At 36.4% G+C, this 72,089-nt stretch overlaps 1 protein-coding gene across 1 annotated transcript; it reads right to left on the bottom strand.

Moving 5' to 3' along the window:
* Positions 1-22,241: 22,241 nt before the first annotated feature.
* On the bottom strand, positions 22,242-52,797 carry LOC132947793 (uncharacterized). The gene is made up of 6 exons (XM_061018026.1): positions 52,707-52,797; positions 51,949-51,975; positions 48,601-48,639; positions 44,993-45,055; positions 23,511-23,561; positions 22,242-22,315 (listed from the first exon to the last, which is right to left on the bottom strand). The coding sequence occupies exons 1-6, from the start codon at positions 52,795-52,797 to the stop codon at positions 22,242-22,244; spliced, it is 345 nt and encodes a 114-aa protein (XP_060874009.1).
* Positions 52,798-72,089: the final 19,292 nt, after the last annotated feature.

The raw sequence follows: 72,089 nt of genomic DNA, 5'->3' as shown, positions 1-72,089 counted from the left end.
ATTGATAATTAAAACAGGAATTTATAAATTTGTACATATATTACCTACTGTTCTTACTATAGGTATGCTAATATTTTTTTAAAAATATTCAGACTAGCCTTGATCTATAATCTTTTTATACCACGCTTTTTTACAATACAATAATTGGAGGAAAATATTTTTTAAAACGATGACGTACAAAATTCAACATTTGAATGAGTAGTTTATAAGTTATTAAACGTTTTTACTAAGGATAACACTAATATAAAATGGTTTTTTCAAAACGTAAAAATGAACGTAATATTGGAACCAATATATACTTGGGCCATTTTTACAAATTATTAAGAGGGCGCGATACCCTTATGTTTTGTCTTCGACATACAAGCGCGTGACATAGCAAATGTTACTCTCAAGAGGTTTCCTTAGCTCTGACGGTTTAAAAATTAGAGTGAATTGACTTCTTATAACATTGAAAGGCAAGATTAATATATAGGCAATGTCTTAGGCTTTTTGTTGTTTTTTATTTTTGATTCGATTAAAGAGTATTTTAAGATGTACACACAATTTACAATTTTAAGAGAATCATAACTTGTTTTTAAATTAAATTATAATACATTGCCTATGAGGTTCCCTAGATAATGATCTTACTTTTCAATTTGATAAGAGGTCATCTCGCTCTAATTGTTAAACTAATGGAGACAAATTTGATCTGCTGAACGAAAAATTTAACGCACTAGATGGAGAAAAAACACTGCTGGTATGCTAGTACCTCGTCTCCATATTGTAGAAACTAGATAGATAAATATGAATGACTAAAAGGTTTAAATAACCATAGCCCGCATCTATCTATTTATATAAAAATGCAATGAAAATCTTTATACAGTGTTTTTCGAACGGTAACGAAACAGTATATAAAGAGAAGGTTTCTATCCTAATAGCATTCGTCGCATACCACCAGAAAAGTATGAAATCAAGATGTGAAAAATACAACAGAGGCGCCATCTAACCAGGAAAAAATAAACTAAATAATAAAAAATTCAGTTTATTGGTTAAAATAATAATAGTGTATTAGAATATAATGGTTAATATTGGTCAGTCGGGCATGTGTGTTGATTTGTATTATTGTTGTCAATATATTTTTTTCCTATACTAAAAAGTACACTTTCTTTCATGTTGACTCTTTTCGTTTTCAAGCATATTTAAACAAAAGTCGTTCCGATTTATTTTATTGAAACAATAATTTGAAGTCTAATTAAATTCAAATACAATTACAATTACCAATTGTACTTGATTTCAATGGCAAACGATAAGTTTAATTTCTTTTCGAGTGAGGAGTTTGCAATAGTAGTTGGTAATCAATCCGACGCAAGTAATGCTGATAGTAATAACGAAGACCAAAACAATCGTATTCCTAATAATAATATCAATGGATTCTATTAACTTTCAAACAATCTTCTTAAATCTCAAGTAAATAATCGTGGATATATTCAAAAATTTGATGTGATTGAACATTCTATTGGTAAATTGGATGTAGTTTGTCGTCATTGCAATGCGAAACACTTCAAAGCTGAAGTAGTTAGTGGTAAAAAGAAATCGTTTAATACTTGATGTGGCCATGGTGAATTGCTCTAGATCCTTTACCCGATTCACCGTCGTTATGAAAAGGTTTGTTCGATCAAACTCACGGATATTCAAATCAGTTCCATGATCGTAATCCGTGCTACAATAGAACATTTGCTTTTGCTTCTTTTAATGCAAATTTGGTTAATTTCGATAACATACGGTCTGGTAATTATTGCTTCAAAATACAAGGTCTAATCTACTATCAAATTACCACTGATCTTTACCCAGCTGCAGTGGAACTTTCTTCTTTTGGGCAATTATTTATAATTTATCAGAAAGAGTCAACGGACAAACGCTGCAATATGTTTTCAACTCTGAATAGATAAATTATTAATGCGATTGATGATAAGCTTTGTCAACAAAATCAATTTGCTCAGTCTCTGCGAATGAAGCATGACGAAATACGGAAGTTAATGATTAACAACCAAATTAATACTGAACCTGAAATGAGACTGTTATTTTCGTTGAAACCTGGTATGGATTTAAAGGGAATACAATCCACAAAGAGTTAATGGGGTTGCGGCACTTTTTACTACAACGGCAAACGGTGATATCTCTGAATCATATGTAACAATTTATAACAAGGATTCAAAAACTCTTCAATTTATTAACTCCATGGATCCTAATGTTGAACTTTGGATTTATCCGTAGTTTTATCCGTATGGTACAATAGGTTGGCATATCAATTTGTCGGGTGTTTAAGCAGAAGGGAGTTTCAAGAGCTACTCAATATGTAAAGTATAAAATGTCAATTCAAAATGACGAACATAATATAATCTTTATGGGTTGCCTATTATTTCAGCAATGGATTGTTGATAATTATGTAAAAATGTAAAAAGATAGAATAACCTACTGCAGGAATCATCAATCGTCCATTCACGCTGATTCTTATCAGGGATTAGTTGATCATTTACAGAAAGAAGCAGACGATAGAAATTGCCAACTAGGAAAAATGGTAACTCTCCCATCTTTATTCACTGGTTTGCCACAAAATATGTTACAATATTATCAAGATGCGATGGCTATTGTTCGAAAATTTGGTAAACCAGATTTATTTATGACAATGGTATGTAAACCTCAATGGCGTAAAATGAAAGAAAAATTATTGCCTAGGCAACTGCATCTGATAGACCTGATATTGTTTCACGTGTTATCAATATAAAAAATATGAATTAATTAACGAAATTGTAAAAAAAAAATATTTTATACATCATCATAGCGTACGTTTATGTCGTTGAATACCAAAAGCGAGGGTTACGTCGTGTACATATATTAGTAACATTGAAGCAAAATAGTAAAATTACTACGACTGCAGCAATTGATATAATATATTTTTCTGCTGAAATTCTAATTGATTGTAATTGATGAAATAAATTTCAGGGTTGTTGTATTACTTCATAAAGATTTAGAAAAAGTGTATACTGGTATGGATGGTACAGAAAACTGTGATAATGGAAATATAACTGATGTTTTATTGCCTGAATATTTGAATTCTTTGAATCCACCAAACTGTCCACCATATGAATTAAAATTAAGAAATAATTGTATTTTAATGTTACTTCGTAATCTAAATTTTGCCCAAAGTCTTTGCAATGGCACAATGCTTCAAACATCGCATTTGGCAAATAATCTGTTTAAGTGTCGAATATTAGATGGTGACAAAGCTGGAGATATTACATTCATACATCGTATAATGTTGTACTATGAAGGTATTTATCCTTTTACTTTTAAATGACGACTATTTCCTGTAATATTTGATTTTGCAATGATCATAAATAAAAGCCAGGGACAGACTTTTGAGAAAATAGGATTGGACCTTTATAGAGATGTATTCAATCATGGTGAACTATACGTTGCCATTCTCATAAGTTCGATCTTATCAATCATTATCAATTTTTCTAGGAGGATAACGAGATGATAACAATATCAAAAAATATGTTTACATAGAAATGTATTAATAAAAATTAAGATATTGCATATTTTTCTAGAGATTTATTTAATAATCATAAAAGATTTTATCTGCACATGTTTTAAATATGACGTGTTCCGTTTCAAAACATTTCAAGAATTCAAACAAGCAGAGACACCAACAAATATACACGCCCGCGAAGTGCGCGTTCGGTCTCGTATGTATAAAAATGAATGTTTGTGTGTAGATTGGACCTCTGGGAAGAAGATAGGCTAAATTAAAAAGGGTTAAATTTGTTTTTTTTATTCATTAGATTTTAGTACAGTTGATTAGGGTTTTGTATTAATTGATCATATTAATCCATCGAAGGTGGAATTATGTAAAATCGACAAGCTTGGTATAAATTTGATACTCAATAGATAAATCATACATTTATGTACAAATAGCACGGGGTCTACGATCCACCGCAGGTAGATTGCCTACCTGATAATATACTGCTGAGAATCAGACTTTTTATTCCGGGAAACGGAAAAGTAAATATAAGTCTTGAACACCATACACCGAATATTAAATAACGATTTGAACGAAGTTTGAGTCATATAGAGTTGGTACATTTAACGGGCAACGAAGTGCACGGGATCAGCTAGTATCTTATAAACCCAATACCATGGACATTTTATTATTAGTACACTGAGTTAAATAAATCGAAAAGTACTCAAACGACTTAAAATTCTGTAACGTTAAATTTTTCAGAAAATTTGACATTGAATAATTTACAGTTTAAAAAGGGATTCTCATTTGAAATACAGAAGTTTGTATATCGACAGGATACTCTTTATGTAGTACATACAATTATATTTAAAAATTCAAAAACTGTATTATTGAAGAAAGAATAATAATATGGTGTGAGTGTGTGACCTTGCTTGGTTAATAATTATGTATGTTTAGGTAAAATTTGAAAATCTTTTAGAATTTTATTTTTCATATGTTTCTCGTAAGTTTTTTTTGTTAGAAATTAGAAAAAAAAGTTGAACGCGTATCCATAATAATTTTTTTACGAATGTCTTGACGACGTTGTCATAGGTAAACTGGCACCGGCTACACACAGCTACACATCGGCTACTTACCAAATACACACCGACTACTAGAGCTCTGCATGGTCCGCAATTTCATGGACCGGACTGGACCAATGGATAATATTTAAGACCGAGACTGGACCGAACCAATATGTAAAGCTATGTATCTGGACCAGACTTAACCGATATATTTAATTTTTTTTAAAAAAAGACCGAACCGAAAAGATGAAAAAAAAAATCTCGATAGAAGACTAGAGACTAGACTACAAACAATTTTTGAATTTAAGAACAGAACAGACCAATATATAAAGGTATTATAAGGGCATAAAATTAAATTAAAAGTGAAAAAAATGAGTATGACTTAGACAACTACAGTATAATAATTAGAACATAATTGCTTAAAGTTACTTCCCTATGTTATACCTACCTATTTTAATTATATTTTGTGCATAACTTTTTACTCTTGTGTTAATATTGATTAACATAGTATGTTATTATTGTAAATGATTATCATATTATGTTATATGCACATTGTAATTAAGTTATTATGCCAATCCAGCAGATCCTGTATACAGCAATAGAAGTAGTCAACTGGTAATAGACTCCATAGTTGATTCTAAAAAAAACAACTTATATGTTATGTTATAAACATTCTTGACAAAAATAATATATTATACAGTTACTGTTATTGAGTACTGTAGTGTCTAATACTGATTTATTTTTATTCAATAGTAGAAAATGTGACCAAAACATTTTAAATAGAAATCTACTTAGTAAGAATAAAAATCCATTTTTTTTTTAAATTAATAGTACTTATAAGTCACTTCTTGTTTGACATTTAACTTAGTTGAAATAAAATAAATGTTGATCCAAAAATCTGAAAAGTTCATATAGTAATTCGATCGTGTTCGATATAACATACCGTCTAATATTAATTTCGGTCGCCGTCGGCCGTTTGGGCGTCAGGGCATCGGTCGTCAACGACACGACGGTTCTGGAAAATGTTGATAATTTAAGAATTATATCAATATGTTTTATTTATTGGATATTGCCTTTGTATTTCGTAAGCGTATACTCGTATTGCATATACGAGTAGAACTAATAGTGAATAATACTGGATACAAGGCTGGGATTTCTTTACTTCGTTTATTTTAATTTAAGTATTAAATAGTAACTAAATAATTTAAAAATATACAAAATCGTTTTTTTTTGACAACATTGATTGTATATAGGTACAATGATTTATCATTGAATTCAAATTAAACACAATATCTTAATAATGTGTAATATACCTTTTTTAAAGCATTTAAAGCTGCAATATTTCCTTTGTGCTTTTACGTTTTGACAGGAGATTGTAAGATTTTTTACTTTTGCGCCTGTTGTGAACCCCTGCCTGTATGCTATACGCAGTATGAGATATAGTAATAGTATAATATATGCTAGTGTGTAAGCATATTAATATGTGAACAGGCAGAGGCACACGGTCCAAGGGAATTCGCTGTGTGGACAGTTTTGAGCCCGAGCGAGCCCCTACCGTGTCTCGCTGTCTGTATAAGAGTTAGTGTAGTACTATCAGACCATCGAGCAGAACCTCTATTAATCTTTTAAGTCTAATAAGTATTCTGTACAACTACATTTCTTTTAAAATTGATTATATTAATAAAGTATTAGTGATAACTCATACACCACGTATTTCTTTATTAACGAACAAACTCGGTTTTGGAGACGTCCATAACACGCCAATTCATTAGTCATTTTTAGTGTCTTACAACAGGTTGCTTTTATATGCAAATATAAAATTAATTTTGTATCAAATACAATACATATGTCACTCTAACCTTGTCATCTCAACTATATATCGAATAAAAATATTTTATTTAAGTCAATCCTTAAAAAAAAAAAATAAAACCATATTACATTATATTCTTTATTTTATATTTAGTATTATTATAAATGCATTTAGATCATTATTATGTAGTAAAGTTATATAATAATTAATTTTTTTTATAAGTGTAACATGTCAATATAATTTAATTAGTAATATATTCATATAAAGCTGTATGATTATATAAAAAATTAAATAAATTAACAGTTGATTTAGTTTAGGTTTTTAATTATAGACTAAATACATAATATTATAGTAGCAATTAATAGTTTACTTGCGTATATATAAGTTACCTGCAATAAATTAACCTTCTAAATTCCAAGACTTCCAACTAAAATTAAAAACTTCAGACGAAAATACAAGTCTTCCCTCTAAATTAACAGTCTTCTGACTAATTCCAAAGACTTAAGACTAAATTACAAGGCTTCCCACTGAATAACAAGATTTCCCACTAAATTACAAGACTTCCAACAAAATTAGAAATTTCCCTTAAAATGCTACGTTCATAACTATACAACGTAGGAGTTTTATGTATTATAACTAGGTTAACAATTATAACTTCTTATTGATTAAAGAAAATACGTAATTAAATTTTATAGGTAAGTACATACGATTTTATAGTTTGTCATTCAATTAAATTTTTTTTTAGTAAAAACATGAAATTTCTAAGCAATTAATTGTACCCCTAATATTTTCATTATTTTTTATTCTAGATTATCAGAATATTTTTTTCATTATGTTGGGTATTCTATTAATTTGAATAATTCTTACGATTTTTTTTTTAACACAATATTACCCATAAATATTAATAAATTTAATTGAAATAGGTACATTTTCTTATCATAAAAATTGGGAATCGAAAACTGATCAAATCTCATTGGAACTAGTTTAATAAATCTACTATGAGTACATAAATAATAAATATACAAAGTGTAACACAGGAACACCTGACAAAAAAAAAATGTCTACAGTTAATTTACAAAAAAGAATATGGGTATTTAAAAAAATTTTGAAAAAATAACTAGGTAAGTGCTTGACTTAAGAAATATCCATCAAACAAACATAATAATGGTTATACCATCAAAATTTTTTTTGGTATTTTTATTTTTTCCAAACAATTTAATCAAATTTTTTATATATATATAATAATTATACGCAAGTGTTTATAAATTATATTAAAATAAAAAAAAAAAATGTTGATTAAAACAAAAGTTATTTTGTCTGTCAGATCTTCCTGTTACATCCTGTATATTATAATATAGTAGGTAATCAAATTAAACTTAAGCTAAATATTTATCAACTACTTGGTTAGTATTTGTTAGGTAGTTTATATTATAAATGTAATGTTTACATACTTTGCACTACAATTGTTTTTAACATCAATCTGGTCCATATAATACGAAAATACACGATTAATTATGATGATCTAAAACTAAAATATCTCTTACTAGTACTTACCTGAAAAATTAGGACATTCACTGTATTTTGTACAAAACGCTGATGTTGTTCTTAAGTATGCTTTGAAAAAATAAAAATATAATAGTTTAATTGGATACAATATTTTATATTTAGTTGGGTATAATTTTTATAGTACCCACCGAATCATATTTTTAGAGTATATTTTATATTTTATATTATAATAATAATAAACTATTTTGTAACGTGTGATATTTATGTTTTATTGGTTTGTAACCAGTTTAATAATTATCTACCTGTATCACTCTCAGGTGCATAATTAAGAACAAACACATTCAGTGGATCTGAAATTATTTGAATTAAATTCAAGTAAGTGTTTATTATTACTTTATAAATTCTAAATTGTATATTTCCATAGATACCTACATTATAATATACGAAGTAATATAGATGAATTATAAAGGCATTAAACATTAAATAATTATTATTATATTATATCATTGACAAAAACCACTTACAATCATTCAGTTCACCATTTTTCTGTTTCTCCTCTAATATAACATATAACATAAATACATAATATATTATCCTGCACTGCTTAATCGTTTTATAAAAGTGTATGTAAATCATAAAACAACAGGAAGGAATATAACAGGCTAGCGGTGTTAGTAATATTATTATGATGATGTGTTATATTTTAATAATAATATGGAGAGATGTATTGAATGATGACTAATCCATATTTTTATATGACTTATGTTTTTTTGTCTTTGTATTAGGTGCCTAATAAATTGTGTAATACATTTGCCATTTAATAATCTATAAACACAGTACCTATGCATACATTTTTTTTTTAATATAAGAATATATTTAACTAGTAATGTAAACTTACTCAATACTATTATCTGGGCTTCAAACTCTTCTTGGTACCCCTTTTGAACGAAATCATATTCTACTATAAAAGTATACATTTTTAAATATTTCGCTTTGTTACTGTTTTTATATTTCAATATAATCAACTACACACCATTGCAAAAATTATTAAAACATACAAATCATATAATATCATTTTAAGTTATAACTTAGTAAGATGCAATGTAGTATGAGCCTTATAGTTTTCTCCTAGAAATTAAACTATGAATCATTTCTGCACAAGTCAGCTTTTTATTCTCCACTAAAATCAATAAAAAGTATCATTAATATAGTGGATTCAGATCATCTATGGGAGCCTTTTTAGTAGCCAATCATGTATCAGATAAACGTTATACGAACATATTATTATACTTGATATAAAATAATATCATATTATATCAGTTTTATTTTTTTTCTGATTTCTACTTCGGTTTGATTACCGGTATTGAAATTTTTCAATTTTGTTTTTAGTTTTGATATCAATTTTGGCTTTTAACGGTTGGAACTGGAATTTAAAATCGGTATACAATATTGGTTTGAAATCCTGCATAAATGTAAATATATAAATGCACGAAACCTTAAAGTATTATAAACTGTCTAGAATACAATTTAATAAATATTGTTTCATGGTTTACGTATGATAATTTATACATATTTAATTACATGAATAATGTGAACTTGTAGTGCTCTTCTCCAGTCTTCCCATAATTAATTTACCATCAAAGTAATAGTCGTTTAATATTTATTCAAAAGGAATAACAACATAACTGATAAATGAAAAACTGTTACGTAGGTTACGCATAACAAAACCTTATGTAATAGACAAAAGCAATTTGGCAAGAGGCACATTTGAATGGCTTGCGTCCTTTACATTTATTGTTAATATGTGGTACCGTAACTGGGTAGACGATGAAGGAGGAGTTCTCGATTTAGTCGTCGGTAATCAGTAGGCGAATAACCAGAGTGCACTCTGCGCGGTGTTTTTATGTGTGTCACCACCTTAGACCATATACGATAGATAGAGCTACTTTCTAAATATTGGAAGCGTTTATAACTATGGGGAATATCGATAGGACGTCATACAGAACGCTGCGAGAGATACTAGAAGGCGTTGTCCCATGATACACACTTTGGTATGCCTAGAGTATATTTGGATTACCTATTATATATTTAATCATCTTTAACAACAATAATCCTCATAATATAGTTATAGGTATATAATACTATAAATAACTAGACATGTATACTAGTATACTTACGGAATATGGTCCTAAAACTGCCATATTTATCATCAGCATTAAAATGTCCACCTACAAAAAGATAGATTATATTATACAATATAAATCTCAGTTTGTTATTGTGTTTATATTTCAATCTAATTCACTGCAAATGTACGTTGATAAATCAGTGTGTCAGTCAGGAAACCTTGGATTATATTATATTATAGACATCCTTCCCCCTAGCGTAGCCTGTGTGACATGCTTGTGATTATCATTGGAGCGTGTAATCAGTCAGAAATATACAATAATATTTGAGGCTCCCAGGCTCCATACGGTGATATCACGGTAAACTTTTCCATGTCGCACAGAATTATAGAATGACACCCAGCCATGCGACATATATTATATATCAATATATTAACCATCTATAAATAAGCACATTATACATTGTAAAAAAATTAATTATAACACTAAACGTAACTTATAATGAATTCTTACTCCGATCTTCTATTATGTTTAACGAACTGTCTGTTTTGATTTTGTTAAAATTATCTATAAAAGAATAAAATATATTGCACCTAAAACTCAATTTTTGAACAAGGATTCCAAATTAATTAATAGTCAATATAAACAAATGTTTAATTAATATAAATCAATAGTCCCTAGATGTAATATAAATATATATCAGAGGCAACACAACATTGGTTACAATTATTGGTTTTATATTGGATCGTCAACTCTACTAATAGTTAGTTTCTACTAGTTGTTTCTCCTATAACTTATAGCAACCATTCACACAAGGATTTTTTCAAATAATCATATATAATAATATAACATTTATAATAGTTACTTTGTGATAGCTTATAGGTATGAGTTTACATTGTAACAACCCAGAGATTGCTGTACGTATTAACATTAATATACATTAATTGATTGTATAAATAATACGTATTTGTATTACGTTTTTTAGTATATTCAATCATCAACAGTCAATATATTCATTATAACATATTTGAATATAACATTATAAGTAAATAGAAATATATACTTACAGAATTTTTCCAATTGTTTTAAAAAATCGTTGTTTGGTAGCGGACCTTTAAAAATAAAATATAAGTTATAATAAAAAATACACTTAGATCAATCTCAATTTGTTTCTGTTTTATATGTCATTCTAATCAATATCACATATATATGTGTATGTAATTAGAACATAACAATATATAGTCATATTTACATTATTAATTTACCTGATGCAATGAAGTATGACACTCAATTTTACTTAATAGATCGAATATATCTAACCAAATATTACACTCGAATTATGAAGTGTTAAGATCACAATGGTTGACATATGTCTCGAAAAATCAATGACTTTATTCATCGTGCCAACTCTCTCAAAAAGAGATTTAAAAATGATATTTATGGTCGTAGGACAAAAGAAAAATTGAGAAAAATTCAAGAATAGATACTATTGTTTTTTAAAAATGTACACGTGTTTATGTAACTGTATTTTATATCATTGTATGTTTGTATGTTTGTATGTTTGCACTGATTGTTGATGACAAAAACAAGCAAAAAATGTTCATGAGAATCGCCTATTCATTAGTACAGACTATGCATATTTTGTATATTATTAATTTTGTGCATTATCTTTATATGAAGGCGATAAGTGCAATCAGTTAACCTCGTGATAGCTGCACTATTGTGCCACTCACTGTGGTCAGACGCAGCCAGCACTTACCAACTAGACAGTTATCGTTTTTTAACTTTCTGTGCTATATGATTATCATTTCTGTGATATACTTCACCAGTTAATACTTTTTGGATGTTTCTAATCATTTAAATATTTAGTTTTGAGACAAAAATAGTCATAAAGAATTAGTGGTTTTTTGTCAGTTTAAGAAATTAACTTACCACGAGTTCCAAACAAAAGTCCATTTTCAAACATTTGCCCTATAATTGTTTCAACTATAAAAAACTGTAAATAAATCTATATCATAATATCATTCGTCTATACGTCTGTGCTTATTAGAACTCCTCTTAAACGATTGGACTAAATTTGGTTTATCATATTTTTATGTGTGATGTATAGTGATCCAAGGACGCTTGGATGGTTTAAATTCACAATTGGACCAGGTTAGGGCCAATCCAAAAAGTTGCTCAGACAGGGGTTTTGAGATTTACGATAGATATTTTTGTTTATAAATGGTTTATATTATGTACAATTAACATATTATAACTGTTATATTTATCAATACAATATGCCTATGTAATGTGAGGTACACCACAGCCAAGATACACTAATGTAGCTTAATTTTATAATTTTCATTTTTCAATGAGATAACTGGATAAGTCTTATGTAAGATGGATGTGGGTTCATCCGAAGTTATGTAAAAATTATATCAATATATTCCTTGAGACTCGAAGGATATTTTCTCACATTAAATCTTTTTAGCTTAAGAAGAAGAAAATTGTTTCGTTTAACTAAATTTTTGCAACTGATTACCTACATATTATATTAATACAACAATAATTGTTGGTAATTATTGGAAAAAATAAGGAATATAGTATTACTTTTTTTAGATTCTGAGCGAGGCGATGTATTGATTATACAATGATTTGTGTTTTTTTAATTTTTTTTTATTTTTGTGTCTGTCAATACCTTTTAAGACAGTAAATATGCTTGGATTTTCTTCAACAGTTACTTATCTGATAAGAAAGTAAATCTAGTTGGTATTTTGACGGGGTCAAAAGTAAATTTTTCAGTTGTTTTCAAAAACGACGTGAAAAACAAAAGAAAAATTAAGGAAAAACGGGAATTTTTACTCAAAATTGATTTTTTACTTAATCGATTTTGATTTTGGGTTTAACACTAAAACAAATGATCGTAGGTACATGAAATTTCGACTGAATGTTTATATTAGCATTTTCTATACATGATAACATTTTCCAAATATTTTGATTTTTTAACAGACACTTTCAGTTACCATATTTTTTAGTTTTTTTTCTATAGATTAACATTTTATTTTACATTTTATTTGTTGATTAAAAAAGCTTGAACATTTTTAGAAGACTCCTCCTAGTATATTTTTTCAAAGGCAGATGAACAAAATTAAAAATCTATAGCCATAATTCTTTTTTAGAAGCATTTATAGTTCAAATAATGACAAAATACGTAAAAATGATTTGCAAAATTTCCAAATTATTTAGAGTTAGAAATTCATATAAAAATGTTTTTTAAATCTAAGATTTGAAAATGTAATACAAGAATTTTAGTGTGTTTGTCTACCTCTATCAAAAAAAACTATCAACAATAAAGTTAAATTAAATTTTTATGAGCGTTTGAAATTCATATTTTAACAACATTTGATATTCACTCGATTTCTCATGGAACGATTTTCTTATTTTGTTATAATTAAAAAACAAATAACTGTAGATACTTTAAAATTTTACTGAATGTCTGTATTAGCATTTTCTATATGCCTTAAAATTTTGAAAATAATTAGACTCTTTTTGAGCTGTTAACGGACATTGTCAGTTTTTAATTTTTTTAGATTTTTTTCTATAAGTATCAATGCAATTTTATTTGTCGGGTAAGAATGCGTGAAAATGTAATGCAAGGCTCCTGATATAATTTTACAATAGAAGCTTAAAAATATTAAATGATAAAAATACTTGCTATAACATTTGACTGCTTTATAAAATTCTAAAAAAAAGGTTATAGTTAATAAAAAAAGTGTTAGGTATATTACGAAGAAGGAGAGGGCAAGCTAGTTAACCTAATAATGTGTTTTTATCATAACAATTTTTTTTATTATGAACATTGTTATTATTGAGCCTAATTACTTGCTTTAAAGTTCAACCATAAATTTGGCATTATTTTAAGTATCACATTCTTACGTTAAGATTGATTATGAGTCAATTAAAATTAAGAGCATAAAGTTGGTTCTGCAGAACATAAACTTGCTATTTTAAGGTATCTTCGTTTGTAAGACAAGGTCATCGCATGTGGTTATGGCATACTCTTAATAATTAAGATGACATTTGTAATTTTTATAAGCGAGAAATTATTGGATAACTATGTTATACTTTATTTACTAGTAACATAATAAATTACATATTTAAACAAAATTAATACAATTCGTCCACTATAGAGCCTAATGGTTAAACTCATAGGCCATACCTAATATCTAGTGCCTCATAATGTAAATCTTAATCTAGTTATAGAGAATAAAATAAGCATAATATTGGGAATGCTTATAGCTTCTAAAGTTTTTTCTGTTGGAAATGTCACATAATAAGAAATCTTGTTACATTTCATAATATGTGTTGATAACTATTTCATTGAAATAACACCAATTCTATGAATTCAAATTGTAATTATCTATTTTAAGTTTGTCCATAAATACGAATAAGCGATTTATATCAATATGTAATGAAAAAAATAAAATATACTCACCATCTTTACGTTCATCTGCGCTTAATGCATCTATATTTCCAATAATATAAACTATATAACAGAAAGCTAAGATAATAATAGGTTTGACCATGTTTGTAGGCAACAAAATTAATTTTATAATAACTTCAGTGTTGAATAACACTCATCAAGAATGATATTAAAAATTACTCAACAACAATATCTAATAGGTTATTCTGCAAAAACAAAAAATGTGTATTTATATTAGGCAACAAAATAAAACAATTGGGAAAACAGTAGTAGGTTAATACAATATTGTTGTTTACATAATACGCTCTGTACAGTTGTGCACATTCGACTGCCCATTTAATCGATAACGTGAAGTCTCCAAACAAACAAAAAATAATTAAAACCAGTTTTTGACAAAAACCGGTTTTTTCATTGGTGTCATGAAATAAAAATACTGTATATTATATGCATTTTTACAGAATGTCTATTGTACTTACAATTTTCAAAATATTTTGACTCTTTTAGAATATTTAGAATTTAATTATTATTTTTTAATTATTGACGATGACAAATTTTCGCTCGGTCGAAAAATTGAAAATTGAATAAAAAGTTCTTCATGAATTGTTGTCAGTGGAAATTTAAAATAAAGTTGAGCTTAAATCTACGATAAATTTTGAGATAAAAAATCCTTATGGGGTGACCGATTTTTTTTTTGAAAAGAGTGTTTATAAATACTGTTTAAAAAGATATCGGAAACATTTTGGAAATAATTGATTTCAAATTTATAGTCTTCTTAATGTACCTAACTAAGTTAGAATTTTGACATTTTTGAGTAAATGCATCGCGGGTGCTTTAAAAGTATGATAAATTGTTAATAATTTTTTCTTCACAAGAGCAACTCAAAAAATAGTATAAAGTTATATTTATTTAAATCGAAAACTGATACTAACAGGTACTTGTAACATAGGGTCAAAGTGTTGCTTAGACAACACCTTAAATATTATGGATGCGTGGAAATAATTTTAAAAAAAGGCCGTTTTATAGGTCAGTATAACAGCATTATGAGAAGTAGGTCACTTAAAATCATTTGAGCAACACCAATTATGTTTATGATAAGTACCACTAGCAAGGTAAAATAGTTAGTAAATAAATAACAAAATGAAATGCTATTATTACAATGTTAATGATTGTGAATACGAGACTAATTTATGATAGTTCATTATATGTGATATGTCTTGCAAAACAGACAGACATAATTTTATAAAATCATTTCACAATAGACCATGGGTTTTGAAAAAAGTCCAGTAAGAATTTCGATGCAGTTCCACTTGCACCGAACCATTGGCCGACTGTTTCCACTCTCCTACATTTTAGTAATGGTTTGGACTGGGAGAGTACGGCATGTATATATGTCTTTTCTCTTCATACAAGTTGACGTCTTGCTTTTCTCCGTTGGTCTCCCACTGAATCGTGTGGTCTAAGATGAGGTCTCATCCGTTCCTTTGATCTACCACTTTGTAATTCACCCTTCAGTCTTGAGTTACTCTTTCTCCGAATACTTAAGATTTTTCGCTCTAAATAGGTTGGTCAGAGAGGTATGGACTTTGTAATGGGCATAATTCCGAAGGAGTTCGGTCTTTAGGCATGATCCTCGTATGTGTGGCTAGGTTTCACTGATAATATTTGAAACGGAACTGACCCGTATCGGTCCGACCGTGAAGAACAAATAACTAATAAAATGGTAAACGTTTACATTATATCCTGTAAGTCATATATATATTTAATTAAAATATCCGTGCTTGGTAAATATATTCCCACCTTCTCCGGTTAGGTTAGAAAACCGGTTAGGGTAAACGTCGTGGTATCCGCTGTGTGAGCAGTTGTTTCGACGTGGATCCGTGCTGGCGTATAACTGTTGTGGTTCCTCCCTCGTCACCTTTCTGTCGGACTGTGGTTTGATTGGTATGGATGTAACTTCCTCGTCCTTGTCATCGTTGGTCTGCTGGTCCACAGAGAGAAGTATATATATATATATTTTATATTATATTATATATTTATATATACTATGGACAACTCGAATAAGTGCCGGTATGAAGTTATAAACTTCGGACAACTCAAGTAATCACTGCAGAGTAAAAAGGTCTAAAGGTCGGACAATTTGAGTAAATACCAATGAATAGAAAAAGGAATATAGATATATAGGTAACCACTATGTAGGAAAAATCGATTAACCACTTGTAGCCTAATCTATGAAATAAATAGTTCTGAATCTAAGGTGGGGAAAAAGTTATTTAGTGTTGTTGAAACTTATATGTTATCCTGTCCCTCGCCATGTTAGCTGATTTTTCTGTATTTCTCCTAGTGTACTGTGTATTTGGATATAGAACGATATCTACCGTCAGTCCATGGTGCACTCTGTTGATTCGTTCTTGCGTGATGTGTTTTTGTTTTTTCACCGCTATATCTTTGACCTTCCGCGTTACATATTCTCGTTACAGGCGAGATTCGTGCAATAGGGGCTACTGACACTCCTTCATCTACCACAGTTCGATATGGAGTTGTTTATTTTTTAACAATTTAAAAAAAAAGTTGAACATTTGACGTTTATGATATCGATTGAATTTTACATCAAAACAAATGTTTTTTAACTTGCAATATCACTGACCAGAAATTTCAAAAACTATTTGGTTTTTATCTGACAATGTGTTACGTTTGTAAATCAGCGAAAGTCGCTCCCATGATAAGAGCCGACGGTTGTGCTGTCAAGTTAGCTCTTCAAATATATATACATAATGCTAAAATAATATAGCTTGTGTCGTTAAATTGTCCTGACCCTGAAATTTAGGAGTTTACTTGCCAGGTTTGAAACATACAATTATAATAATTATGATCCTCTGCTACTCCGCATAGGTGTAAGTGTGTAACACTTGTGACTGACATCTAAACTTACTAGTGCAAACAGTTTGAGTTATTTCCATACGGAGCCTTCATATCAGTTGATTACATTATCGTATTTATTGCATCATTGCAAATCTAAAACAAAAATAATCAAAAATCCCAGTCATTGTTTCATGTTGTGTATTATTGACTGTAAATTCTTTAGAGCTCATTTTTGAGTTTGTGTGGGTTTCTAAAATGCAATAATATGCATATGAGTCCAAGGAGACTTTTCTTAGAGTATCCAAAGTAAGTCCAAAGCTGAGAGACGTTTAAGTGTAGATGTTGCATATAATATAAAACAAAACGAAGCTTGTCATACCCACTTGGTTGATCAATATCTGACTTTTTTTGTGTGTTCATACATATCATAATATTGGTATTTGTTTGTGATTGGACGATTGTTGTATCATATATTATTCATGGATGGTCGAGATGCGATTATTATTGAGTAATACCATGTGAGTTTAGGTAAGTCATGTGATATTGATTACCGTTATTAAATTGGCTTCTAAATACAGGTAGACAACATTTTACCCTTAATAAGTACCTTTAATTGTCTCCTAAGAATTTACCATTGAATTGGCTTCCTACGCTATATTGGAGGAGTTTTTAAAAACTAAACTTGTAGTTAGCTATAAAAATGAATTTTCCCTTTTCAATTAGCATTTTCTCGACTGAATTAATTTTTTCGCACTCTCACGAACACAGCGGAACTAGTAATAAAGTAAAATATTGCGGTCGTGGTCATCAAATATTAACAACAAAATAAAAGTAGTGCATTGAAGTCAATGTTAATCAATTGTTGTAGTAAATTACCACGATTAAGAAGATAAGACTAAATTCAATGAATATTTATATATAATATAGTATAGGTATATCCAGCATTATGTTATATTATTTGAGTACAAACTGCTAAGCTAGATTAGATTGACGTCGTAGAAGTAAACACGTATAATATGAGAAACCCTGAATAACCCTAAATAATAATATATTACAGTTCAAGTAGCCAATTCAATTAATATACATTTTTAAAGAGCCAATTCGAGGGTCTAATTCATATTTACCCAAAATTAGGAGCTTACTCAATGGTAGCTGATTATTGTTGCGTTATGCCGATGTGTTTTTATGAATTTTATGATCTAAGTTTAAATGGAATGTTAATTTCTATATAGAAAAAAAATGATTGCATTTAATTTAAAACATCCTAATACACTCGTGCTGGGAATATACTTCTTAACGTTTATTAATATTCTCATGTATAATAACATCATCAATTATAAGAAACAACTGGTGGTTGATAGCGACGCATAAACTCAATAATATAGGCCCAGCCCAAAACCAAGATATATTAATTATTTAGTGTCTTACAACATGCTGTTATTGATATGCAAAGGGGAAATTAATTTTGTTTCAAAAACTATACCTATGTTGCCCTATTTTTGTCACATCAACAGGAAAATGATATGATTTAAGTCAATCCTGAAACTTATGACATCTTCTTGTTTATTTAAGTTTATTTTTTTGACAAAAAAAAATCCATTTTACATTATATTCTCTATTTTATATTTAGTATCATAATAACTGCATTTAGATTACTCTTATGTAATTAAGTTATATAATAATATTATTTATTTATTAGTTTAACATGTCAATATAACTAAATTAGTACAAAATTCATATGGAGTTGTATGTTTACCTAAAAAAAAAATAACAGTTGATTTAATTTATTTTTTAATTATATTATAATAATATAGTAGCGATTAATAGTTTATTTGGGTATATAAGCAGGGTGTCTTGAGGATTTACTTTTAGTGTCTGTTTTTTTTTATTAGACTCAAAGAGACAAGGACAACGAATATTTTCTTTTTTATTTATTAATTTATTTTTGAAACAATTGAAGAATTTCGACCTTTCAACATTTTATTTTCATTAATCTCGTGATTTTTAATCACTTTTAATAAAAAACTGGTTTTGTCCGTGCAACGGGTCCCCCTCTACAGCTTATGGGTTTATCATCATTGGACACCCTGTAAATGATGTACCTACTATACTACGTATGAGTTGTATGTATTATAACTAGGTTAGAAATTATTACTTTTTTTATGATTAAAGAAAGTACGTAATTAAATTGAATAGGTAGGTAGTTAAGAATGGAGAATTGTGCATTCTAATAAAATGATTTTTTAATAAAAATATGAAATTTTAAATAATTAAAAATATTAATGTACTCTTAATATTTTCATTAGAATTTTTTTAGCATTTCAGAATTAATTTATATTTTGTTTATTATATTGGATATACAAATAATTTGAATAAACTTAATAATTATGTTTTTTCTACAAAATATTACCCATAAATATTAATTAGAGATTTACATGTATTTTATTTAATAATATAATAAATATTTAACTTACAAGGTGCTATAAATCACAACAAAAATTAAATAAATATACATGGGTCTAATCATTGAAAATGAGGTTTCAAAAATTGTTCAAACCTCATTGGAACAACTTTCAAAAATCAGTACATAAATAATAAATATACAAGGTGTAACAGGAAGATCTAACAAATAATATTAATTTATTAAAAAAAAAATATTGTTATTAAAAAAAATTGTGATAACATACGCCTGTGAAACCTGGTCGTTAACTAAAGGTGATAGCAGAAGACTTATCACGTTCGAAAGGAAAGTGTTACGAACCATTTATGGACCAATCTTCAACCCAGAAACACAGACATACGAAAGAAGAAGCAACGAAAATATAAAGTCTCTTTATAATAAGCCAGACATACTCTACTTTATTAGGAAAAAACGACTAGAATGGTTCGGACATGTATGGAGGGCAGATGGACAATTAATTAAAAATGTACTTATCAATAAAATAAATAAAACGAGACCCCTAGGACGACCCAAAACCCGATGGATTGACGTAGTTGCCAAAGATATAGAAATGATAGACCAGGACGCAACTTTAGAGACAGCATATCAGAGAGAGAGGTGGAGAGAAATTTTGATGGCAGCGATGGTCCTGAATGGACCGCTAAGCTGAAGAAGAAGAAGAAGATTTAAAAAAATTATAAAAAATAATGTATTTACCTACTTGATTTAGAGAAATGTATTTAAATTTTTTTTTATACTAACAATGAAATTTGGTATTAATAATTTTTCCAAAAAAATTAATCAAATTTTTTACTTATATATTAATTATACACAAGTGTTTATAAATTATATTATAATATAAAAAAAAAAATTGATTAGAACAAAAGTTATTTTATCTGTCAAATCTTCCCGTTACATACTGTATATTATATTACAGTAAGTCATCAAATTGAACTTAAGCTAAATATTTATCAACATCTTTATTAATATTTGGTAGGTAGTTTATATTATAAATTTAATACTTACTTTCTTTGCTCTACTATTGTTTAAATTTGAACATCAATCTGGTCTATTTAATACAGAAATACATAATTTATTCTTATGATCTAAAACTAAAATATTTCTTTTTAGTATTTACCAAACGTTATTCACAGGACCTATGCTGTATGTTGTACAGAACGCTGATGTTGTTTTAAAGAAGTCTTTGAAAAAAATATAAAAATAACAGTTTAATTAGATTAAATTGTTTTTAATTTTAGTTGTGTATAATTTATAGTACCTACCAATTCATAGTCTTAGAGTATATTATATTATAATTTATAATAAATTAATCATACCTACTGAATCTGAGTTTTAGAGTATATTATATTCTAAATTATAATATAAAAATAATGCAAATTTTTTTAACATGTGAGAGTTATGTTTTATTGTTTAGTAACCAGTTTAATAATTACCTCCTAATTTACTCTCAGGTGAATAATAAATAACAAACATTTTCAGTGGATCTGAAACAATTTTAATTAGGTTCAAGTGAGAGTTTATTATTACTTTATAAATGCTAAATGTTATATTTGCATAGATAACTGCATTATACGCAGTAATTAATATACCTACGTGAATTATAAAGGAATAAAACATTAAATTATAATTATTATTATATATCATTTACAAAAAGAACTTACAATCAATAAGTTCACCATTATCCTCTTTCTCCTCTAATATAACATACAACATAAATACATAATATATTATCCTTCACTGCTTAATCGTTTTATAAAAGTGTATGTAAATAATAAAACAACAGAAATTAATATAACAGGCTAGTGGTGCTTGTAATATTATTATGATGATGTGTAATATTTTAATAATAATAATATGGAGAGATTTATCGAATATCTACGTATCGCACTAATCACACCACGTATAGGAAGAAAACTGCACACTATCATTAACTGTACTCTGTTCAGCGAGATATCTCGTTGCACACCTACGAAAACTGGTTCCCCACGCAACACCCAATACCCGCTACCTTCATAATTTCTCCTTCTACGATTGCTAGTTCGTGTGGCCGTTTTTTTACTTAGAAATTATACAGTAAGAATACAATTTATTGTACACCATCTCATAATGAATATTAATTCCATATTCTCTGATGCAGAATTATAATTATATAATATATCAAGTTATTGTCAAATAATAAAATGTAACGCTACATTATTATAAATATGTGACAGCCAGTAAGTATAAGTTTGTATTGTAAGTTGTAACAATCTAAAAGTATCAATTTGCATCGTAACAATTTAGAGATCACTCTACATATTATCTTTAATGCTTATTTTTTATATGATTAATGTGTTTTTGTCTTTGTGTTATGTGCCTACTAAATATTGTTTTATATTTGCCATTTAATCATCTATAAGCACAGTACCTAAGCATATTTTTTTTTTAAATATTAGGATATATTTTAAATAGTCATGTAAACTTACTCAATACATCTATTTGGGTTTGAAACTCTTCTTGGTTCCCATTCTGAACGAAATCATTGACTATAAGAGTGTATATTTTTATATATTTCACTTTGCTACTGTTTTTATATTTCAATATAATTCAATATAAACAACTTTAAATAATTGTAATAATTACAACATAAAAATCAGATTTTAATATTTTATGTATTAATTTAGCATGATAGTTGTCTCCCTCGAAATTAATCTACAAATCATTCCTGTACTAGCTAGCTTTTTATTCTAAACTAACACCAATAAATATTAGCAACAGTTCAGTGGATTCAGATCAGCTATGGGAACCTTCATAGTAACTAAATATGTATCATATAAACGTTATACGGACATAATATTATTATACTTTATATGAAAAGGACTGAAATATATCATAAATAAATATATAGCTAGAACAATCATATCCAAACCAAAAATAACTCTCACAAAATAAAATACAGAAATTCATGAAAAACCAAAAGTATTATGTTCTACAGCATATAATATGCTCATAATAATACGTATTGTAAAAGGTTAAGTTTATGATAAAACAGCCGGGAGGAATGTGATAAGATCGTTGTAATTGTAATATATGTATTAAACTTTTAATAGTTATAGGGGGATTGGTATATTCTAAATATCTGTATTGTAAAAATTACTCCTCATAGAACGACCGGTTATTGTGTCGTGTCTTTACTTATTCCTATGAGGTATAGACCAACGTCAATTTAAAAATAAATTTAAATTTTGTATTTTTGTTGCGATTTACAGCTTCTTGTAAGTTACGGTATTTATTATATTATAACATAAAATGCATTTAAATCTCAAATTTATATTCATGGGTATATATCGTGAAGAATAAACAATAAATGCAAAAAAAACGTATTAATGTAATAACATTAACTCCAGTACAGCCGCAATAATTGCAGTCTAAGGAGATTTTTGCTACTAGCTACCTCTGACATATTGCATTGATACATAATTTGACAATTGTTAGTTCGTGTAAATGTTAAATTAGTAAGGAATCCAACCAGAATACAATTTAATGCATATTGTTTCAAGTTTAAGAATTATTGTTATTGATTTTATTGTATGAACAATGTGAATTTGGATATTTGGATCAACCATTGTAATATACTTAATCATACTACTAAGTATTTATTATACTTAATCATAATTTGTATAAACCCAGTATATGTTATGAAATATTAAAATATAACATTGTATGTGCATGCATACTTACAGAATTCTTTTTCAAAACTATCAAGTGCTTCATCATCTTCAAACTGAATATCTATAAAAAGATAAATTATACATATTATATATAAATCTCAGTTTGTTTTTATAATTCAATAATATAATTCACTACAAATAATAGGATACCAAACTAATTTATAATCAACAAAAAAGGATTTATTAATTTTAGATCATAATACATAAGTTGAAATGGTATATGATGTAATAGCATGCCACTGCTTCTTAAAATAGAAACGTGTTATTTTAAACTGTAATATATTTGATTTCGTATTTATATGTTTATGATTTGTATTAAATATGGTTGGGGATGGAGTCAACCTTGGTGTCCCAGCGAACGTTGACTCTGAAAGTATTATTAGAATATAAAAGAATACGTTACAAATATTTAAAGTAAAACCGTTAGTTGAGTCAGGCCCGCTCAAACAAGTGGTGTCTGTTCACAACGTCTGTTTGGGTTAGTATGGCCTAAGCAGGTACACTTTGGGGGACTTGATATGTACGCTAGTCCTGCAAAGAATGGTTTTTAATTATTCCCGGACTCGGTCGTCCGAATTTTTATCCTTCAAACGAAGAAGTGTCTGAATGACGTGGTCTTCGATGCTTGTTGTTGGTTATCCGCGTCTCGAGAGTGATTCACCCGCACGCTTTTTAATGCAATCGGAAGTGACGGGTTATGCATGAAATCGAAGGGCTATTATCGAGTAAAGGTATTGACGTCTGCTTTATACAAGAGCCAGCAGTTGACAGTAAAGGGATCTATCTAAAGCCTAAAGCCGCCATCGTTATTGCGAATCCCGCTGTCGGTGTCTTGAGCTTGCACAGATCAGTACTCCCCATATAGCCGTAACCGTGCTAACAGTCGGAAACCTCAACTTAGCACTGATATCAGCGTATTTCCAATTTTCGGAACCAACTCAGACCCACGCTGACGCGCTCGCGTCCAAACTGGAAGCGGTGGGCGGCAACGTCCTCGTCTTTGTGGACGTGAACGCACGGTCTACGGTATAGCACGACCTTTTTACAGACGACAGCGGTGAAATTGTCGTGGACCTCGTCGGTCGGAAAAACTTTACGGTCCATAATCTAGCTGGCTACCCACCGAAATTTAGAAACCGTGGGTCCACGTGCTTGGATATCCCCCTTGCGTCTTATAGCGTGGGGGTGGAAAACTGGTACGCGGTCCACGATCTAACATCAAGTGACCACGTGCTCATAGGCTTCGATGTAATCCAGAACAGCGGGCGCCCGGCTGACAGACTGGAACCTTTTGTCAAATACAACTGGACAAAGGTGGTCTGGAGCGAGTTCCGTAAGATCTTGAGGGACCAAGTCAGTGCGAGGACAGCGGACCTGGAAAGTCCAGATGTCGAAGCGAGCCCAGCCGCACTCACAGAAGTGTTCAAAGCGACATGTGAAGTCCACATGAGCAAAGCTAAGACAGTGAAAAAGAAACCCCCTCCCTGGTGGAGCCAAAATTTGGAGACAGAATTGAGCGCTCTCAGAAGAAGGAAAGGCAGATTGAGAAATGCAAAGAACGCCTTTAGCAAGCGTGCAGTTCGCAAAGCGTATGCGAGACTGAAGCAAAGAAACCGGGTGAATTGCTTCAGGGCCAGGCGAGACATCTGGACATTGTTTGTTACCGACACAGGTAACAAAGAGCCTTGGGGCCCCGTCTACTCCTGGCTAAAGACTGGCGGCGTTAGACCATCTCAGAGCCTTCAATCGTCAAAACCTTTCGACGGTCGACGCCATGCATCACGCACTCGACTGGTCGAAAAGCAAGCCGGAAAGACACGTGATAGCCGTATTCCTGGACATTTCGGGCGCATTCGACTGTCTCTGGTGGGTCAGAATAGCGCCCGAGGGCCTCCTAGGGAGAACGCACAAGGCTTTAGCTGCAGCCGGACGGACTGGAAAAAGTTCAGAAAGACCTTAGCCGACAGGAGAGACGCTAGGATAAGGTGCCCGGACGTCGAGAGCAGTACGATAGCGCTCTCAGACGTGCTAAGAGAAGCGTGTGAAGCACACATGACTAAAAGACAGGAGACCAAGCATAGACCTCCTCCATGGTGGAACGGAACACTGGGCCGAGAATTGAGCACCCTCGGCCGTTGGAAGGTGAAACTCAGAAATGCCAGTAACGCATTCGAACGTCGGGCTGCGCGCGCCAAGTTCAAGAGGCTGAAAAAGGCTCATAAAAGAAACTGCTTCAGGGCCAGACGCAAAGCCTGGCGCGACTTCGTGACGGAGACGGGGAACGAGAAACCTTGGGGCCCCGTCTTCAAGTGGCTAAAGACAGGTGGTACTAGACCCTCTGAGAACCTTCCAACAGCCGTTCGCAAAAGCGACGGCACGTTCACCACGTCCCTAAGGGAAACCGGGGAAAAGCTGATGGATACCCTGGTTCCCTGTGACAGCTACGATAACGAAGGTCCTGAGCAGATAGCGGCCAGGACGGAGACGGGAGTGAGAGTCGGCTCCTTCAGTAAATGGTCTGAAAACTCTGGGCACATCGAACCCTGCGACGTTGAGGAGGTGAAAGGGGCCATATGGCGGATGGCACCTAAGAAGGCTCCGGGCATGGACGGTATAACGGCCGGAATCCTGAGGCAAGCCTGGCCGGTGCTCGGGCACAACATATCTGCGATATTTAACAATTGCCTCAGGGCGAAAAGATTCCCGAGCACATGGAAGGCGGCCAGGCTCGTGGTGATCAAGAAATCACCCGACAAAGAACCAGCGGAGGCCAAATCCTACCGTCCTATAAGCCTCCTACTCGTGTTATCCAAAGCACTCGAACATGTAATAGTAGACAGGATAAGACGCGAAACCAACGCGCGCATGTCGAAAAGGCAGTTCGGGTTCACGAAGAACCTCTCAACGGTCGACGCTATCCAACACGTCCTCGACTGGTCAAAGGAGAGAACAGAGAAGTACGTCCACGCGATCTTCCTGGACATCTCGGGCGCGTTCGACTGCCTTTGGTGGCCGCAACTAATAAAGGACATGGAGGCTGCTGGCTGCAGCGACGGCCTCATCGAGCTCACGAAAAGTTACCTCGACGGTCTTGCCAATCAGAAATGAAAATCGGCGACCAAGTCATAAGGAAAACCCTTACCAAGGGGTGCCCGCAGGGCAGCGAATATGGCCCTGACCTCTGGAAATACGCTGTAAATCCACTCCTGTCAGAGGTGCTGCCCATAGGTACAGAACTTGTCGCGTATGCAGATGATCTAGCACTGCTGATCTCGGGCAAAAACAGAGCCGAACTGACCGCGAGGGCAAACGCACTTCTCGAGAGAGCGTCGCTATGGGCGAAGCAGCGTAAACTTACGTTCTCAGCGGCAAAGTCACAAACACTGTGGCTGAAAGGATCGCTCTCCAAACCACTGGTCCTCCTTCTCGGAGCCGACAGAATAAAGCCAACTAAGTCGGCGAAATACCTCGGTGTTACGTTTGACGAAGGCGCAAAGTTCAGCGACCACCTGGCGGAAAAAGTGAAAAGCACGAAAGCCCTGTTCGGTCGCCTACACGGAGTCGCTAAGACCAACTGGGGATTGAAATCTGGAGCACCGCTCCTGATTTATAAAACGGTCTTCATACCGAAAATGAGTTACGCGGCCTCGGTGTGGGCCATGGACTGCATGTCGCTGGCTCACCTACGGGGCAGAGCAAACTCCGCCCAGAGACTACCGCTGCGGGCGATAACAGGAGCTTACAATACGACGTCAACGGTGGCGCTGCAGGTACTAGCGGGAGTCCCTCCCCTGGACCTGAAACTAAAAGAAATGGCAAAAACCGAGAAGGACAGGATCTTAGTGAGAAACGGCGCTATGACGGCTGTAGAGGCCGGCCACAACCTGTTAAATTATACGAGTGAAACCATCGACCTCTGGCAGCAGCGATGGGTCGCTATAGACAAGGGAAGGTGGACTTACGCCTGGTTCCCGAATATCCATCATCGGTTGGAGCGCACCTGGTGCGTCGCGGACTATTACACGTCGCAATTGATGACGGGCCACGGGGACTTTAACACGAAACTTCACATGTTCAACCTAAGAGGCGATGCAGCTTTGTCGCGGTCGTTATCGCAACGACCGCGGCGTCTCTATCGACGTCCGCGAGATCGCGACCGACAACCGGTCTGGCCGCCGCCTGTGGCACGGCCGCCGGCCCGGCCAGCGGCGGTGGCGACGGAAAACAGCTTAAGCCGAACCGTCGTCGACGAACCCACGCGCGATTATTAATTGTAACAAATTGTGATTCGAACTCTGAATAAAAGGTGCTTCACAGAAAAAGCGTGTGTCGTTATTGTGTTATTAAGTTTGCCCTAACTGTTCCAACACCTACATTGGCGCAGTCGAGTAAGGAGTAAGGTAAGTGCTAATTTTAATAAAAATAATTTTACGTAAATTAAAGTAAATTAGCACATATCGGGTTAAAAGAACCTACAATTTATAGGTGTCCTGATCATACCGGTTCCTAATATTTTTTTTATTCTGATTTTTTTTTTTTATTATAAATAAAATATTAAGGGCTTGTCCAATCTAAGGTGGTAAATTGTAGCAAAGTTTGCATAATTTAGCGTAATCCCTACAGTGCTAAACTTGGTTTAGGCTATTTATAGATTGGAAAGTACATATCTCTACCAGCGATAGCCCGAGTTACGTAATTTCGTATCCATTACGTAATTTCGTAATTTAATTAAGTATAGATAATAGCAATTAGATTTAATCTCCACAATGGGTGTTAAACGCATTAGTGAGTTAAATATTGTCGATATTAACAGGGAATTATTGAAACGTGGTATTGAGACCGGGGGGTCCAAGGCCGATAAACTCTTAGCATTAGAAGAGTATATTAGGGCTAAGGAAAATATGGATCCAGGATCAGTACGGTTTGGGGAAACTGACGAGACGTCAGCCCAGGTACCGGAAGGGAAAACATCGGAGGCTCTGAGTGGGGAGGATGAGGTCGACTCTGATAAGAATTTGATAAACCACTTCATGGAGCAGATGTTAGATAGACTGGAGGGGTTGGAAGCAACGGTCGACAAGCAGCAACTGACAATCGCTACTCTCAGCGAGAGCGTGGAACGCTTGGAGCGGGAGTTAGCCGAAGAAAAGCTTAGGTCGACCGAACGGGTGGAGCAAGCAAGTTGCTCATGCCGTGTAAATTCCCAACAACCATCAACCAGCGATATGTCCGGGGCAAATCAGATTTGCCCGGACAAAAGTCAAAATCTTCCGGTCAAAACTCAAAGTGTGAGTTTTGAGAGCCGATGGGCGAACATACGGAGCAGATTGACCGGGGAAAACCCGAGAAATCGGAGTGTTTCCGGAGTTTCCGGTAACCGGTCCGGAGTGTCCGGTGAAACGTCCGGAGTCTTCGGTAATCTGTCCGGAGTGTTCGGTGAAGGGTCCGGTAGAAGTCGTGAGGAAGCGTTACGGAGTAGTTTTTCCGGTGAAAAACGCGTGCATTTCCCGGATAGCCTGCTCATTCCTCAAAATGAGTTGAATATGGCCCGTGCGTCGATACCAGAGTTTGCCGGTAAGAGGGAGGAAGACCCGGTGCGGTTTTTGCTCCAGGCCGAGGCAATACTTGAAGAAACTGGTATCCACAAGGCTAGATGGGTGACCGTTTTGGCCCCTCAGCTTAAGGCACAGGCAGGAACATGGTGGGGAACCATGAGAGCGTTGGACTTACCATGGCAAGAGTTCAGGTCTGAACTATTGGAGAAGTTCAACGGGGACGAGTTGCAGTCGAGTCTGCAATCAGAATTGTTGAGCACCGCTCAGACCAAGACCGAAACACTGGGGGAGTACGTCCTACATAAGTACCAGTTGTATCGGAGGTTAAACCTTGGTCTGACAGAAGAAGCGGTGGTGATGACAGTGATTGGGCTCATGCGTGATGAATTTAGAATTCATGCACGTATACAGCGACTGAAATCGTTCAGCGAATTACGAGCGCTTGCCCATGTACTGGATGGTAGCAAGGCCGTAATGTCGGATAAGGCGGGAGTGAGCACCAGCGTACCACCAAAGTTAAAATGGTTGGATAAACGAAAAGCTGAGAGTGCTGAGAAATCCCAAGTGCCGAATCCGAAGCAACGACAATCTTCGGGAGCAGGGTGCAGGGTATGTGGTAGTCATGACCACTGGCAAGCTGCATGTCCAAAAAGAAAGTCGGAGTCGGGAAACGCCAAAACGACCGGCGGGACCGCCGGGTCCCGGCCGGCCAGGAAGTAACCGGCGGAAAAAGTACGAGTCGTCCGAAGAGAGGTAAGCAACGGAGTTCAAGTCGGGCAGTGAGTAACGTTCCGGTACAGGAACCACAAATTACAAGAACTGACCCGAAGAAACGGAACTTCGGAGCGTTACGGACCGGAGACTCGGGAAAGGACCCGAAGAAATCGGGTCAGAAGGGTTCTGAACCGGAGAAATCCGGTACGAACGGAATTCCTCCGGAGAAAAACTTTGGTCACCCGAAGATAACCTCCGGAGTGAAGAGTTGTCCGGTGAAAACCGTCGAGCCTCTAGGAAAACACCGGAGAAATCGCCGAATCCACCCGAGAAAACCCATTGAAAGCGACGTTCCGACAAAGGAACCACAGTTCGTGACAATGGACCGGGTAAATGGTTCGGTGATGGATACGGGTTCCGACCAGCTGGACAACAGGTCGGGAAAATCATTAAGGATCGAAAATGTTCCGGACAAAAGTGAAAGTTTCACCGAGGTGAGTAATTTTTCCAATAAAAATGTCGCGGACAGTATTTCAGGTGATGCGGAACAAGATGAGTTAACAAAGCAGTTGTTAATTTGTCCGGTCACATCCGAAGATTTTTCCGAGGAGTTTATTCCTGATCCACGGGAAAAGTGCAAGAGGAGAGACTCGGATACGGACTCAAAGTTTGAGTTGAGAAAACGCTTTTCGGATCTGCGGACCGGAGTATTAGAGTCTCCAGCCATTGCAACGGTGTCAACGGGGAAAACGAAAGTAACGGATGTTCCGTTACCGGCCATTGAACTAGAGTTTGCACTCGGGGCAGTAGTAGCGCTACTGGACTCCCAAGCGGCGAGGACATACGTCAAACCGTGGGTGGCAAAGAAGTTTGGCCGGAGTTTTACCGAAGAACTGGAGATTGTCCGGATGGCGGACGGTCGGACCCGAGAAATTACGGAGTTTTCCGAATTTCGGGCCCGGATAGTGGATCTGGAGGTAAGCTTTAGGGCCGCAGTGCTAGACAACCTAATTGGAGATGTCTTCCTGGGCCATGATTTCCTCGTGGAGCAACAAGTCGCTTGGGACTATAGCGGTTGCATAATCCACCTGGGGAAAGAAAGACGTGTTTCCGTGAGTTGGAGAAATCCAGTAACTCCGGTCACCGTAGGAGTGGACTTAACAACCGCAGGTTTACCCGAAGGAGAGTACGGTATGCGGGTCAAAGAAGTCCTATGCCAATATCCGGAGGTATTCTCCGGAGAGGTAGGCAGAACTCGGGTGATAGAGCACCAGATCCGTCTCAAGGATCCAAATCCGGTGGCTCTAAACGCTTACGGGTACTCCCGAGAGAAAAACGAGGTGATTGCCGAGATGGTGCGAGACATGGAGGAACAGGGTTTTGTCGAACCGAGCATATCTCCATGGGCTGCACCGGTGGTACTCGTGAAGAAAAAGGATGGTTCACGTAGATTTTGCGTTGACTATCGCCGTCTGAACATGCAGACGGAGTCGGACGCTCACCCGATGCCGGATCTCCATGACATGGTCCGAGGAATGGGTGGAGCGAAGATTTACAGCACCATGGATTTGAAATCAGGATACTGGCAGGTGGGTCTCTCACCAGAGACACGTCCACTCACGGCGTTTAGGACCCAAAGAGGATTATTCCAGTTCAGAGTAATGCCTTTTGGACTTAAAAACGCCCCCGCCACATTCTGCCGCTTGGTAAACGAAGTCTTCCGTGGGTTAGTTGGTAAATTTGTGTTGGTTTATTTAGATGATATCGTGGTATACTCCGAGGGTCCCGATCAACATCTAAACCACTTGCAGAGAGTCTTGGAGCGACTCCAGTCTTACGGTCTGACGTGCCAGCCGAAAAAATGTACATTCGGGGTGACACAGATCAAATTCCTAGGTCACGTCGTGGACGGTGAAGGAATAGACCGGGAGCCGGAAAAACTGACGGCGATTCAAGAATTACCGGTTCCAAAGAAGACTAAAGACGTGTTGCGGGTGTTAGGCGTTTGTGGTTGGTACAGTCAGTTCGTGCCGCACTACGCCGAGATCACAGCACCACTCACGAGTCTGTTGGCCAAAGGGACCAAATGGCGTTGGTCAGAAATTGAGCAAGAGGCGTTCCGGAAGTTGAAGGAGTCTTTGGTGTCCGCACCACGGCTCTGCCCTCCTCTTCCGGGTAAGCCATTCAACCTACAGACCGACGCGAGCGAAGTCGGAGTTGGTGCCGTGCTCTTCCAGCGGGGGGAGAGTGGTGACAGGAAAATCATTTCCTACGCCAGTAAAAAACTAAATCCAGCACAGGGAAGATACTCGGCAGTTGAGCGTGAATGTCTAGCCATAGTTTGGGCGGTTGACAGGTTCAGGCCGTATCTTGAGTCTGGTAAGTTTACGTTATTTACAGATAACGCGGCACTCCGATGGTTACAGCAAGCTCGCTGTACCAACAGCAAACTAACGCGATGGGCGCTACAACTCGGGGCTTTCGATTTTGAAATCCGGCACGTGCCCGGAGTAGAAAATGAAGCAGCCGACGCGCTATCCCGTTGTCCGGTGGGACCGAACACAGTGGACGAAGAATCGTTGGAGAACAATATCCACGATCCCCCAGTGATTCGGCCCGGAGTGTCCGGAGAAACTTCCGGAGTCTTCGGTGATCTGCCCGGCATGTCCGGAGGATCCGGTGTGGGTGTCACCCAGTGTGGAGCGATCCAGCCGAAGAGGAGTGACGGAAACGTCACATTGCAAGCTGTCCGAGAGTGGCAACAAAACGACCCGAACATACGGGAGTTAGTTGCCAAACTCTCTGGAGACGGTGCAAGGTTCGGTCGGCTCCGGAAGTTGTACGTCATCCGGGACAAGGTGTTGCACCGCCACCCTCGATCCATCGCGCTTGGAGAAGAGGGGGTGGTCGTCCCGGTAGACAAGGCCCAGGTTTTGCTACAAAGGTTTCACGACCATGAGGCAGCGAATCACCCAGGGTGGAAAGAAACGTACCGAAGTATAAAGAGTCGTTTCTTTTGGGCCGGTATGCGTGAAGCAGTGCGTAATTACGTGCGGGCGTGTGACGTCTGTGCACAGGTAAAACCACTGAATCGCAAACCAGAAGATCAGATATGCACCAGAGTCCCACGGCAACCTTGGGAGGTGCTGAGTATCGATCTTATGGGTCCATACCCACGAACGCAGCGGGGTAAGACAACGATTTTGGTGGTAACTGATTGTTACAGTCGCTGGGTAGAGGCGTACCCCTTAGGAAAGGCGACGACCAAATCGATTGTAGATACATTCGAACGGGAGTTGTTCCCACGGTTCGGATACCCGAGGGCATTATTGTCAGATAATGGCCCGCAGTTCGTGTCCAAGGCAATGGGAGACGCACTCAAGAGGTGGGGAGTGGAAGGATGGACGACCCCAATATACCACCCACGTGCCAACCCGGTAGAAAGGCGAAATCAAGAGTTGAAGAAAGGGTTGCGGACCTTACTCGTTGATAAGCCTCATCATCTGTGGGATGTCTACCTGCCACACGTGTTGTTCTCTGTAAGGAACAGAGAAAACCGAAACACTGGACAGTCGCCGGCCAAAATGATGTTTGGTCGGGAGATCAAGGCCCCCGGAGACTGGCAGCTCGAGTTGGCTGAAGAGTCGCCGGACGACGGCAAAGGTGGTCCGGAGGTGTCCGGAGCAGATCGGAACCCTTCGGTAGAAATCGAAGATCCTCCGGTGGAACCGGATGATGCTCCGGTGGGAGAGAGGGGTTACCCGGTGGGGTCCAGCCCCAAAAGCCCCAGTACCCATATAGCCCCAGAATCCCCGGGAAAAGACAATCTGTCAGTAGGGGATTGGGTATATTACAAAGCGCATCCGCAATCAAGTGCGGAGAAGCGTTTTCACGCGGGGTTCGCCCCGAAATGGTTAGGTCCGGTTAAGTTGGGTAAACCACTAGGGACCGGAGTGTTCTTGACGGAGGGTAAACACCCTACTAAGTTACATGTCTCAGCGATGAAGCGAGCTGTAGGACCGTCAGAGAACACTAACTAATCATACTTTGTTTCAGATGGCAGAACGCGCCAATAACCCCCCACCGAACCGCAACAACCGGCCATCCCGCGGCATGATTGCCGCGCATGTGGAAAAGCTCCGGGCAATGGCCGCGCAGTTGTTGCGGGAAGCCAGGAGGCTGTCGGGCGATGGTCCGGAGGACACGGTGAGCGGTTGGTCGGCCGAACGCGCGGCTACCGCGTCGTTCGGCCGGATACGAGCAAGCCCGACTGCATGGGCCTTGTTCGAGCGGGGTTTCGCCGAGGGACGCCGGTCCACTCGAGCGAACACCCCACAGCCCGAAGCCGCCAGGCCTAGGGCAGGACCGCCCGGACGAGTGCCACCTCGCCGAACAGCGACGGCGTACCAGCGCCACGACGTCCGGGATGGGCGTGGCCGGTTCAGGCGGCCAGCGGTTCGGCCACAAGCCGACCAGACCGACGAGCGGCCCATGGTACAGCCGCAAGCCCAGCAGCCCGTGGTGCCCCCGCCAACAGAGCCGCCAGCAGAGCAGCAGCTGGCCCAGCAGCCAGACACCCCGGAACAGCAGCTGGCCGCGGTGGAGCGGTGGATCCAGGCCATGGAGGTGACGCCCGGGGACCCAGTCATCCTCCCCGTGGACTAGGTTGCTCGGTCGCGTCTCGCGGACTCGGGGGGGAGTATGTCGCGGTCGTTATCGCAACGACCGCGGCGTCTCTATCGACGTCCGCGAGATCGCGACCGACAACCGGTCTGGCCGCCGCCTGTGGCACGGCCGCCGGCCCGGCCAGCGGCGGTGGCGACGGAAAACAGCTTAAGCCGAACCGTCGTCGACGAACCCACGCGCGATTATTAATTGTAACAAATTGTGATTCGAACTCTGAATAAAAGGTGCTTCACAGAAAAAGCGTGTGTCGTTATTGTGTTATTAAGTTTGCCCTAACTGTTCCAACACCTACAGCTTGCAGTTGCGGGTCTCCGAACCAGACCGCCGAGCATCTGCTGTTTGAATGCCCTCTTGCTGACCAGGATAGAAATAAACTCGAGCTCACGGTGCGAGCGGCCGGTGCGGACTGGCCGTGTGAGCCCGAGTTCATGACCAGATCCGAGGTCTTGTTCCAGGCGGTGAAACAGTTTGCACACGCAACACTGAGCCGCTCTGAGGAAGGACGTGCCCGTTAGACGTGATTCGGCGTTAAAGTAAGATTCCGACACGGGGCCTCTGGAAACACAGTACCCGGAGGCCAGAGGGAAGAGGGATACCTCTCTAATCCGCACGGGGCTCACCCGTCCGAGTGACATATCAGCGCTAAAAACGGCGTGGAAAAATGTTGCGACACACCGGCGGAGGCAATTAAGCGAGGGAACGTGACGGAAGGGCTGGACCAAAGCAACCGCGGGCAGGCACCTCAAATTTTTCCTGTCCGCGGCCTTAGTAGAAGGGGAGGTTTTTGCCTGGGTCGAATCCAGCGCTCGCCGACGCGGTTATACGAAACCCACCGATCTATCTCGTACGAGAGTAGCCGGCGGGGGACCGTCAGCCTGGCGCCAGGGCGCCCTGACGCAACCCGTCGGAGGGATGTTTCCGCGTCACCCAAAGGCGTGAAGGAGCCGCCCTCGAGACATATGGCTAATGGTGTAAAAACCCCCGAGTTGCCGGCCTTATAACTCCCCGTCACACAGTGGTTAGTAATGTCTCTGGTGGGTAGCCTGGCGCCTGGGCGCCCTGACGAAACCCGTCGAAGGGTTGTGACCGCGTCGTCAAAAGGCGTGAAGTAGCCGCCCTCGCGACATATGGCTAATGGTGTAAAAACCCCCGAGGGAATGGTCTTATACTCCCCGTCACACAGTCGGTTAATCAATGTCTCTGGTGGGTGCAGTTAGTTATGGACATACGGAGTGCAGGATGCCGCAGTGGGCTGGTCAAACTGATAAAGAGTTACCTACACGGCCGGCAGGCTCTTATGCAAATTGGTGACCGAACAATAACGAGAACCTTAACAAAGGGATATCCACAAGGGTCGGAATACGGACCAGATCTCTGGAAACAAGCCGTGAATCCCCTTACGAAAGAAGACCCACAGGTACCGAGCTAATTGCATATGCGGACGATCTTGCCTTACTAATCTCTGGTGAAAACCAGGCAGAGTTAGATCGTTGCTATGGGGAAAATAGCGTAAACTAACCTTTTCCGCGACCAAGTCGCAGACCCATTGGCTGAAAGGGAGTCTGATTAAGCCACTGGACAATCTCCGGCTTGGTGGATATAAAATCGAGCCTACTGTCGAGACTAAATACCTCGGCGTCACATTCGATGACAAAAGAAAATTTAGCGTCCATCTAACGGAAAAAGCGAAGAGCTCAGCAGCGCTGTTCAGCCAGCTAAGTGGTATAGCCAAAACTAAGTGGGGTATAAAGAAGGATATAACTAAGAACCTGTATAAAACAGTGTTCATACCACAGAAGAGCTACACGGCCTCAGCGTGGGCCCCGAAGTGTATGCCCGACGGGCACCACCGGGGAAGGGCAAAGAGTGCCCAAAAGAACCCACTTAGGGTGATCACAAGTGCGTATAACACAACCTCGACAATGGCGGAGCATCTGCTGATGGAATGACCACTTGCGAACAAAGCTAGAATAAAACTCAAAGTAGCAGTACAAGCAGCCAGTGTGGTCTTGCCGTGCAACTTAGAGTTCATGACAAGCACCGAGGTCGTGTTCCGGGCCCTAACCGTATTTGCTCACGATGCATTAGAGGGCGCCGATGAAGGATTACCTCGGTAGACGCAAATGGTGATATATGTAAAATTCCAGTGGCGAGGCCCTGCTACAAACAGCAGCCAAGGGAAAGAGGGATACCCTTCTAAGCCACACGAGAATAAAATAATCCGAGTGGGGTGGAAAGGAAAGTTACGAAAATAGTAATCAGCCGGAAACCTGCGACGCACCGATGAGAACGTTGAAATGGAGAATGGAACGGAAGGGTCAGGCCATTCAACTACGCACAGGTACCTTGAATAACCTGCTCGTGGACCTCCGACCACACGCCGTGCGTCGGTTCATTATCATTCAAAACTCGATCGAGAGCTCGCAAGAGCGACCCGGTGCCAGTAGTAGGCCTGACCAGTCATCTGTTATCAGCCACCAAAAAATTCCGGAAACTCACCCGGTGTGGGAACGGCAATCTACCCAACAAACCGTACCACTCAAAAAGGCAGCGTTGCGATAAACTAAGATACTATCCCGACACCTGTGCTAGTGGGAATCTGGTAATTGTGGGTCCAGGATATTGGAATCCGAATCTCATTCCGCAGGTATCAGTGAGAGCTCTACTGGTCAAACAGTACACTGATAAACTAGGATACGCGTGTCCGACCGTCAGGCGCGCCCTTGGTTGTCCATGGGTCCGCTGGGCGGCCACGCGTCTGTGTCTTATGTGGATGGTAACCCCGGAGGTTTTGGTAGTAGCGCCTTAGCTACAAGGGAAATGCTTGAGCGGGGTAGTTACCTGCCGCCGTCGATGCCTCACGCGAAACTCACGAAATATCTTAGTTGATATGCTCTGGGCCACTGCTTAGCGCCTGGGCGCTCAGTGCACCCCCCAGCAGGGGATGTGGTGGCGTCATAAGACGCGGAAGGAGCCGAGCTTGCTACATATGGATAAAGGTCTAAGAAACCACCAAGTATTCGGTCTTTGCATTTCCCGTCACACAGTGGTTAATCAGATCATCCAAATAGACAAAGGCCCTGAGTCCATTTAAACCAGTCAGAACCTTATTCATTAGTCTTTGGAATGTCCCTGGTGCTCCTTTCAAACCAAATGGCATCCTCGAACACTCGAAATTACCTTTGTCCGTGTGAAAAGCCGTTTTCTCACAGTCTGATGGATTCATTGATACCTGATGGTATCCATGTGCTAAATCCAGCGTAGTGTAGTATTTGGACCTACCTAGCTGGTACAATATGTCTACGATGTTGGGAAGCGGAAATGCATCTCCTACGGTGACTTCGTTTAAGCGACAAAAGTCAACACAAACTCGATATTTTATTTTCCCGTTTATGTCCGGTTTCTTTGGGACAACCAGTAGTGGCGCGTTACATGGCGATTCACTATGTGCTATTATGCCTTCACGTTCAAGATCTTCCATTTGATCTGTGATTTCTTGACAATGCCGTTGGGGTTTCACATGAATTAGGGGAATCGTAGTTGGGGTCCGTATTTTGTAGGCTACGGCAGAAGTTGCTGTGACCTTGTCTCCTTCCAAGAAGAATACGTCCGAGTATTCGTGACAGACATGATCTAATGAAACCTTTCCTTCGGAATTTAAATGCGTTGTGCGAAGGGCTTCGTTCAACAGGGAGATTCGGTTGCCGTTAATCTGAGATTCTGGTTGCAGTTGGGGCTGTACTGTGCGCATCAACGCTTCGTGATACGGTTCGTATTTGTGATTTTCGAGACTTGCAACTTGTAATCTAACAGCTTGTTTCATTGGATTGATGAGTAGTAACAAGGCATCCTTGTTCTGGATCCTAGTGACTACGTTGCTACAAATGATTGAGTCAGCTAATACTTGGTTTGTTATTACTACTTCTTCACCTTCTAACCGATCTTCAGCTCTGACTTTGACCAATTATTCTGCACGTGGCATAAGAACTATGTCTGATTTGTTAGGAATGGTTACCTTGTTCGTTTCATAGTTGATGATGATCCAATTTAAAGCTAAGAACCCCTGTCTGAAAATACCATCATGTGGTATTGGAAAATCGGAGTGTACCACTTGGAAATCTGTGACGACAATATTTTCTCCTAATTTAACATTTAGATAGATGAGTCCAATTGTAGACACCAATGAGTCATTTTCGCCTTCAAGTTGGAATACTGTCTCTTCAAACACGATGGTCTGGTCCTTAAACGATGATATTTTTATGAGGTTCAGTTCGCTCCCTGAGTCCAGAAGTAACAATAAGGTTCCGTGGATAGTCTGAGAGATATGGCATGTTACATGGTCTCGTTCTAATTCTGACTGGAAGTAGAGGATTTGGTTGGAACGGATATTCGGATTTCGCCCACTGGATGTTCACCGTTCACTGCCGGTTATTGCTGGTTTCCCTGATTCTCTGTTTTCTTTGAATTTCGATAATGACGTTTCCTACATTCTATGAGTATACATATGACACATACGACTGCCCACTCGTCAACCACGAAAAAAGCTCCGCGCTCAATGTGCAAGCGATCGGTGCGGACCGAATCGCGGAGCGCGGACCCACGGCAAAACCAATAACCGTGTTCCAAGTGTATCAACGCACTGAGGAAGGGCAGTCCTGATAGGCACATCAAAAGACCTCGACGTGGGTCCCCGAATAAGGACGACCGAGGTGATGGAGGGCATATCCCTTCTCCGCACGGGAACAAACTACCCGAGTAGGGGTCCCATACCACCTGTGACAAACCAGTGGGCGTGAAGTAGTCGACATATGGCTAAAGGTGTAAAACCCCCCGAGGGAATGGTCTTATACTCACCATCATACAGCCGGTTAATCAATTCTATGAGTAGGTGTCCAGGCTTCTTACAATAATTGCATATGATCATTGTTCTACTACCACTCTCAGGTGGTCTGTTTGGTGGTGTTGAAGATTTCTGATCTTTAGTGCTGCGACATTCCTTAGCTGTATGTCCAATTTTTCCTCAGTAAAAACACGTTAACTTGACTCTCGGGAAATTGCTTGCCTTCGGGGTTCCAATGTAGAGTGTCTTTGATTAAGTGTTAGATCGTCTGACTCTTTCTTCTTCTCTAGCGGCTTGTATCGCCTTTTCGAGAGTCAGAGGATGACGGCCTTTTATGAAGTCATTTAATGCCCCAAACCCTTCAATAAACACTTGGACAGTCTGGGCCTTAAGACTAGCTTCTATTGATTCCGACACCTCCACTGATTTGCCATTTGTTTCCTGTTCCAAGATTAAGTTGTTTAATTGTTCGATGCCAACCGTAGAGCTGCCTCTAACCCTATGGTCTCAGTTGGTTCTATTGCACGAACGGTGGCATACCTTGCATCACCATTACGTATGATTCCTTGATTTTCTGCTGTCGTTAGTTGATAGTGACTACCATGTGAATTCACAGTCCTCACTCCCTGTGAGAGCGATTCACCTAGGGAATTTTGTGTTTCGTTTGGTGATTGAACATTTTCATCATTCACTAATATGTCTGTTTCTACGATAGTCTGATCTAGTAAGTTAGTTATAAGGCAGTGGTTCGCACTTGTCAATACTTTATCTACACCCCTGATAGTCTGATCAACGTTCTTAAAAAGATTATCTGTTTTCTGTAGTTGAGCACAAAAGAAAGTAGATGTTAGGTCTAACAAAGGTTTTTCAGATTTGGGTAGATCTTGGTTAGAGAATGTCACGGACAAACTAGTGCGTGGAATAGGGCTTGGGTGTTCAATCGGATTTTGAAAATTTTCAATAGCGGTTTCTACTAGATTTTCTGCACTATCACCTAACTCAGTTGTAGGGGTTTTAATGAAATTTAACTCACTTAAATGTAATTAAATACTCCAACTAATACTAAACCTTTTGAAACCAATTAAATACTAGTGTTACAGCTATTCGTATATATTGGTTCAAAAAAAAAAAACTCTTTTAATTACTCACGCGACTGCTACTGAAATCGCTTGTATGATTCCTATTTTTTTTTTCACTCGGATTCTCATTTGATGGTCTGTTCGGATGCTTAGCTTACTTTGCACTGCTACTCAGCTTGGCTGGAAACTGGATTCACGAAAAATCGACGACGACATTCCTCTTCGACTGCTCTTGAGGAATTGACGTTCGCTAGCCCGAAACTGCTAGCTTGGAGGCCACTATCCTTTAGTGGGTTTCTGTGATGATGATCAAAATAATTGTTTTGTATATCGTCGACGGCAGCGGCTCTCTTGCGTATGATATCCGTATATATTACAAGACGACGCACGACGGCGATATATTCACGTATTATATCCGTATACATAACAAGAAGACGCGTGATATCGGTATACTCGCGTATTATATTCGTATATAATATTACGCGACAACGGCGGTGCACTCGCGTGTTATATCTGTATATAATATAACGCTACGATGGCGGCGCACACGCGTATTATATCTGTATACATATAACACAACTACTGCAGCGCACTCGCCTATTATATCTATGTGATATATATAAAACGACTCGTAATGGCTTGATAACACTTCGGACAGTGTTTGTTTACAACGCGACAACAGTGTCTTATCTCGGCAGCGCTGTATCACACAGCTGTGTTGTTATTTCGGGATGACGGTAACGACGGTAAGCGTCGCGTGTATGTGCGTACGTGCAGCAGCGGCCATAACTGTTTCGGGCGGCACTATGTACACGGCGGTGCGGACGCTCAATGATGTTCATGCTATTCCACACCAGTCTATATACTCGATGTTGGAATATGCTGATTTGCGATATTTTGGGCGGTACCTTGTACGCGGCGCTCGCTCCACAATGGCGACAATTTCTTACTACGGAAATGCCACTCTCGATGTTCTGAATTAAATTTATTAAATTTACTCACGATGGATTTTCTGATAGTTCCTATGATTTTCTTAATGCTCTTGAATTCTAGTTGTTCTGGATTTTCCGTAATTTTTAATATTACACACTTTGGGTTTAAAGATATGGTATTGTTCGAGTTGCGGTCGCAATAGACGAATTGCGGTCTTAATAATATTGAAGGTAAAATTAACGTCTTAATTGCCGTCAGTATCCGATGAGCTCTTATCCAATTTTCGATAATATGCGATGTTGCCAAAATGTTGTAATTTATTATTTTCAAGGTCCATTTCAATGCCCCCCCCCCACTTTCGAAATTTGAACTTCTGACCACTCCAAACGTTTTTGCATCGTTTGTGCAGAAATGTGCATCAAGTCGAATCCTTTGTGCATAAAAACTGAAAGCTCTATCCCTAAAACAAAATGGGGGGGGGCCATTGAAACGGTAGCCCCCCCACATTAAATATTTGGATTTTTGAATATGCCAAACGTTTGTGCATCGTTTGTGCAGAAATGTGCACCAGATCCCGACGTTTGTGCACAAAAACTCCCAGCGCTATCCAAAAAACAAAGTGGGGGGGGGGGCATTGAAACGAGACACCCTCGTGTCATATTAATAAATGTTGTTTACGTACCTAACAGGTTTAATAGAATTTTACTATTGCCATGTAAACTACAACTAGGATTTTTACCTATTTTGATATTTAACCTGTTTTGATCCCGACCGCAACTCGGATTTTTTTTTTACCAGTTATAATCTCAACCGCAACTCGGTATCAACCAAAGATCTAGATTTACGTTTTTGACAACCTCGCGTATTTACTTTAAGGTACTAGTATCAACAGGTGATCCCACCGCTGCCACCAAAATGTTATGTACGTCTACACAACTAAATAAATGAAACACGCAGTGAGGTAGTTAACCACTATACTTTATTTGAACACTATGTTAATACAAAAATATACGGATTTGTGGAGTCTCTGTTGGGCTAACAACGACTGACTCGCCTTTGGGACGAGCGCATTCGGGCGGGCCAACTGTGGAGGAAAAGTGCCCATGCAGTGGAATGCCATATACGCCGGCCGTGCTCGTTCCTACAGCGGATACATGGTTACATATATATGTCAAAGAAATGCTTATATTACAAATACTTATATTACTAATGAAATAGATTTATAAAAATAGGTTATATGTAGATTTTGAATATGGAAACTCTAGTTGGCATCGGAATGCGTGATTTCCTATTCGGAATCGGGTACAGCGCTGCTCTGGATCGATTTGCTCTTAGGACGCAAGTCTTAACATGTTGATTTAGACGAAGAGCTTTATCGAGGGATATGCAGAGGTAAGTATATTTGGTTTTCCAAGCGATTGGAGTATATTGTATTAGGATTTAACGACTGGGTGCTTTGCGGTTGTTCCCAAAGAGTACTGATGCCGTTTTCTGTATGTTCTGTTTTAGGCGCCATTTTGAGATTCAGTCAGAAAATGGGAATGTCTAAGACAAGCCGTGAGCATATTTTTTAGTCTAACAATAGTAGGGGGTTTTAGGTGTTTCAGTGCTGCATTTGGTAAATTATCGCATTCCATAGTTTCGGAAAATGGTAATTTTTATCAACTCCCATGCTTCCTCGGGAGAAGTGAATATGGTTCATTGTATTGTTTTTCTCTTAAGCTCTTCGACTGAGAGTCTGACTTTTGGGAAGTTTTTCCCTGGGTTGGGGCTGAACTGCTCTTTCATTGTGTTAGCAAATAGTTTTAATTTGGCCTGAGTCTCGTGGATTTTTTAGCCAGTGTTTCAATTCATTGGAGCAATTGGTGGTTTTTTTGTGGAACAGAGGACGATTTCACTTATCTATTGGGCGGTCTTAGAAATTGAGTGTGCTTATGAATTTTTCCCATAGTGACTGGCGGTGTTCTTTAAGGAAGTTTCTGACGTACGTGACTTAGGCATTTAGTACAGAATTGACTGCTGGATCCCTTGTATGTGGCCAGTTTATCTTTAGGTACTATTTGATAGTGATCTCTAGTAAAATCTTGGTTGGAAGTGACTTGTTGGCATGGGTTTTATTGGCGAAATATGAGTATTCTGATTCGATGGCTGAGGTATTACATAAGACCTCGTTATACATTTCCGAGGGGATAGATAAGTCAGTTGATAATTTAGAACCAATTTGGTTTATTTACATTTTCCCCATTTTATCCTTTTTTCAGGAGCTGGAAGGTTAACTGTTATAGGAGAGTCACTTATGGTCATTACGATTAGATTGTAAACTGATGTCAATCTATTAAGGTTAGTAAGGCTAAATCTGTGAAAACAAATTTGGTAAAAATAAATTGTATAACCTGATACAATATTGCACCTTACACTATATGTTTCATTTTAAAATTATTAATTAATAAATTGAATACGACAAAAATAAATCAGAAATTTCAAATGAATTGAAGTGTTTCTTTGGATTTGCTTTTTTACATTCTTCTGAAATTTCTGATGCGTTTTATGAACTATTTTCTATTGCTCCTGAAAAATTATAAGATATCAGAAATGTTAGAATATATTTTATCAAATTTTATTGAAAACTACAGCAGATATCCACCGCATCTCTGGGCTGAGCGACCTTCGAACGAGCCAAGGAGTACTTGTGGTCCAGAATCAGACGACCGTCATTTGAAAGATCAATTTTATAACCCAAACCCATCTATTTATAATTTGATCGAATTGCTCAAACAACACAAAGCAGAAGTTTACATAAAAATGCAATAAAATGAACGAAAACTACAAAACTTAGCTCTAAATTCAACTCCAATATAAAAGCATGGAACTTATACATCTTTACATAGAAAAAAATTTCAAGATTGAATAACTTAAAAACTGTGGGCTTCAAATTTAAAATTTAATATTAAGGTACTATTTATAATAGTATACTAATTAAATTATATTAAATACAATTTTTTTGTTAATGTAAATTATTAATTATAATATTTTATGATTAAATTGATTATCTTGATTGTGGGTGTTTTTATACTTATTAATATTTACTAATAATATGCAATTTAAATTTTTTAAATTAATTTTATAATCACGAATAGCATAGTATTATAAACTATATGATTTTAATAAAATACACTTTTTTTATAAAATTTAATTGTGCGTATGGGTTATTAAAAAAATAATTTACTTTGCGCCTATGGAATATTTATTTTTGCGCTTTTGGGTTGCGTTTGAATCATATTTTGCGTTTATGGGCTACAGCCGGCTGAATTCACTGTTGGAAAGGTTTACTAGTGCAATTTCCTGTGAAGTGGGTGGTAGGAGTGAAGGGTTAGAGAGAATAAGTGACAAGTGCGTAACTCTGCTCAACTCGAGCGTACGGACAAGACAAGTTTTTGGTCGCTGGCGGCGACTTGGCCGGAGCCTGGCGTCCACGGGCCGCGGAAGGCGCTGTCTCGCGTACCGGTTGTCACACGACGTAATAAAAGCGGCAAAAAGGTCGAACAACACTATTAGTGCATATTTTTATTTGTATCTATAACCTATTGTAATATATTTAATCATCTATATTATGTAAGCACATTATACATCATAAAAAATAAAAAAATATAAAATTAGGTGCAAGTAACTTGTAATGTATACTTACTGTTAAGAGTTGGTACAATGTCACCAATTTCATCATTTACGGTTTCGATCTTATATTTTTTATCTATAAAAGGATAAATTATATAACACGTAAATCTCAGTTTGTTATTGATTTTTTGTTTTTATGATATTCAACAGCGTTTCCAAATTAACTATTTGTCAATCTAAATGAAACATTTTTTTAAGAATCATAAATCAATAGCACCTAGTGGTGATATAAACATTTTAAGTCAGTGGCAACACAAAACTGCTTATATTTATTAATGTTATTTTGAATAGTCGACTCGCATGAGAAATACATATAATACAATGTAGGTCAACTTTAAAATTCCATGTGTCCGGGTATGCTCTTCCTATCCTTTCATTATTTCACTACGTAAGACAAATTATTCCCTTAACAAATTACTAAATATAATGAAGCGTATTGTCAAGGAAGATCCGTTTTTAGTTTTTAAGTTTTAATTTGTAATTCTTTTCTTTGTCTTATTTCCTTTTCTATTTTGATTGTTATATCCACTACACATTTTTGTATTGTACATTTATTATGTTAAATTGATATTCTGTACTTTGGACTGTGGCCCGTATTAAAATAAAATAAAATAAAATATATCAAATCCTCATAGAATAATTCATTGACTATAGATACTAAAAACATTATCATACACATCATGTTCAGGACACTCAAACATACTTATACAAATTCATAATTTAATTACAAAACTACATCCTCTCTACGATTGTTAGTACGTGTGATCGTTATATTTCTGAGAAATACAACAGTAATGCAGTTCATTCTATGTGTTCGAACTGGCCGCCGTTTAATGTGCAGCAGTTGGCAACCGGTCCGCGAGACAGACGGCGCATCGCGCCGACCGCGGACACCGGGCTCCGGACGAATCGCTGCCGGCAACATTATACTAGTCCTCTCCGTACGCTCCAGGCGAGCCCACCGTACGTATATCGCGACCGTCCGTCGTTCGGCCACCACGTGTAAAGCGATTTATGTCATAGTATTGCATTGTAGCTGTGTGTCGATTATTATTTCGCGCTAGTGCATTACTTCGTGATCGCGCCGTCCGGCTAGCTATTATTATTGCTTATGAGTATGGTACTGTGGTGTGTCCTCCGTGTCATGCCACGCTCGGTGCCGTGATCACGTAACTTGCGTATTACGTAATCCAGTCACTCGCCGCCGCCCGGTGCCGCCGCCAACAGCCACCGCACCCCGTTCACCTGCTTGTCATCGCCATCGTCGCCGCAGCTGGCTCAGCCGCCGCCGATACACCGCCCCACCACGGCGCTTGTGCCAGCGGTAATATTTTATCTATTAACATAATTGTTATCTACGCCTAACAAAATTATTATTTGTTCCTTATTATTGTTTTGGAGTATTGCAATACACACCTTATTATTATTATTACAACGATAGTGTCATTATTTTATATATCGGTCACCTATCCCATCCAAATTTGAACACCATTTTCTCGTCACTTAAGTAGCTGCTCGGCCAAATGCTAGTGAATAGCCGGCAGCCCAAACATTTGTTAGCAGAGCGTGGTTGTTTATTATTTGATTGTGGTATTCACGTTTGGATTGGGTTCGTGACAGCTTGGGTAGGACCATTGTCCCCGTTAGTTATTGTATTTGAGCGCTGCTGGACTGAGTGATTGCCCCGTGGGTTACGTGCGCGCACCTTTTGTTTGCATCCTCCCAAACTCGTAACCAGCCGTGGCATGGCTTCTGACGAGGAGGTGGAGCGTGATAAGCGCGCAAAAGACCGAGCGTTAGTCAAACGAGAACCGTATGTCGCTGGCATTAAAGCTATCCACGTGACGGCTCGACTGGCCAGTGCTGATGCGACTCTGGAACCGCAGCTGCTCGCGGCATCTACCTGGCTGGATAATCTGTTGACTTGGTTCGATATTGAGGACAATGCTGTGTTCGACGCTTATTGTGTTCTCGATATGTTGTGCGAATACACGACTGACCTGCTCGTTGAAGTGAACGGTTGGGTAGATTATATCAGGTCTATTGTGTCACAATACCATGTTCAACCTACGCCGCCGCTGGAATCCGTTGCCGGAGATGACTTTCACGTGGCACGAACCCGCGTTTTCCACCGACTACCTGAAATTCCGTTACCACAATTCAACGGCAATATTAATAAGTGGCCTGCATTCCGAGATCAGTTCCTCGCTGTAGTGTCTCAGTTTCCGGACATACCCGACATCGAGCGGTTTTATCATTTGCGAAGCTGCGTTCACGGAGGCGCTGCCGACGTTATCCGTGGCATACTGATTTTGGGAGCTACATTCGCCGTAGCTTGGGCCGCATTATTATCTTTACGACAAACCGCGTTTAGTCGCGGGATCATTCGTCGACCAATTGTTGCAAGTACATGTGTCGTCCGTGGATAGTTTGTCGGGCCTGAGTAAATTTATGTCGGTGTTTGGTGAAGGTATTTCAGTCCTTACCGCATTACAGGTTCCGGACATAGGCGATTTCATTTTATTTTCAATGGCGTGACAGTGCCTTTCATCGTCGTGCCGCACGTTGTTTGAGTCGGGAACGACAGGTGACTTACCCCCGATGGATGGCTTGTTCACATTTATTAAAAATCGTATTTCAATTCTCGAGCGCGTACAGGGCGTCACTAGTAAACAGGCCATGCTCTGTTGGCCTATAGGTATGCATTTACATAAGAACAACCTATTTTACGAATTATCATTAATGCCAACATATTTGACTTTATGACTAATTTTTATTTGTATTACCTATCTATTTTAATATATTTAATCATCAACAATCTATATATGATTTGTAAAATATTTAAATATAACATTATAAATGACTACTATCTTATGTATACTTACAGAATCTGGTCATTATGGTTTGAAATGTATCAACATCCTCTATGAAAATATAAATAATATAACACAATACATATAGATCAATCTCGGATTGTTACTGTTTTTAAATTTCATTCTAATCAACTACACAAACTGGTGAACGTAATGACAACATATATATATATTATATATAAATTAGCCTGATGCAATTGAATTGATAAGTGAATTAACAATCTATTTTCCGTACCTAATAGATTGAATATCTAACCGAAATATTATACTCGAATTATTAAGTGTAAATATCACAATGGCTATCATATTATATCTAAATAAGTCAATGACATGTTCTATTGTGTAAAATCTCTAAATTGGGCTTTAAAATTGATATGAACGGTCCAATAGACAAGAATTTGAAGAAAATCCAAGAATAGGTACTATCAGTTTTTAAAAAAATATATAATAAGTTCACATACCTTTATATATAAATGTATGTATGGACTGATTGTTAAATGCAAAAAACAAGTGGCAAACGTCCAGCATAATTTTATACTATTTCTCTTTTGAACAAACTCCTCACATGTTTTATATTATTAATTTTGAGTATCGTATTTGTATCGAGGGCAGTAAGTGCTATCAGTTGGTCGAGTGATGGTTGTACCATACCGTCACGGTTGACAGACACAGCCAGTACTTACAGTTTTCTAACAAAGTTCGTCATAATAAATTAGTGCTTTTTTATTAGTCTAAAAAATGAACGTACCAAATTTTCCTTTTATGAGTCCTTTTTCAAACATTTGCCCTATAAAAGTTTCGATTATAAATAACAGAAAATAAATTTAAATAAAACAAGTCTACGCCTGTGCCTATTGACTAATTTTATGTTTTTCATTTTGAGCCGTCCAAGTCAGGTGGAGAATGGATCTTGGTCCATCCGAATTTAAATAAAAGTTATATCTAAAGGTTCTTTGTGACTTAGGTGCTATGTTTATAGCATACACTTTTATTTATTACGTATTACTTTTTTCAGCTTACGAAAAAAGAATTTTTTTGGTTTAATTAAATTGTTGCTACTGGTTACATATTATATTAATACTATAATTGAAAGAAATATGACATATACGTTTGATTAGAAATATATTAATTGAAAGTATAAATCTTAAGCTGGAGCAACGTTGGTCCGGACAGATAGTATTAATAATAATAGTATTATATTGGGTGCGGCCTGTTTCGTCCAAAATCAACCTTTCCCGTTTCGCCCAGATACAAGTTTCAAACAAAGCCATTTTAGTCGTTTTCATATAAAGTTGGCAATGGTTTTTAAATAAAATAGTATGTATAGTATACCATATAATATTATATATTATTATTAACTATTTAAAAAAAAACATTACACAATATAATATAATATTACTATTTTCCACTAAAGTTAAGTTAATTTAAATAATTATTTAAAAATAATATTTGAGTTTTATTTATCTTTACCTAGGGAAAAAGAACGATGGTATGAAATACAATATTTATTATTACCATTCATTTTTATTTTACTTCCAGACAAAAAATATGAAACATATGTGTATACGTTTAAATCAATACAAAATAAATGCAAAGAATTAGGACTAGTTTTTATTTTTTGAATATTGACTTTGAAAAAGCAATCAATTTAGCAGTCAATGCAGTTTGGTCTTCGTCGAAAATAATTGGTTGCTGTTTTCACCTAACGCAAGCATGGTATAGGAACGTTAAAAAATATGGTTTAGCAACTGAATATCAAAATAATACGAGTATTGGGAAATGGATTCAACATACTTTTGGCTTAATATTTTTAGAGCCAACTCAAGTATCCGATTGCTTTACTCAAGATTTAATGGCTGAATGTCCAACTGACGAATAATTAGTTAAATTTTGTATTTATTTAGTAGAAAATTATATTTCTGACGACAGTGTTTTCAATCCAACATTATGGGCATGCAATTCAGCAGTTGAAAGTTTAAATCTTAAGCTGGAGGGACAGATTAATAATGGTGGTAGTATATTTTGTGGGTAAGGCATTATTTGAGGTGTTTTAAAACACAGATGACGATTGCTAAACGAACCATATATTGTGATGGCTGAAATTGATCCAAAACTAAAATGATTCTCTGTTCGTGGCAGATTTACTATTTGTTCTGACGCTTTTAATCAGGGCTTGAAACCGATTGAAAGAATTTCGGTTTCGGTTTCGATTTTGTATATCAGAAAAAAAATTTTTAGATTTTGGTTTCAATTTTTCAATAACAATATTAGGACATTTTGTATACCGGTTTTCATTTTTTTTTCGCTTTCGGTTTTGAATTTAATACTGGTTTTAAATTTTTCTTGGTTTCGAATTTTAATTATAATACCGGTTTCCAATTTTTTTCGTTTTCGGTTTCATCTTGATTTTGTTTTCAGTTTTAGTTTTTAAACTGTTTATACCGTATTAGATACGAATCGGTTGCAAGGCACAGGCTATTTACGTTCATTTTTAGTTTATTAATTTATTTGAACCGCCAGATCGCGCGTTCAAGTTGCCTTTTGTATAAAGTAAACTTTTCAAAATGTTCAAAATAAATAACGTTTTTTAAATTTTATTTTCAGTTTCGGTTTAGATGTTAAGTTAACCAGTATCCAATTTTTTCCGGTTTTGGTTTTTTAACGGTCTATACCGGTTTCTGCTTTTATTTGATATTATGTTAGACAAAACGCACAATACCATTTTATGGTTACTTGTATGTATAATAATTTAACTTGGACAATCATTTTTCTGAACTCTGCATGGTTGGATTTCCAGTTACCTACTGACACTTCATATTGAGTTTGCACTTGACATAAAAAAGTATTTTTTTAAAGCTTCAATCAGCATCAAAAATTTAAGTTTTGGTGCAAGAGTGACAAAACATTTATACCTGTATATATATTTAATATTTGTTTGGCCATCACAATATGAAGTAACCAAGCATATAAGTAAAAGTTAAAATAACTACTTGTCATTTGATATTTAGTTGATTTTTACTATGTTTATAATAATATATCAGTTACAGTTCTAAAATATATGTTTGATTTATATTCAATAAAAAACTATTTTTGTATAATTAAAACAAGTAAAAAGTGTTCCATTTGGTTAGTTCTCCGAATAATAATTTAAAAATGGCAGACATAAAAACAGTTTCGATCATACAATATCAACTATATAGTTTATATTATTTTATTAAATGCAGTTGTAGAACTTCATTGTATATTATCATAACTCACTGAATTGATTGAATTTGAAATTGAAAATTAATTATTTTTATAAAATGTTTAGCTTAGTTTAGGCTCATAAGGAATAGTCATAGAGCAAGTTCTACTTTGTGCAGTTAATATTTTATTTTAATATCACTATGTGTAAGAATTCAATAAAAATAAAATAAATTATACACATCATTAAATCATAAATGCACCCACATAATATAATGTTGTCTCCATCACCTACACATAGGTAATATACTAAAATGTATGTCCAGCAGTTACAAATTTGTACTGTTATTTTAAATATGATAGTGAATTATTGATCTATAGTCAAACATAATTTAAGAACATTATACGTCTTGTCTCGTTTTTTTTTTACGATATTTTAATTTTTAAGTGAATTATATAGGCATTTTCAAATATAAATATTTTAAAATTTACTCATCACTCACTTAAAGTTAAAATATAGTGAAACATCAACGAGTGAACACAGTTAATATTTTTACATTTAAGTTTGATAATAGGTCAATTCACTCGTATATTTAAGATGACCACACGCACTAATTTGAACTGTAATAAGATTATTAATATGATATAAAATATATTATTATGCGTTAGTAAGACGGAGGAAACTGAAGCTGGTACGAAGTCCTCCCAAGTAACACCTCCTCAACTGACATATTGAACTATGTACTTGAACGTTATGCCATATTTTATTTTTCATATTATTTTAAAATTCAAATTACAGATTAACAAACTTTTATGATAAATGCATTAGAAATGTGATTACGTTGAACGAAAGTCAATGTATTTATAACAGCAGTATGTTGTGTATATTGCAAAGTAAAATCAAATTACTTACTATAGCATTTGACTGCAAGTTCAAATTCTAAAGAAGTAAATATTACGTAAAAAATGTATTAGGTATTTTAAAAACAAAACGAAAGCAAGATAGTTGACTACTAAGAGAACGTCACAACCGCTGACAAATATACAAGTGTACACTCTATACATACTTAATGTGTTTTTAACATAATAAATATTTTCATTTTTAACATAGTTTTTTACTAGCCTAATTACTCATTTTAGAGTTAAAATATCAATGCATAGGCATTTGTTTAAGAATAATATTATTACCGTTGAGTTTGTTTTTGTGTCAATCAAAATTAAAATAAACAAAATTTGTTGTGTAGAACAAAATTTTTTCTAAACTAGAAATTATCACAATACTACGTATCTTATAGGTACTTTTATATTATAGGAATATAATAAATAACATATTTAATAAAATTGAATACAATATGTCTACTATAATGCTTAATGGCCATAACTCATATCATCTAGCTGCCAATGTAAATTTTAATTTAGATGAAGAAAAAAAATAAGCATAATATTGGGCATGTTTATGGATTCTGAATTTTTTTTTGTTAGAAATATAACGTAATTAGAAATCTTGTAATATTTCATAATATGTTTTGATTTATATTTGATTGAACTAACACTAATTCTATGAATTAAAATTATAATTATCTGATTTTAGATTCTCTGTATATATTAATAATCAAATTTCATAGGATGTCTTAATATAATTTAATTAAAAAAAAAATATAATATACCCACTTCCTTTACGTTCAGCTTTGTTTAATGCATCTATATTTCCAATAATATAAACCATAAAACATAAAGTTAACTTAATAATATGTTTGACCATGTTTGTAGATACCAACAATAATTTAATAATAACGTTAGTGGTGAATAACACAAAGTACGAATCCAACGTTATCGTTATCCAACAACGCGATATATAAAAGGTTTTTCTGCAAGTACAGAAATGTGTATTTTGTAGTATGCAACTGAATAAAACATTTGGGGAAATAGTAGTAGGTAAATAATATTTTGTTGTTTACATAATATGCACAGTACAGTGGTGTAAAACTCGACTGCCCGTGGCAGCTGACAACTGTAAATTGTAGACGGTAATCGATATTTTGAAGAGTCGAAAATAAAAATAAAAACAAATAAAACCAGTTTTTCATAAACCATTTGTGTGATTTAAAAATATGACTGAATATTTTCAATTCTTACCGAATGTTTAAATTTTAATTTTCTACACAACTTACAATTTTAAAAATATGAAAATTTAGAATTGTATTAATTTTTTTTAAATCATTAACGATGAAAAATGTATATAAACGATTTTACATATGTTTTAAATGCTTATAGTATTTGTTACTACAGTGCCGCAATTGCAATTTTGAGGCCCCGGTACAAAAAAATTTTAGAGGCACTTTTAGTTTTTATTTTAGTATTGGTGGAAATAGGAGGGGGGCTTAGCCACCAAATATATCATTATAGGGGATTAGCCCCCCCAGAAAAAAAAAAATATCAAGTTATTTTGGTTGTGTGGGAACCTTTGCTTACATTGATATATAAAGTGTTAGCCCTCCCTCTCCCTGGAATTGTAATGGATTTCCACTTATGTACTATAGACAGTAGCCAACAGGATAAAGGCATTTTGAGGGTTCCTGTATTCAACAAAAATGTCCTACCGACTTGTCATTTTTCTTTGGTAATTGCAACTTATGCAATAAAAAAATGTCTAACTGCACTTGACTATAATATTCAAATTATATATGATTATTATATTATATCTTAAATATTTGATTAAAAAATAGTAAATACTAGTAACAAAATAAATCCACTTATTATAGGTATATTTATTACATTTATAAATTACATAAACATATTTTTATCTTAGGAATTAAATATTTAAATACTTGTGATGCCCATCAGGTGGTACCTTGCACGGCTTTCACCTGTGGTAGTTGCGGCACTCCTGATACATGTTTATTGTTTATTGAAATAATATATTTGCATCTCCATTTTCTTTTTCCGAAAAATAATATGTTTTGGTGAATTTTATACATTAAAATTTTTATTTAAATGAGTTTATAGTATTAAGTTGTAAAATCATATATAAGATAAGTGGATTAAATCGGTACGTCTTATCTACTTATAGAATGCATAAATTATATACGTTGTAAATTGTATGAAATGTTCAATTTTTTTAGGTAGCTTAGAATTGATAATTAAAAAATATTTTGCGAAGGAATTTTAAATTTGAACATATATTACCTGTAACTGTGCACTGTCGTACACTATAACACGGTCCTTTTCAGGACCACCAATCACAGCTAAGCACGACAAAACCACCCGTTAGAATAACTTCACGCCCTCATTACAGAGCCCCAAGTTATCCCACACCCTTAACAAGGGTTACATGTAGGGAAGACCGAGACGCGTCGAACAACACTATTCCTACATCCATAGCCCCAAAACTGTGCAGGCAATACCACTTCCCGTACCGAACGCAAACCCATCATCCACGGCGGCAACGCGCGTGTTTACTAGGTGGTACGGGACACATATACCGGGCGCTTTCACTGCATCGGAATCAGTCTTCCATCAACCTTCAACAGTTCAACCACTATTAGAAGGAACGAAGACCTGAAGACCCGACAGCCTTCGAGCCAAGACGACTACAGCAGCTGCTAACCGACCAACGACAACCAGCGTAACAGCCAAAACGACGATAACCGGCCGCCAAGACCGCCAACACATTGCCACGACGCCGTCAGTTTGTGATGCGAACTACGGTTAAAACTTCAACACTTAAGCTGTGTATCTACGGAGCTACGTAAACCAATATATTCGATTATCAAGTGTCAACACTGTGAAAAAATCGAATCAAAAATGAATAATGAATCGATTCACATAAAAGATCGGACCATAGAGATCGATTCAAAAAATTGATTAATCGCATGAAAAATATCGATCTTTTAAAAGATCGATTCGAATCGCCCATCACTAATTCGATATACATCGATGTAATCATATATAATTCTATGTATCTACACACTGTTTAAACTTTAATTGTATTTTATTCACTTATCTGGCCGTTATTATTATTATTACATTATTATGGATGTTTGAATAATACATTTATTTGTGTTTAATAATACATTTAATTGTGTTTACGTTAAACAATATACCAGCTACGTTATTAAGGACCAAACAATGTCTACAATCACATAATGCAATATTTATAGAATTAAAAACTAAACAAAAAAAACAGTATATATCAATTATTGTGCACTTGTGCGTTGGAACTAAGACCAACTGACATTTCGTGAACGCGAATTTTTAAGTGTACAAACCACATATCGACGGGTTTCAAAAGAAATAAACTTAACAAATGAAGTACAAACGGCAATTAAAAAGACGAAATGAATCGAGAAACACGAAAAAAGCAATAATAACAACCTACGCTGGCGTCGATTGCGATGGCTATGGACGGATATCGCGTACAAACCACGCGGCTTTTAAAAGAAACAAACTATATGTGAATTAGTTAAAGTGGATTAGTGATAAGGATTTTGGATTAATGATAGGAATGGTGGATTATTGATGAAAATTAGTGAAAAGGATTTTGGATTAATGAAAAGAATGATGGATTTTGATAAGAAAAGTGGATTAATGATAAGCATTTTGGATGACTGATAAGGACGTTGGATTAATGATAATAATGGTGGATTTGTGATAAAGATGGTGGATTAGTTAACCGGATAGCTGTAAGTTTTTTACTGACGTCAAAAACACCAAATCAAGTAATAAAATTCAAATATTTCGGACGGTCCAACTAATCATATAGCCACTTCGATTTATTTGGGGTCTAGCAGGTTCGTCACCTACCTCAACGTTGGACTTATATGTCTCGGCAACAGGTATGCAACGTTCATTACTGCTGCAGAAACCGCAAATTTAGTAATAAATTACATGAAAAAAAAATGTAAAACAATTCGGGCGTCCATGCAAATCATATAGCCACTGTCTTTTTTTGAGTGTCTAGCAGGTCAGTCGCCTCGAATGAAGTTCGCCGTACTAATAAGGGTAGGCTATCCAACTTTGTCGGATAGTGGACAATGTGCGACGGCCGGGTCACGTCGTCAGGTATGCAATCTGACTGCGTCGAATCGCGGACAGCGTTCATTACTGTCACCGAAAACACTAAATTAAGTAATAAATTCAAAAAGTTTCGGGTGCATATATTCAAGCCTGTATAAGATAGTAATAGCGACACGACGGCGGAGCTCTCCGCGATGTCAATCGGCCCACGGACTCGTCGTGAACGAAGTGCGGCCGCGAGCGGCCTATACATCTAGGAGGGAACGCGAATAAGGTTTCAACGGAACTGTACGGAGTCCGAATAGGCGGTAAAACTCGAATTTTGAAAAAAATCGTACAATTTTCGTTAATTACGAATAATATAGATGGAAATGATAGCAAAAGGTAAATATCAAAAAAAAAAATATGGATTACACGACCGCCGCAAATTAACGACAATCCCGGTGACCGGCATCGAAACCACGACCCGCAAGCAGTGTTGGGAATTATCTAGATTAAATTATCTAGATAAGATTTTTTGAAAAAAATTATCTTTTAGAGTATCTAGACAATTATGTTACGATTTATCTAATGTTCATTTTAGATAAAAAATTGGCCTATCTAGATAAATTTATCTAGATAAATATTATAGTACCCCTACAAAATTATAAAACAAATGTTACTAAAGTTCTTAAATAATATAAATTATTTATAAAATTAGAAGAATATATTTCTTGTTATTATTGTCAACGACGGTATTACGATAATACGAGAACCTGTGTGCGGGCATGCACTATACATCGTTCTCTACTAGCCATAAATCATGAGCTTATTACAATTAATTAGGTATAGGTTTATTTCCCCATCCATTTTAAAAATAAATTAAAATTAACTTCGTAGAAATGAGAACGCACCAGAACGCTGATGAAAACCGGTTGAACCTCTGATAACGATGCGTCGATGCGCGATGCAGTGCGTTTTTTGAAATAGTATTATAGCATATTATTTCATAAGACTAAATTTAAAGTTAAGACAATTTAGATCAGTACCCCTCATAGACCATAGTCCATAGTAGTATAGTTTATTACCCCCTCAATTCTCATTGACCATAGTAGTATAGTTTAGTAGCCTCATATTTTATTTGATCATACGATTACCCATACCATCATAATTTAATATAATATGTAAATTTATTATACTAGGCAATGTTCAGTATCTAAAAATACATAAGTAGTTTTATGTCTAAAATTTAAAAATACAATATCATTTTGCTACTTGATAGTAGCAACTTGCTACTATGGCTTGATTTTCAGAAAAATGTAGTTATACTTATATGGTCATAAATCCTATATTTTTGACTTAACAAATCAATTTTGTTTTACTGGTATCATAGTTTTTACTTTTTACAATGAAAACTTAATATTCATAAAAAAATAGTCATACACTCATACATCACGATTAATCAAAGTACCTATTATAATATTTTAATTAAATGTATGATACTAAAACAACTTTGTATAAAAATAATTAGATCTCATTTGTATTTAAATAATAATTAATGTATTAATACAATTATTGTATTACATAAAATGTATCACAATTGAAATTTACTTTTCATTATAGTTATATTAAATATATTTTTAAAATAAGTATAAAAATAATAACCAAAAAGCTACGCCTAACTGATCTAAGTAACTTAAACAAGGCTATATTGTATACAGGTACTAATATTATTATTATTATTATTATTATTAAAATATTGAAAATATTTTTTTTTATTAATATTTTGCAGTTGTAATTTTATAATTTATATTTTGTTTTATAAACTATTAAAAATGTTGTATTCAATAATAAAACAATACGCTTATATTTTAGCATTCAACTATTTCTTACCAAACATTGATTATAATGTAATATTTACTATTTATATGTTTTTTAAATATTTAAGGTGAAGTTTATCCTTTTTTATATTGGTTTAATATGATTTACAAGTGGCTATAGCCTATAAGTGCATACAGAGGCATTTGACAATATTTATTTAGAACCAACTTTTCCTTGAGATAATACAAATAAATAATTTTTTACTTGATTAGTTTGTATTAAAATGTATAAATTATTATTAATTCATTATTGTATGCATTTGTATAACTAAGTAGGGGTAGAATTATTACAGTACCTATTAAAGAATAAAGAGTCAGCTAACTACATAATTTTGAACATTCAAACCAATACCAGTATTCCAGAAATTGGTTTAAATGTTTTTGTCGCCGCCGCGACAATAGCTATGTACCCACCGACCGACCACACACAGTTATTATTAAGATTATTAATTATTATATAATATGTAGATTAGACCGCGACCTGGTACTGTCCGGCAAGGGCAAGGCGCGGTGCGGCAATCAGTTCGTTCGCTCGTCGCAAACAGTCGACACGTAGCCACCTTTTTTATAGGCGCGAATCGCCGTAAAAATTGTATTGTGATAATAAATTGTAAGGCGTTAATCGCCATCGTTTTTTATACCGCACCTAGTTGTCATGGCACAAATCGCCATCGTTTTTTATACCGTACCTAGTTGTCGTGGCGCAAATCGCCAGCGTTATTATTATTATTTTTGGTCGGGCTATTATTATTGTATTTAATTATTGTTACGATGCATTGTGTGTGCCGTCATCAATATTATAGTTATTATTGTATCTAATTATTGTTACGACGCATTGTGTGTGCCGTCATCATTATTATAATTATTATTAAAAACCATAGGATAGCTGGCCAGCTGATGACCGTCGTATTGTAAGTTTTTCTTATATATATATACTTTTATTAATATCTTTTTGTATTATCGGTTTGATACAACCAGCGCCATTTATAATTATAATTTATACATTTGTACCGCTGTGGTATTATTATATATTATATTGTGTATTATCAATATTATTAAATTAAATTTGTGAATTACACAGCAACGCATTTTACCTAAAACGTGTTACAATTTTCTTTTAATTATATACACATCACATTACACACACATTTACACACCCACCCACACACTAGCACTCTCTGGTCTTGCTCGGCGACCCCGTCCACTTCCTTTGAGTCACTACACACACATACACATCTATACACAGGTCGGTCGGTGTGTGAGTACAGCGCGCGAAGTAATTAGCGATCGGGCCGTACGGGCTAACTATTGTTCCGTCCCCGGCGCAATCAGTTTTGATGTTTCATTCTTATAGCTATAATATTCAAATAGTTACATTTGAAGGCTCAATCCGTTGTTATTATAAATATTATGTCATTATATTAATATATATCTAATATTACAAAAATACTAAAAAACATTAAAAATAAGTGTAAAAAAATGATATTTATCTAGATAAATGTATTGTTGTATTTATCTTTATCTTGATAAATTACATTTATGTTATTTTTATTTTTATCTAGATAATTTTTTAGTTATCTATTCCCAACACTGCCCGCAAGTCATCCGCACATACGCCTAAAACTACATACCTACCTATCGAGTTGAAAACTGATGTCAAATCTATGACTCTTAAACCGTAGTGCGCAAAAAAATCTATCCCTCCGACGCATATATTCAAGCCTGTATATAGTAATGTAGTGATCCCTCACTGCTCGCTTATATTTTGAGTTCGTCGACGTTGATGGTTAATGTAGGAGAGAAGGTTGGAGAGAGACAAGTTGTATAAGTTATTTATAGTACTTTATTGTTAAGACAAAATAATAATAATTAAACATTTATAAAGAAATTAGATAAATTTGAGGACAGAGCGAAAAGCATCTGCCCGAGAAGTTAGTGACTGCGTGGTGCAGACTCTGTACTAAATCCTAATTTGCTATAGACTCTATCTTATATTTATATAAAATCTATATGTATAAAAAAATGTACACGGTAGAGCCCAGGAGGTGGATATCTGAAAGGGAACCGGAGCTGGACGTTGTTATTGCAAAACAACCCGAATGTACGATTGGCACTCTTCTTTATTGGCACTTAAATTATTATAGGTTTGTTTTGCAGATATTTGATGTCGAAGTTTTAATTACGTCGTAAAACTCTAGGTACGTACATGTACGCGATTCTTGGAATCGAATAGTTGAAAGTTAATCTCCTTGTTGTTGTTGTCCTACCGCGGAAAGGTACTTAATATATTCGTAGAAACGCAGGTTTACTACATTCCTCCCCTCGAAGATGGAAGTCCCCGACTTCCACTAATTCAAGAATGTTCGCAGTGTTGGGTAGCCGGTAGGGCTGTTTCTTGGCGCGAGTGGAAACTCGACCATGTCGACTCCTCTTAATGACATCACTGGGTTTGCATTAAGTTCCTCTGTTTCTTCCTGTGACTGTGCTACTTCCGTGTGGTTTGTTACTGTTTTTGTTTTAACCATATTTATTATTAATATGATTACTGCCATAAAAATACTACTTGTGATTACATATAGTATATAATCGTTACGTTCCTGTGTGTCTTGTAGCTCGTTGATTTTATTGTCGACTTTTTGTTGTTTTTCTAATTGCTTGTTCGAACCTGACACTTTATGTAGGTCCTCCATGTTATTTGTTTTAACATGGTAGTTTTCCATTAAGTTGTCGTTGTCGGTGAACGGCATATCCCTTATGGGTTCTAAAGCTGATTTTGGGTTGAAATCCATATATTCTGATTTGTAATCGACTTTTCCTGGTAAGAGTACGTCTCTAGCGGCGTACCCTTTACAAGTTTCGTTTAGTTTTAAGATACCTACACCTTTTAGTGTATGGCTGGTGGATTCTTTATCTTCGTCGCAGGTGATGAATACTAAATCGTAGTTAGTGACGTAGATCCACTCGTTTTTGAATCGTTTTTTTTGAAAGATGGATGTACCCATTTGTACGTGCATGATTTCGCAGTTTGTTGGAACTTTTATAGGATCTTGGAGTAATTGTACTTCGCATGCTGGTCTACTAGCACGTGGATGTAAAGGATTACCCTCAGGACACAAAAGGAAGTCTCTAGCGTGTTTACAATGTGTGTAATACAATTCGTCATAAAGAGCATAGTGTTCTTTCGTTTTACTTATAGCTAGATACTTATTACTAGGTTTTATATAAAAACAATCGTTTCGGTGCACACTGGCACAGGTATTAAATTATACAAACTAAAATCATTTTGATAAATTAAAGGTAAAGAAATTATAAACACTAAGTTGTCATTTGCATAGTATATAGTAATGTCTGAGAGCTTTATCAATTCGTAAATATTTTGTATGTCTAAATCAGTTGGTAAATCGGTGCCCCCAGGTAATGATACTTTAACGTCTTTAACGTGTTCTAATAACTCTTTTGGAGATATTAAACTTGGATGAATAATTCCCATTTTAGCTTGTTGTATTACCTCTAATAGTGTGTTTGTTTCTTCTATCTGTTTTGTAATTAATAAATTAACGTGTATAAAATGTTTTGTCAAATAATTTTTTATTTGTTGTTCCCTTGTACTGTTTGTCGTTTCGTTCACCATTAATGTTAAAGGTACCGAAGATATAATGTTGTGTGACACTACGTCGGTGGCACTCAAATAGTCCCCCGGTAAATAAAATAAGTCCGCGTAACTACAACATAATTCTAGAATGCGTTCGCGCTCTTCGTGATTTAAATTGTCCGTGTTAATTTCGTTTTTTAATATGGTTATGCGATTGTTAATTTTCGTGTCTACAAAAGAAGCTGTTAAAGCTGTTTCAAGGTATGGTTCCCACTCGATATGTTGAGTGGTTAACTCGTCAATGACAAAAGGTTCCTCTGCAATATTTATTATGTTACTTATAATTGTGTCACTATTGACTGGGCTAATGCTGTTAGCTATAATAACGTTTTCGTTCACGTCTTGTTTTTTAATAGTTATATTTTTATGCGTGATGTGCTCATCGTTTTTAATTAATAGTACGCAGTTGCTACGAGGTGGTAATATAATTTCCCTCGAACTGGTTTGTTCGGGTATGGTCAATAAATTTTGACTATAGTCCATAATGACCTTGTTTTGTTTCAAGAAGTTACGTCCTATAATACCTGATTCTGTTATTGGAAAGTCGCCAAAAACGACGTCGAATTTTATGAGAACGTCTACTGCGTTAATTTGCATCGTCGTCACTATAGTTCCTATTGTAAATATAGGTATTTCGTTTATACCTTTAATTGTGCGTTTTTCGTGTTCATTTACGACTACCTGCCCGTTGAGTGCAGAAATCTTAATAAGATTCATTTCTGCCCCGGAGTCAATTAATAATTTAATGTGTATAATATAGAAAGCGATAGTAAAAGTGTTGCACAGCTATATCGTAACTGCATAAGAATCTTTTAGAAAACGACAGTGTACACGCACGTGTGTTTACATGGTTTGAATACTAATATTAATTGTTTATTTCAACAAATCTCTTAGGCTTTTTATTATTTTTTTTTTTATTCGAGTATAGAGTATTTTTAGATGTACACACAATTTACAATTTTAAGAGACTCATAATTTGTTTTTATAGTAAATGATAATATAAAGCCTTTGAGGTTACCTAGATAATAATCTTACTTTTAAATGTGATAAGAGGTCAATTCACTCTAGTTGTTAAACTAATGGAGACAAAGTTGATCTGCTGAACGTAAAATTTGATCTAAAACGCACTAGACGGAGAAACGACACAGCTAGTATGCTAGTACCACGTCTCAATAATGTAGATACTAGATAGATGAATATTAATGACTAAAAGGATTAAGTCACCATAGCCACGTTCTATCTAACTATATAAATGTGAAATGAAAATATTTGTACAGAGTAAACTCTGGAACTACTTATCAGATCTTCTTGATCTTTTTTTAAATGAAAGAGTATATCATGGAGAAGGTTTCTATCGCAATAGAATTTGTCTAAATCCACCATCAAAAATATCTAAATTTTTAGGTACAACCTAAAAATTGATAATCTATTATCGTCAATGACCACAATCAGTGTAAATAAGTTATGAGTTAATAAAAAAATATATACTAGTATAGTAGAATAATATACTATTAGCACAATATACTTAAACATATTCGCACATATACAAGAAACTAGTAACACTCAACTGACTAGTTACTACGAGTTCTCTGTGTTTCAGTGGGTGTTCTCGTCATGACAGATGTATACTGGCTTTAAAAGCTTGCTAACACCGTGCCAATGTCCCGAATACGGTTGATTGCGTGAGGTGAGAATCGCAGAAGGGCATCATTGGCTCTCCCATGCTTAAGACAGCGCGTTGGGTGATTACGTCTCAACAAACCTCTCAGGAGTACCTTCACCGATAGATGGGCTACATTAGCTGATTGCAAGTACGTGGTTCTGGCGGGAGACGTCACACCGAACTAACCAATCGTGTTCTGTTACGCAGTAATCTGAATTCAGCCAACCGCTTGCAAAAGACCTTGCTTTCACAGGGCTGTCCGGCATTGTGAACTGGAATAACCTCACCTGCATCGTACCGTCAACGACAAAACTTCGAACGCATCAGTCCGAAACGACTGGTAAACTCAGTTTGCCGTCAAAAAGCACAATGTGTTACCGTAAGACTTACCATCAACGAGTGAGTGGTGCTGGGTACCACATACTTGAGCAACAGGCACGTAAGATCTTAGTAGCAGTTGTCAGGGGTGGTGGGCGCTATGGTTCAACGGTTGTCGTCGATCGTAGCCGACCGGATTCCAATCAGTATGGTGGGTATATGGAGGGAGACCCGTGCGCAGTGACCAATGCGTTTTTAATGTCGTTTCCTTATGGGCACGAATATTGATTATAAAAAGCATTTTTATATATAATGTAGTAAGCTAATACTGTACAGGTGGCATACCGTGGAATGAGGATGTATTTCAGGTGTAATAAATATAGATTCGGTTGAAAACGTCAAAATCGTATTTTTTAATGTTGATTTTTCAATGAAAATTATTCTAAGTCCAAATTTACATATTTACCATATTTAGTTACCATGACTGGTGTGTAGGTGCTTGTGCAAGCTCGAGTGAAACACTTCTGAATACAGGCCGTTTCTGGGTATACATTATAGTCCCAACCCCACTCCCGCTGACTATCGTTAAGTATCTATAATCTCACGGATACTGTGTTCATGTACAATCTTCACGGAAATAACAACGACCCACGCCTGATCTGTTAAACAACATCCCTGTGCAGTGTGTTAAGTATCGTTATGTACTATGTGTCATCATATAAATAATATTTTATTATGTATATGATACATATTATCCATAAGTTAAAATGTAAAACATGTGTATAGTTTAATAAACTGAGTTGTGTTTAATAAAACATTTAGGTTTGGGTATTCGTATATTTTAGTTCAATTGATATATCATATTTCTGAACGACACCCTTTCTTAGAATTTGTATTAACCTGATAATTACTCATTCTTAAACCTGTTTGTTCACTGCATCAAATATGAGACCCACAAGAAGTCACTGGGGCACGGTATTAACACATATATTCAATATAGGTCCAGACAAATATAATCAGCACAAACTAGTTAATACAAAATCAAGATATTTTAGTAATTTTTAGTGCCTTACAACATAATGCTTTTATATGCAAATAGAAAATTAATTTTGTATAGAATACAATACATATGTCACTCTAATCTTGTTAACTCAACTATATATCGAATACAAATATATTATTTAAATCAATCCTTAAAAAAATAATAAAATAAATCATATTACATTATATTCTCTATTTTATATTTAGTATCATTATAAATGCATTTATATCATTCTTATGTAGTTAAGTTATATAATAATATAATTTATTTATTAGTGTAACATGTCAATATAATTTAATTAGTACAATATTCATATGAATCTTAAAGTTTCTCTAAAAAATAAAATAAATTAACAGTTGATTTAATTTAGTTTTTTAATTATGGACTAAATACATAATTATAGTAGCAATTGATAGTTTACTTGCGTATACATAGGTTACCTGCAATAGACTTTCTTCTAAATTCCAAGACTTCCAACTAAATTCAAAGACATCCCACTACATTAATAGACTTTATCTTAAATTTCAAGTCTTCGGACTAAATTCTAAGGATTCCCACTAAATTAACAGTATTCCCTTTAATTTTCTCGTATTTCGACTAAATTCAAAAACTTCCGTCTTAAATACAAGATATTCCATTAAATTTCGCCTATTCCTCTAAATTCAAAGACTACCGTCTGAATTACAAGACTTCCCACAAAGCTATACGTCTTTCCTTTAAATTCCATATAACCCGACTTAATTCAAAGACTTCCGACTTAATTACAAGATTTCCCACTATATTACAAGACTTTCGACAAAATCAAAATATTTCCATCAAAATTCCAAGACTTCCCACAACATTCATAGACATTCTCCTAAATGTCATGTCTCCCGACTATATCCAAAGACTTCCAGCTATATTACAAGACTTCCCATTAAATTTTACGAGTTTCTACTATATTCATAGACTTTCTCTTAAATTTCAAGTCTTCTAACTAAATTCAATCTTCCCTTAAAATGCCAAGACTGCCGGGTACATAATACACATCCTCCAAAATGCCAATTATTCCACCTAAATTATGATAGATCACATGATACCCGTGTATAGATAGATCGCATCCTCGCATTACACCCTGGGCAACGTTATATATTGGCTACAGATCTATCGAATTGGCAGCCAAACTGTTCTTATGGATCTACCAGCCCCTAACACTAACAAAAACAACAGCAACAACAAAAACATCTCCTCTCTTTCTGAAAACGGCTCTTTCCAGAACCAACTTACCCGGCATCTAGGCCCACAGTTTAGAGTCCTAAAATTAAATTTAAAAGGTACTAGTCGGGACAAGAGCAAGAATTTAGCAAAATTTTCACGGGAAAATAATCTTTTGGTCCTACTATTACAGGAAACAAATACAACTAACGCAGATCATCGACGATAAAGAGGATCTATTTCTTGATAATACTCTTTAGCGGCCGCCACATACATTGAAGCTACGATACCTTTAAGTATATACTTAATGATATACCTGCTTGGGAACACGTATCCACTTATGAACGCAGCAACATCACAGTCAGCCATTTAAAATGAATGAACTAAGTATCATTAACATATACAATCCACCAAATGAAAATTGGCTCAACAGTGATCTCATGCCCACAGCCCATTCTGGAATAATTGCTGGTAATTTTAAGAGCCATCACCAATTTATGGGCTATGACAATAATGATTATAACAGAGATACTCTCAGTGAGTGGGCCAAACAAGAAAATATAGCCCTTGTATTCGATGCAAAATACAAAGATACATTTATATCAGGGAGGTGGTAACGAGACTATAATCCGGACCTATGTTTCTCAACAAATGACCATAAAGGCCATACCATACCAATTAGCAGAGAAGTCTTTAACGATTTTCTCTACAGCCAACACCACCATGCAGTCGTGAACATCGGAATATAGATCTCAGTGGTAAAATCTCCCGAAACCCAGATTGAATTTCAATAAATCCAACTGGGACGCATTTAGTAAACAGCTTGCCGACTGTATCAGATGGATAAGTCCAGAAGCCAAAAACTACAATCGTTTTACAGGATTTATGAATGGGATAGCTAAGAAACATATACCCAGAGGACATAGAAAATAATATATTCCGGGTTGGCGCCAAGAAAGTGAGGATCTATACAAGAGTACCAAGAAACTAATAATGACCGTATAACTGACGAACTTCACTTCTCCCTCTTTAACACCCGCAGGGAAAAATTAATTAAAAAGTAGAAAATATTGATTTCAAAAAACCTAGTAGAAAAGCATGGAATCTCCTTAGAAAAATAGACCCAAACTCAAAGTGAAAACATATTGCTGTGAAAATCAGGACAGATAATTTCGTGAATGCATTATCGAGATATCCAGGGCAAGAGTTGATAAAAATACTACAATAAAAACTACTAAAAAGGATCTGAGAGAACTGAAAACAAACGCGGAAATTACAATATACTTTGTAGACGATTTCGCCGACCCTAGAATTCAAATAGCAATACAAGCAGTTAAAACTGGTAAAGCAGCAGGATTTTATGAAGTATACCCAGAATTCCTTAAGTATTGTAGACCTAAGACTCAACAATGGTTAGCAGCGTTCTTCACAAATATACTTTGCTCTGGCAGGTTTCTTAACAATGAAAGAAGACAAAAATCCTGGCTATTTTAAAACTGGGGAAACTCGATAACATTAAAAGCTACCGTTTAAAGACTTCCCACTAAATTAAAATGCTACATTCATAACTGTACTACGTATGAGTTGTATTTATTATAACTAGGCTAACAGTAAATACGTAATTAAATTTAATAGGTAAGTAAATGAAATTTGATAATTTGTCATTCAATTAAAATTTTTTTTTAGTTAAAATATGAAATTCCTAAGCAATTAAATGTGCCCCTAATATTTTCATTATTTTTTTTCTAGAATTTCCGAATATTTTGTTCATTATATTGCATGTTATATTAATTTGAATAAATCCTTATAATTTTTTTTTTTACACAATATTACCTATAAATATTAATTAAAGATTTCAATGATTTTTACGTTAGGCCCGTTTCACATGGACGCGTATCATACGCGTCCATGTGAAACGGGCCTTATAATATAAAAAATAATTAAACTTACAAGGTGCTATAAATCACAACAAAATTACAAAATTTCAATAAATTTAATTGGAATATGTACATTTGCTTATCATAAAACTGGGAATCAAAAACGGATCAACTCTCATTGGAATCAGTTTAACAAATCTTTTATGAGTACATAAATAATAAATATACTAAGTGTAACAGGAAGGCCTGAAAAAAAAGTTCTTTAACTAATTTACTCAAAAACAAATATTGATATTCAAATAAATTCTGAAAAAAAAACTAGGTACTTGACTTGTAACGGAGTACGACATAAATGGTCCTTTTCAGAACCACTAATAACCAATATGCACACTCAACAAATATAAGATGCAGTTACAAATATCAGGTTTTACACAACAAAGTTTCAACGGTATGACGAGGAAAAACCTCACAGTGCTAAAGACGACCATCAGGTAACGGTGCGATGATGACTCGTCATACCAACAACTTACAACCAATCAGAAACAGCTATAGTGATCCGAATGGATATATATACCAGTACATTTCTGAAACGCAGCCAGTCGTCACCGAGTCAAACAAATCCGCCCAACACTCCGCCCCGACTACTAAACCTCCACCAGCCAAAACATCCGAACAACAAATCCCGACATCAGCCAAACCGAAGCAAATCAGGCCACCCCCTTAATCTTAAACTCTGCGTCCTGGCGAAAAATCGCACCAACCATCTACAAACTTCCGAACTTCACTCCATCGGCAATTACAGCCAAAACTACATCCAATGGACAAATAACTGTCCAAACTACCGACCCCACCCACTTCCGACAAATTCAGAAAGTCCTAGTTGACAGCAAAACTGAATTCCATACCTTCAGCCTCCCTGAAGATCGTTCCCTTAAGGTCGTTCTAAAGGGCATACCGATCGACATCACCACTGACGATCTAAAATCCGAACTAGAAACCCTAAACTTCCAAACAAAATACATTCGCCGTTTCGGTACTCCCGAAAAACCGATGCCCATGTGCCTCGTACACATTGCGGCAACCCTGAATGCCAAGGATATCTTCCTTCTCAACTCCCTATTTTATCTTACAATTTCGGTAGAAGCCCTTAAACCTTCCGGCCCGGCACAATGTTTTTCGTGCCAACGTTTTGGACACGGTTCCCGTAACTGTGGCCACCTACCCAGATGCGTCAAGTGCGCAGGAAATCACTTGGCATCTGAATGCCAAAAAACTCCCGAGCAAACCCCGACATGCTGCAATTGCGGCGGGCCTCATACGGCTAATTTCCGCGGATGCCCACATCTCTTGACGATAAAACCCAAAATCGCACCACCAACAACCAAACCTCAAACCCTGCCGCCGACAACTCAATCTTTTACACCACCCCCGCCCCCACCAACAACTACAATAAAACCCCAAACCCGCTCGTACGCTGCAGCCACCACCGGCCAAGCGCCCCCACCACCACCACCACCACCAAAACCGACCAGTCCCGAAGCCCCACAAATTAACCTGTCCCTCATTTTAAACCTCCTGACCAACCTCTTAACAGCCATAGTAAACAACCAGGACCCCAAAACCCTGATACAAACAGCAATACAATCATTCTTAACCATACTATCCCCCCAAAATGGATAACTTAAAAATTCTATTTTGGAACTCAAACGGCATTAACCACAAACTTGACGAACTGCGCTCTTTAGCACTAAAACTGAAAACCGACATAATCCTACTTAACGAAACCCACCTAAAACCCTCTGCCAGACTTCACATTCCTAACTTTTTTACGTATAGGAACGACCTGCCGCCCGTGCGGGGCTCGCCCGCCCACGGAGGCACGGCCGTTCTCGTCAACCGACGTATCGTCCACCAACCAGTTACCCTAAACACAACCATCCAAACCTCTTCCATCCTCGTACAACTCAACGGCCACGAAGTACTTATCTCAGCCGTATACAAACCACCCGGAACCCTACTAACGACAAACGACCTCGACCTTTTGACAAAGAGTGCCGAATGGCAAATTTCGGCAGGCGACTTCAACGCCAAACATCCGCTGTGGTATAGCCACACGACTAACGCTGCCGGCCGTGTCCTCTTTGACCACGCACAACAATCGGACTACCCTGTAACTGCTCCCTCTTCTCCCACACATTTCCCGACATGCACACGATACAGACCTGACATACTCGACATCGCCCTCGTACGACTACCCTATCAAACCCAAATCATTAACCTCAACGAACTATCTTCCGACCACAACCCCATTCTTCTAGATACACTCTGCACTCCGATCTCTTCTTCTCCACCGGTTACGAATCGGTTTATTAACTGGAAAAAATACACGACAACTCTCACGAACTTACCGAACTCAACCACTCAACCGACCAACGACCGTGAGTCTATCGACCTGGCAATCGAAAACCTCACAAAACATATCCAACAAGCGGTTGAATCCAGCGTATACGTACCGACACGCAAACACCCGTCCACTGTAGTACCAGACTACATTAAACTGGAAATACAAGACAAAAACCGTATACGCCACGAATGGCAAATAAACCGCGACCCGACAATTAAACGACAACTAAACGCCAAAATATCTCTCATACGTACCTTACTCGCAACGTACAATACTGACCAATGGGACATCTTTCTTAACTCACTAGACCACCAAGACGGTTCAATATACAAACTCAACAAATGTCTCTTACACAAACGTCCAGCATCTCACCCACTAACCGGCCCCGACGGCCTAGTTTTTCCGGCCAACGAACGAGCAGAGCTGATAGCCGACTCGCTCGAACGTCAATTTCAAGCAAACCCCGGCCCCGACTTACCAGACGTAACCGCTCACTCCCAGTACCTACAAGGCCTTGACATCACCCGATCTAACCTCTTTACCACTCCCGGCCAGATACAAGACATAATTCGCAACCTTCGCAAAAAGAAAGCCCCAGGTGACGACCTCATCACCAACACGGCTCTTAAATTCCTACCGAACAACGTTATACTGTCCCTTACTCGGATCATCAACAGCGCCTTCAGAATCTGCTACTTTCCCCTTGCCTGGAAAAAAGCAGTCATCATCTCCATTCCCAAACCTGGCAAAGACCATAAACAACCCGAAAACTATAGACCAATCGCCCTCCTCTCCTCCCTGTCCAAAATTTACGAACGACTCATCCTCACCCACCTACAAGACAAACTCAAAAACAAAATCCGTCCCGAACACTTCAGACCCGAACACTCGACCACACTACAACTGACCAAACTCACCCACCAACTGAGCGAAAACTTTAACAACGACTTAAACACTGCTTCCGTCTTCCTCGACGTGGAGAAAGCCTTCGACCGCGTCTAGCACGAAGGCCTACTCTACAAACTCTCCAAACTCAACATCTCATTAGAAATCGTAAAAATCATCCAATCCTTTCTCACCGACCGTACTTTTACCACTAAAATCGAACACTCCTTCTCTACTACCAGACACGTACTCGCAGGAGTCCCTCAGGGCTCATGTCTCTCACCAACGCTATACTTGACGTACATTAACGACATTCCAACGACTCCTAAAGCCAACCTCTCACTCTTCGCTGACGACACGATGTTCTTTACTAGTAATAAAAACCCCAAACGTGCAACCATACAACTACAACACCAACTCAACCTCGCGTCCAACTGGTTCCACAGGTGGCGAATCAAAATAAACCCGACCAAAACAGTAGGCGTCCTCTTCGGGCGTTCTAATACAACCCACATTCCACCTCTAACCATCGATAACCAACCCGTTAACTGGTCAAAATACAGGCCAAATACTTAGGCATCACGATTGGACGTAAACTTACATTCAACCAACACATTCAAGACGTAACCAAAAAAGCTACCCGCGTCCGTGGTATGCTTTACCCCTTACTTAACCGTACTAGTCCCGTTCCGCTGAAAACAAAACTTAACATACTTAAACTCTACGTGACCCCTATACTTACCTATGCTGGCTCTTCCTGGGCACCCTTTATCGGCCCCTCCCATTGGAGACGTATTGAATCCGTCCAAAACATCGGCATACGCACGATAACCGGTATGCCCACTATCGTTAGAAACTCGGCCCTTTTAAAATCAGCCAACTTCAAATCTATCCAAAATTCCATTTGCTCTCAATCAAAAACAATGTTCTACAAAAACTCTTTTTCCGAATATGATCATATCCCGCCTCTTAGGTAAAACCCACTCCCCTCCAACCACCAAACGTTTACTCAAACCATACCCATTAAATTGGACTGACTAACATAACTGAACCTACCAATCAACCCCAAAATCCATCCACTAGTAGAGGCACAAGCCTGGAATAGTAAACGGCATAGCCACCTCTCCCAAAGCAAAGCAAAGCA

Source organism: Metopolophium dirhodum, chromosome 6 (assembly GCF_019925205.1).
Source record: "Metopolophium dirhodum isolate CAU chromosome 6, ASM1992520v1, whole genome shotgun sequence".
NCBI classification, from domain to species: Eukaryota; Metazoa; Arthropoda; class Insecta; order Hemiptera; family Aphididae; genus Metopolophium; species Metopolophium dirhodum.
This window is presented reverse-complemented; position numbering and strand designations above follow the sequence as displayed.

Bases quoted from the DNA above. Each gene is read 5' to 3' on its own strand.
- LOC132947793 (XM_061018026.1), bottom strand. From the start codon at position 52,797: ATGGTCAAACATATTATTAAGTTAACTTTATGTTTTATGGTTTATATT. The intron at 51,976-52,706 runs GTGGGTATATTA...TTACTTCTTTAG, and splicing joins CAAAGCTGAACGTAAAGGAA to AATTTGAACTTGCAGTCAAA. The intron at 23,562-44,992 runs GTAAGTATACAT...ATCTTTTTATAG, and splicing joins CATTGTACCAACTCTTAACA to ATATTCAGTTTGAAGATGAT.